The sequence below is a fragment of the Corvus kubaryi genome, unplaced genomic scaffold (genome assembly GCF_017639235.1).
Source record: "Corvus kubaryi isolate FWS band 111438036 unplaced genomic scaffold, C.kubaryi_AGA036_p1.0 68, whole genome shotgun sequence".
NCBI classification, from domain to species: Eukaryota; Metazoa; Chordata; class Aves; order Passeriformes; family Corvidae; genus Corvus; species Corvus kubaryi.
Window position 1 is genome coordinate 21,496,815 of NW_024582056.1, and position 71,755 is coordinate 21,568,569.

General features: G+C 43.8%; 2 protein-coding genes across 8 annotated transcripts in view; both read right to left on the reverse strand.

Annotated features, from left to right (window-relative positions):
• Positions 1-16,332: 16,332 nt before the first annotated feature.
• SCGN (secretagogin, EF-hand calcium binding protein) lies at positions 16,333-43,762 on the reverse strand. Its single transcript, XM_042048883.1, has 11 exons — positions 43,639-43,762; positions 42,967-43,037; positions 33,703-33,795; positions 33,046-33,135; positions 32,108-32,164; positions 31,065-31,142; positions 20,923-20,978; positions 19,412-19,457; positions 19,237-19,296; positions 18,248-18,316; positions 16,333-16,902 (listed from the first exon to the last, which is right to left on the reverse strand). Exons 1-11 carry the CDS (start codon positions 43,709-43,711, stop codon positions 16,774-16,776), a joined length of 822 nt encoding a protein of 273 aa, XP_041904817.1. The 5' UTR covers positions 43,712-43,762; the 3' UTR covers positions 16,333-16,773.
• A 9,628-nt stretch (positions 43,763-53,390) lies between these two features.
• The window catches only part of CARMIL1 (capping protein regulator and myosin 1 linker 1), a 193,529-nt gene continuing 175,164 nt past the window's right edge, over positions 53,391-71,755 (reverse strand). For 4 of the 7 annotated variants that reach the window (XM_042048958.1, XM_042048956.1, XM_042048957.1 and 1 more), the window contains 6 exons: positions 70,410-70,842; positions 64,711-64,789; positions 61,691-61,918; positions 59,033-59,167; positions 57,283-57,429; positions 53,391-54,438 (listed from right to left, as the gene is read on the reverse strand). In XM_042048958.1, coding sequence (XP_041904892.1) covers positions 54,302-54,438; positions 57,283-57,429; positions 59,033-59,167; positions 61,691-61,918; positions 64,711-64,789; positions 70,410-70,842 — 1,159 coding nt within the window. In that variant the 3' untranslated portion in view covers positions 53,391-54,301. The remainder of the gene's footprint in view (positions 54,439-57,282; positions 57,430-59,032; positions 59,168-61,690; positions 61,919-64,710; positions 64,790-70,409; positions 70,843-71,755) is intronic. The other 3 variants (XM_042048962.1, XM_042048959.1, XM_042048960.1) reach the window with 2 other exon arrangements.

Sequence of the window (71,755 nt, forward strand, 5' to 3'; positions counted from 1 at the left end):
GCAAACAGCCCGGCAAAGGCCTCACAGGCATCTGCCTCACTTGCTTCAGGGAGGTTGCTTGGCTTGCTTGGTGAGTTTTGACATGTGTATGCTGTTCTTGAAGGCTACCTGGCTGAGAGGAACCTAAATAGTACTGAATGCAAATTATCTCCTTTAAATACCATTCTTGTCATCCTTCCTTGAGAGGACTCAGAAACCTGAAGCAGCACACGAAGTCTGTGAAACTGCCCAGAATACTGAAGTTAGGAAAGCAATGCTGGCTTCGTTAGCTTTCTCTGTGGATTCATAGCTAAGCAAATAGCTTAGAACACAGCCCAGGGAATTGGTGCCCTGCCCTATTGAAGCCCATGTACTCTAGGAGTGAAGCTATGGACAAGTATGGAAACCTGTTACAGAGTCTCTTCTTATTGAGATACCAACTTTTTGCTATGAATACCACGTCTACCTCCTCATGGCTGCATGCGATTTTCCCCACGCTGTGGTCAGCCAGATGCTGACAGTACCTACCACAGTCATCATCGGGCTTCAACAAGTGTGGTAAGTCTGGTAGGAAGAGGTTAAGAGAAAAAGTCCTCCCAGCCACACAATTATTTCTGTGCACGCACAGTGCCTGGCACGGCAGTGACCCTGATCTAATTTGGGCTCCCTGTGGCAATACTTTTAAATGTCATTACTCTCAAAATAAGGATGTTGATGTTTAATGAACAAATGATCCCAGGAAAAATAGGATAGTAAATTTTATAAGGTAAGGGAAAGCTTTAAGGGAACAAGCCTGACATGAGTGTTTCTTTAGGGCAGAGGGTACTGGGACCTGCTGGGGTCCCGTGTGTCTGGTTTGTTTCTGCTCAGGCAGGTTTTAACAACTGCCCAATAAACACGCATCTCAAGAGGATTTGCCTTTTTATGATCTTCACTTGAAATGAAGGACTTAGAGGAGAAAGAGATCCTGATGCCAAAAGGAAAGGGCCACCCACTCTGCAATGGGCCATCGGTACAGTAGGCTGAGTGAGGACCACTCCAGCCTGCAAATGAGCTGCTGTCTATCCCAGTGGTGGCAGGATACATTCTTTGCTTAAAAATTTTAGTGGTGCTTTCTGTGATGAGAAAACATATCTAGACAGAAACAGATTAAAATCCTTTTCTTATGTTGCACTGTACACTGCAATGATTATATGAGGATAACTTTGAATAACTAGTCCCCTGGGACCATGATACTATGTTATCCAAATCCTGTCTTTAATCCAGCCTCCAAATGCACAGAAACAATTCCAGTCAGGCTAAACACAGTGAAAGGATGCTTTTCATCTACATGTCATCACTTAGTCTTGATATATTTTGTAGCTATTTAATGCTTTGCACACTTTCTTTCAAAATGCTGGATGTGCTTATCCCTCTCCAGGCAGCTTTCCAGCCACTCTTTCCCAAGCCTGTAGCATTGCATGGGGTTGTTGTAAGGCAAGTGCAGGACTTGTGTGTGTCTCCGTGGTGTAGACCATTTCTGCTTGGATTGTAGGTGCTTCATTCTGCTCCTCATCTTTGTCTTCCAGCTCAGGGGGCTGTGTACCCCTAGGACAACTGCTCTTACTGTTAAACACTGGGGTAAAGGAGGCATTAAGTACCTCTGGAGTTAAATCCAGTTTGTGGCCAGTCACAAGGGGTGTCCCCAAAGGCTCTGCATTAGGGCCAGTCCTTTATAATATATCTATTGATGACCTGACGAGATCAGGCACATACTCAGTCATTTTGCAGATGACACCAAGTTGGGCAGGAGTGTTGATCTGCTGGAGGGCAGGAAGGCTCAGCAGAGGGATCTGGACAGGCTGGATCAGTGGGCTGAGGCCAACTGTGTGAGGTTCAACAAGGTCAGGTGCTGGGTCCTGCCCTTGGGTCACAACAACCCCAGGCAGCCCTACAGGCTGGGGGCAGAGTGCCTGGAAAGCTGCCAGTGGAAAAGGACCTGGGGTGCTGACTGGCAGTGGCTGAACATGAGCTGGAGAGTGCCCAGGTGGCCAAGGAGGCCAATGGCATCCTGGCCTGTAGCAGGAACAGTGTGGCCAGCAGGACCAGAGGAAGGATAATCCTGCTGTACTCAGTACTGGTGAGGCCTCACCTCAAAGCCTGTGTTCTCTTTTGGGCCCCTAACAAGAAAAAGAACATTGAGGTGCTAGAGTGTGTCCAGAGAAGGGCAACAGGGCTGGTGAAGGATCTGAATCACAAGTCTTATGAGGAACAGCTGAGGGAGCTGGGGGTGTTTATCCTGGAGAAAAAGAGGCTCAGGAGCAGTACTTTTTTGCTTTCTGCAATTACCCAACGGGAGGTTGAAGCAGGTGGGGGTTGGTCTTTTTCCCCAGGTAACGAGTGCCAGGACAAGAGAAAATGCTCTCAGGTTGCACTAGGGGAGGTTTAGACTGGATATTAGGAAAAATTTCTTCACTGGAGGGATGGTCAGCCATTGGAACTGGCTGCCCAGGCAAGTGGTGGAGTCACTATCCCTGGAGGTGTTTAAAAAACATGCAGATGCGGCACTTGAGGATATGGTTTAGTGGTGGATTTGGCAGTGCTGGGTTAATGGTTGGACTCAATGATCATAAAGCTCTTTTCCAACCTAAAAGATTCTATGGCCCTATGTCATACTGTGGAATGCTGTCTCAAAAAATTTTTGCAAGGCTTTTTGCAAACTTCTCCTCTACCAGCTCACCTCTGGGAGTCATGATAACCAGCAGCTGGGGGGCACACAGTATTTGCAAATTCTTAGTACAGAATTTCCCCTGAATTATAAAGCTCAAAACATACTTTGTGATTTGGTTTTTTCTTCTGGCCACAGCCTGGCAACAGTGACCAAACAAGGCTTTAAGAACTCAGGGCAGGGATGTCTTTCCTCAGGTGTCTTTATTCAGAAGCTGGCACAACAAGGTTTTCAGGTGTAATTTAGTAGTTACTTGTTACTAATAATTACCACCTGTGCACTAATCATTATGTAGGATAACTTTAACAGCTGGTTGGTCCAAAGGTGCTGTTAATGCCAGGCACTCTGTTTACTCAGGGACTCTACCTAGCACCCCTGTGGAGCTCCCAGCCCACGTGGCTGGTGGATGCACGCTGGCTAGTCCTGCAGCTGGGGAGAAGCTATGTCAAAGCCTTCTTTCCCTGCCAACAGCAGAAATTGGCTGCTGGAGCAGGCTGGACCAGACTCAGTGGCAGCCAGCTATTCCCAGCTTTGCAGTGGCTCCACAGTTCCAAACCATCGAAATTAAATGTCAGTCTGACTGAGTTGCTTACACCAGAAATGTTAAATTACAGTGTAAAGCAAACCTCCAGAAGACTTTAATTGCTTAGAGGGTAATTTTACTGTCTCTGGCATCCCACGCATGCTTCCATCATGGTTTTCCTAATAAGACATCCCTGTTGTTTTTTGTTTGATTGAAAGCGTACATGCAACCTCCAAATAAAATAAATATGCACATGCTTGGCTACTATACAGAAATTCTGGCATTTAATCTGTGCATCTATGTTAATATATATGCTTATACATGGCCACTATGTGTAGCAATGTGTGACTGATACATGTTGCCCCCAGAAATTTGGGATTACCTGATTCTAGTTACAACTGCATTTTGGATTCCTGTCTGTGAAGCACTGTTGCACACCAAAGCCGTTACCAGCACAAATGTCCCCTTGGTGCACAGGGCTTCAAGTCAGAGGCAAGGTGCTCTCAGCCCAAACTGTACCTGCTGGAAAGTGTTCCTGAGCCAGGCAAGGCTGGCAAACCTGCAGGTTGTGGCTCTGTCCTCATACCAATGTGAGCAGAAATATTAATCTGTTTTAGTAAAACAGACTGAATAAGATAGGTAAGAAACCATGAAAAATTCTGGAGCGCATGATTTATTTTGACACCACAGTAGGAGTAAAGCACATCTGGACTTTTCCACATGTGTTCCCAGACTACTGATTAGGAGTTCATCTACAGTGATGCTTAAGGGTCTTCTGTAAAATATTTACTCGGAGTTTGATCAGTTATGAGCGACTGGAAGGTATTAACATGGCATTTGGAGCATTGAGTGAACACTCTAGCCCCAGTCAGAAAAGAGCTTAAGGCTCGTGCCACTGAGCTGTGATCTCTGGCCAACCTGATAAAAGGTTTTTAACTTGTGTTGTGCCCAAGAGTTGCTGAGCAGCCTCGGAGCTGGGGATGTAGCACTAAGGCTGCTGCTGTGCCCCATTGATTCCCCATCACCCACAACCCCTTCGAGTGCCCACGCACCTCCCTTCCCTGTCAGGCAAGTGGTGTTTGGGAGTGCTCTGGGCAAGAGCTTTGAGGGAAGCAGGATAAGCAGGTTAAAACAAAAAGCCTTGATAATCCTTCTCAAGCTCTCTATTGGTTTAACACTGGCTCCCAGTGTTCATGCAGGGTGGGACAGGAGCAATGAAAGCCTCCTGATCAAGACCCAATTCTTCTCCTGCTGTAATTACCTGAACAAATCTCCTGGCTTTCACTGCTTCTTTTTCCTTGGTTATGAATAAAACAGATCCTTGTTATGGATGCTAAGCATAACTGCCATAAACACAGTTTTGTTATCCTTCAGCATCATTCACAAATAGGAAACAAAGTGCCTATTCTTACAGGAGAGAAGCACAGAAAAATAAAGGAGGGGGATGAGAAGGGACTCTCTGTGTCCTTGGAAATTAGGCTGAGAATGGAATACAGGGATTCCCTTACTGGTGGGAGACTGGCATGTTAGACTGACATGAAGGAAGAGCCTTACTTGGCAGAGGCTGGGCCCTGTGAGATTCCAGCTTTGTGCTAATTCCGGGTCTGGCTGGGAGATGTTCAGCCAGGTGCCATGGGATGGAGGTACAAATGTCAACTGGCACTGTCGTCAAAATCATACAAGCATCACCCCTGGACAGAAACCTTCCTATGTTCCTATTAGCAAATAAGTGCATGGTGCTGGTGAAATAAAGGTTAGGACAAGCTTAAGCTGATACTTAGAAGATGTTATGGGCCATATCCTCCTTGGAAAGAGCTGCACTCTGCTTTTCTATATTCAAAGAAAAACCCAGAAAAAAAATCCTTGGAAAGTTATGGAAAGCTCTATGAGCCCTACAGGCCAGAAGTCTGAATAAAGTTAAATATACTGCATTTAAGCATAATTGCAGATCATAAAGGGATGCCTGTGCAGCCCACTGCAGATACAGCAACAAAGAGAAAATGTCCCAGAGTCTGTGCACACCAGCCTGAGTGCTGTGGGTATACGTTCTGCAGGTAGCATTTTCAGGCCATCTTCCTCCATGTTGCTCTGTGTGTTCACTTTGGCAAACCCTCTAATTTGTACATGAAATGGCCATTTCCTTGAATGCCATGAGGCAATTGAATCTAATATTCTAATTTGTAGTTTCAGATGCTTGTTTGCATCAGGAGTCATGTCTGTGGGCAAGGGGGCTCAACCATGCAAGCACAGAGCGCTGCGCATCTGGACTGTGGGATTTGAGAAGCACCAGCAAAACAACAAACCTCATGACAAGGCTTCAGAAAATAGAGTGCCTTTTAAATGGCAATATTAGTAATAGAAAAAATAAAGGGAAGGAAACAGAAGTAATTTAATTCAAGTGGATTTTCAAATATAATGTAGTTAATTTATAGTTAATATCATTTAATGTTAATTTTAATTAGCTCACATCTGTTGCAGATATCCACAGGACTGATTTAACTTGTGAACTGGGGCTGCTTTTCCTTGCAGGTGTTTACATCAATTACAAAATCCTACCACACTATGCTACACACATAGTTGCTTCCTTTGGAAAGGAGCAGGGAGAGGATGAACTATGCACAATGGTTGCAGTGCTGAATGTACAGCAAAAAAGACTTAGAGATTCTGTGCTGACAAGAGAACAGTTCTGACATAAACAAGATAGAGCCTACCCAGAGCTATAATTTGTCTTAATATTGACCCATGCAAAATTTTCTGTAGAAATGAAGATGTGAAAATACTCCTGGAAGTTCTGGCTGAAATTTAGAAGACCATTGACCACTGGTCTCTGTTCCTTCATTTCTTGTATGCTTGTGACTGTCTGAAGTCTGCTTTTCACATTGGTTTGTGGTAAGAGAATTTTAAGACTGTGAAATAATCTCCACTGGAAAATTACACTCAAAACTCAAAGAAGAACTCAAAAAAGGGAGACTAAGATGATTTTTTGAAACCAGTTTAGATTTTTCAAAGCTGATGTTCTGCATTGTGATGATTTTATATGGATGTAGTATTGCAATTTACAGGAGTGTTAGAAGAACTGAGATCTGGATGCAGTGAGTACCCTTAATACAACTCTCAAATGGAATGTGCAGCAATTTAAATTAATGAATCACTTATTTCCTGCTCTTTCAAAGAACTCCCTTTACTGCAGTAAGACTCACAGAAACACATGGACACATGCCAGCTTACGTAGTGGTGTGGCCTAAAAGTCTCTAATAGGACTGTAAAACTAAACAAGAACAAATATCTGATTCACTTGTACCAGTGATGGGCTTTGTTATCTCTGCAGCCAAGTGCTGCATTTCATATGCACTCCTATTTCAAAGCAGGGCACCTACGGCAGACTTACATGGCCCTTAGAGGGAAGGCTTTGGCATTTAAGAGATTTCCATTTCTCCCTAGACTGAAATCTATGCCTGACAGACTCATGGGCTAAATTAATTCCTTAAGCCTTTGGCCCAGTGATAAAACTTATCTGAAGCAGAAAATGGAAATGTACAGTGTGCTTTATAGAGCTGATCAAAGATCCCGCAGAAAGTGCTGAAGCAATCAGAAATGAACGATCTGCTCCCATGGATAGGAAAAGTGGATGTTTTAATTGCATCAGTTATTCACCACCAATTATTTGTGAGAAGTCTTTTATGTCTGGGTGGTTGGGGAGCCTATCTATGTGTGTTAAAATCAGCTGAGTTTCCTATTATTTTTCTGTGAGCATCAAGTTAGCTGTGCTGATGGTTCAAATCAGAGATGGAAGAGCCTGCCAAAGTTTGGAGGTGGCAGCTACTGTGTGTCTCCTTCCCTACTGAAACTCCAAAGAAATTACCAGTGTGCTAGAACACTGATCCTTACTGAGGTGGTCTTTAAAAAAAGGAAAAACAGACAATCTCCTGAAGGAGACAATGTGCAGACATGTACTGTATTTTAACATACTAACACATTACTATGCAGCAGAAGATAACACACACAAGCAATTTCTTTTTTTTATTCTTCCACTAAGGTAAGAAACATCTTTGTCACTGACTAATGCATCAGCCTTTTCACATCCATTTCTACCCCTACATGATGTGGTTTTGGGGACCTGTGCTTTTGTTAAACCGTTCATTGCTGCTGAAGAAAAGCAGCGCCCGCCAAGTTAACAGGAAGGGAGCTCATCTCTCCTCAGTGCTTCTCCACCCTGTGGGGATCCCTGTGTAGTTCCTATGCTGCTGCATGGCTTTAAATTGCTCAGGAGGGGAGCTCATAGTCCAGGTTATTGCATTTGTGGCGCCCCTTAAAGACGTGAGGCTGAATTTCTTCTTAGTTAACATTAATGGGCTTGCATGTGTTGACATGAGGACAAGGTTTGACCTGGGAAACATCCAAGTAGCTGCCTGAAAGGGTGAATGTTGGTTGATCAATCAGCCAGCTCAATGGCACCGTTGGCCATCAAGCCAACCTGAGATACTTATGTGACATCTGGGAAAAGCCCCTGCTTGGTGGCTGCTGTCACTGGCAGGGACCGTCTGCACCATTTCATGTGGAGCTGATTCCTAACAGCACATCCTACCTTGTGAAACAGCCTGGACAGACCCGGTATCTCCAGAAAAACCAATACATCCTTTTCCCAAGCTGTTTCCTGAAATAACCTGTATTTCCTGCAATGCTGCTCTCAGCCTGCTGTGGCTGGCATGAAGAGCTGTTATCACAGTAACCCAGGTCTGAACCCCAAATCCCCCCAAGACACAGTTGCCACGCAGTGATTTAAGACTCCTTAAGCAGAGCAGGAAGAGATCAGAAAAACAAGGAAAGCCTATTTGCAAAGCTCAAGAAAGACATTGTGTAGCTGGGGCAGGAAAAGCAACAGCTGTGCAGCATCCGGAGGCACTGCCAGGCACAGGCACAGGACAAGTAAAGCGATAAAAAGTTCCAAGAGCAGAGGAGCTCTGAACCTCTGCAAAGGCTTTAAGGCTTGTCAGCCCTGCTAGTTCCCCTGACCAAGGGATGCCCTTCCAACACAGTGGGATGATCCAGGGAGGGAGGCTATATATAACAGCTCTGCCTCAGTGCTGCCTATTGTCACTAAAACTTCACCACAAAGTTATGAGACTTTGTCTCAGTTTCTGCTTCCTTCCCAAATTTATCACTTTGGGAGAATTACTGATACTGTCCTGTGCCAAAGTGATACATGTTCCTGTGTGTTTGCTATGGCATTAGAACTGAATTGTAACAATATTTTTTTATTATTAAAAGCTAGTTGGATTTGATGATCTGAAAGGTCTTTTCCAACCTAAATTATTCTATGATGAAATGGCAAAAATTGGCATCAACAAATACATTTGTTGTGAATGTATTTTTTGCTGCTTTTTTAATGGAAAAAAATGAATTGCAGGGAAAAGCTTGAAGTTCAAGAAAGGATAAATATCATCCTACTGATGTGAGTTGTCCCTTTCCTTTGAAAGATTTTGGTGCTGGGCCATCAGTTGTGTAGTTCTGGTGCTCCTCTGTAAGGTACTGGATGTAAGGAAGTGTACTAGGGAAAAGCTGTGTGACAGATGCCAGAGACTTTTGGCTCCTCAGCTACCTGCTCCACAGCATCTTTCCAGGCAGCCCTTGGGGACTCTGTACCTTGGGATGAGGCATTTTGCATCTTCCTTTCCAAACTCCCTCCAGCTGAGAGGCAATGCCTTCCCCACTCTTGGGGCATTTTCCCTGGATTGCTTTGAAATGCCAGAGGTACATGGAATTTCCTCAGCTTGTGTGCTGCAGCTCCTCACACATAGCTTTTGGGGGTCTCATGTGGCCAGGAGCAGCCTCAGCAATGTGGTTCCCTGTGGCTGAGCCCAAGCAATGTCCACTCCTGCTTCCAAATGCCCAGCAGGATCAGGAGGACTCTTAAAAACTAGAAATGTGGCCAACAATATATATATTTAAGGTTGCAAAAGAGGACACTCCCAGCACCAGCAACCTCAAAGGCAGTGGAAAGAAGTTGAGGGGAAAGTCTCAGGTATCTGTCAGGACTGTGCTTGATGCCATCCCTCATGCCCTTCTCTGTGTGGACTGAAAAGCCGTACAGCTCCCTGCTTCATTGAGCTCAAGCTCTGACAGGAGCCTGGTGAGATTTTAACTAACAACCCAGCAGCTCCAAGACATCTCCTCAGTACAGGGGAAGAGCTGCAGTTCTTGACAGAGGTGACTAAAGGTGTGAATTTAGGGACAGGATGAATGTTTGATGACAGCACGGCATATCCCTCTGCCTTAAACTGGCATACTCTCACCTTTCTTTCCTTCTTTCCACCTACCTGACTGGATTTCCCTGTCTCCCAGAGCAGTGAATCAAGGAAGAGCAAAGCTTGTGGATGTGACAGCCAAGGTGATTCAGAAACAGAGGACAGGATAGAAAGAGTCCCACAGGTTCCTTTAAAAAGGAAAAGCAAGGCAAAGGTGCAGGGGCGTAATAAGAGAAGGAAAAACTAGACATTTTACAGTTTTAAAGCCAGCTGCTTGATCTGGTGTGGCCTGATTCATAAGCACTGAACGCCAAGTGTTGGCAGTAGCACTTCTGGATTCCATCAGCCAAAGAGTAGAAATGATGGCCAGAGCAAACATATGCTAAATTTCATAGTCATCAAGTCAGAAGGCAGAACATGCATGAAAATTTATTGGAACCTAAAAATAACACCTACAACTTTTAGCATCAGGCAATTTCAAGTTCTTTAAAACACATCTTTCTGAATGTTGTTAATGCTAAGCCCATAGAATCTTCCATTGTTTAGATGTGAAAAGAAATCCTTACTGAAAAGACAGAGCTGTATTAGACAGAGATGGTTAAAGAAATTCTAGAATGAGTCTTGTCATCTTGTTATTGTATCAATCATTTAAGGTCTTTGTAATATGCCACCCATATTAGCATTTTATGCCTTATGATAAAGTATAGATAGGAAGTATCTCTTGATTTGTTTAGAACCTCCTGCACAGCCTAAACTCAAGCAGATCACTTTCAGCTTAGTGACCCAGACTCACGTCCATGCTCCTGTGCACATTAACTCATCAGGAAGGTGGAAACAGTTGCCTTTGATGATCTCATTAATTAGGTCTTAGGCAAAAAAATCGAGTTGCTGTGGCACCTTGGCAAGCACCACATATCAGCTGAGCCATCTGCGTGTATTCTCTCTGTTTGCAGGAAGAACTGAAAGAAGAATGGGTTGGCCTGAATTTCATGTGCATTCGTGGGTTTCCCAATGATCTGCTTAGCATGTCTGAAAAGGCACTGCTCTTGCCCTAATCTGCAGCAACTGGCTGCCCTTGCTCTGTCTCTCAGCTGAATCAGGGCTCATCTGAAAACCAGAGATTCTACGTTCTCTGGGCTCTGCCACCCAGTTGCCACCTGGGTCCTCATCTAAAAACATAATTTGTCCAGGCATGTATTCGACCCTGGCACAGTAAACCCCGGCAGTCTCCTGGCTCCTAGGTTTTATATGCAGGAGAAATTAACCCCTTTCCTAAGTATTAACAGTAACAAATAAAAACTATTTGGTCACACCATCAGAGTTAAGAGCCATATTAGCCAAAGTGACAGATGATAGCAATCTATTCAAACAGCCGCCTAAACAAGACTGCTGAGTGCATCTTTATCCTCCTCTCTATGAGGCATTGGGAGTGACATTTTACACGAGACTTGGCAGGGAATCAAAAGCTGAGAGCATGTTCTCCGTAGCTCTACCAGCTGCTAGAAGCCCCTTGACACTCTGTAACAGCCCTTTATTTGTGTAAAGCAGACAACAGCCTCCCTCAGAGCAAGAGGTATTTCACTGTGGTGTCAACCTGAGCAAGCCTTCGTGCTGCCACTTCGTAGCACTGACACCATTTAATTTAGAAACCTTCAGCTTTAAAAGCTTTAGAGTACGTCTGGAAACGGAGCCACAGCCGTTTCTCCTGCTGTCCTGAGCTGGTCTTGTTCCGTCAGAGCCAAGGGGGCTCTGCAGGCTGGCAGCAGCTGGGGGAAGAGGACTCAGCCTTCTGTCATTAAAGCCCATCTCCCACCTCACAGAGAAATGCAGGAAGGGTGACTTCTTCACACCACATCAGCAGTGACCCTTTTCTCTCTCTTTGCATTCTAGTGTTGATTACAAAACAGAAGCATGGAAGAGTTGGAGCAAACATTACTGTGCAGGGATGCAGGCCGCAGCTGGATTGAAAATAAATTTAGGTCTTAAATTCCCTGTATTTCCTTTGGAGATCCTTCCCTGGGTTTTGAATCCAGGGTCTGATGCAGACAGACCTCAAAGGGATGACCAGGCTCACAGTAAAGTGCAACCTATGCAGTCCCTCACACTGCATGTGGGCACTGGGACCTTCAGCTCTCCTTTAATGGGAACATGATGGCTATTATTGTGAATATATCCCTTGAAAGTACACTTCCAAACCAAAATTGCTCCTTTTAAATACCCGGTTTATTATGTGCTCTCATCATCCACAACAGAAATCTTGCCCTGGTAAGGTTGAAATAATTTCAGATTCACAGCCATGATGCTGGGGAGAGCAGCGACCCCAAACCAGGTCTCTCTGAGCCTGGAGCAGACACCCATTCTCCAGCCATGTTGCCTAATAATATTATCTCTCATGGGCTGTGGTGCCTCCCTAAAATCCACTCAAATTAATTTTTCCCTGAAAGAGCTCATCTAAAGAGATGCCAGATGATGTCAGAGATGCAGCCTGAACATTTGTCCACACTGCGTGTGCCATTGGGCCAAACATTTCTTCTGGGCAGAGACATCCCCTCAGGTTCTGCTGTCATCTATGCAAGGTGTCCAGCATACCTACAGGGTGGTTTTCTATGGACTAGAGCAACTTTGAAGGAACAAAGTGCCTGAAGCTGGTGTAAAGGCTAAGCATATGGGAGGCAGCAAGCAGGATGCTTTACCATGGAACAAGTTTGTGAAAATCAGTGATTTCCAGCTAAGCAAGAGAGGGTGGGGAAATGGTTTTAACTCTGGGACCCAGCTGGAGCTCCATGTAGATGTCTACTGGCATTAGACAAATGGTTTCCTTATTTTCTCTCATAGTGGTCATAACTGCATTCTTTACTCCCCCTTTTCCCATGTGAAAATGTTACTTAAAATGAGACTCAGTTCTCCATGGAAATACTGAAAATACAGGTGCCAGAAAATGAGAGCTTTTCATTAGCAGTCAGTGTAGCCTTCATACAAAAATGGCTTTCATAGTTACTTTACCTCATGTAATTACACAGCAAAGCCCTGTTTAACATCTCACTACATAATGGAAACTTTCTATTTCAAATCAGATTAATAGAAAGAGTTACCCAGACATTTCAAGAGATAATAGCTGTAATTAAGGTGTTTCTAGTGATGGGTTCCTATTATAAAATGGCAGAAGAGTCTCTGATAGTCTTGTTGGCTGCATTAATCACAATTGTTTTCATTAATATTGACACTATTCTCTCACCAGACAAACAGAAAACGAGATTAATCAAAATACTGTGCTGGTTTCCTGTGCTCTGAACTCCTCTTTTGGACAAAGCAACATTGTGAGAACAAAGAGAAATAAATATTTTTTTGAAAATCTGAAAATAAAGCACTGATGAAATTTAAATGCTACAATTCCTAAAGATCTCATTTGTTTCCAGTTTGTGTGTCAGTGATGTGAGATTGCTTGAGTGTGTTCAGACTGGGGAATGAGGTGAGCATGTATATGTGGGTTCATTATCTTGGGGAAAAAATTTCACAGACCAAGGCACAACTGGCACGTGAGCAATTTGGGGTTGTGAGGCTGACTCAGGAAAATGGGGGCCCCCAGGGGCAGGTCCCAATGATGATGGCTTGGGACAAGCAAAGGGTGTGTTGAGTTTCAAAATGGTGGAAGAGAAGATACCTTCATTTCCAGTAGAACCAATGAAGTTAAACAATGGATGAATTTGAGTTTAAAAGCCCTATAAATGTTAATTTTACAAGGGTATCAGATCTGCACAGTCAACTGAAGCTGTCAGAGTCAGCTTCTCCTGAACGAAGGTGTCCTGGCAAGTCATCCAGATAAAAACTATGTCAAGTACCAAAAATGAGAAGGGCCAAGATGAGCAGAGAGCATGACAGGCGTGCAGGGCATGATACAACTCACAGTGAAAAGGGAAGCAAAGGAACATCTTTGCTCTGAGGAAATTCACACATTGATTTCCAAATCCAGCAGTTTGCCAGTTAAACAAGCACAGGAAGAAAACTGACCATAAAAAGGCACATTTGGGAGCACCATGCAACTGTGCCTGTGGTTGCTAAATGTGCTTTGGAAATACACCTATGAAATACGATGAGTCAGTTAAAAGTTTATTCCAGAGGATTTGCATACTATGAAGAAACAGAAAACTGTGAATCCCTTAACCCCAGTTTTCTAAAGAAAAACATGAAAATACCAAGGGAAAACTATCTTTGCAAACATTTTTATTCACTTTCTGCTTTCAAATACTAGTTTTCAAATACCAAGGTGCAGCCTCATAAAAAGTAATAGCCACAGAAATTGTTGCTGTTTTCATGTATCTGATGCAAAACAAGTAGTTTTGTGTAACACTTCAAATGTGAATTACTATCTTGTGTTTTGCACATAAGAGCACATAGAAGTACCCTTCAAATTTGCAAAATGGAAAACAGCTATACTTTATCAGATGCGTTGCCCAGCTTTGTATGTACAGGAACCTACAAGGTTGAAATTACTATAGCCTGAGACTGAAGGATCTTGTAGATGATTTATTATTGAAGTGAAAGTAACAATTAAAAAAAAAAAACCAAAGAAAGCTCTACAAGGAACAGATCTTCTCTGCAAGAAGTCTCAAAATGCATTTCCTGCCTTAATGTTGACTTTCAGAGGCTACAAGTTTATACAACCATGTCTCACTAGTAATTGCCTTGCTGACCTTTGTCATGTGGGCTCAAATCCCATCGCACCTGACATTTTGTTTTGCTTAGAAGGGATCTGCAGCTCACTGAGGCTGCAGTCCCACTGGGACATGGCTCTCCCTTACAGTCCTTGCAAACAAGACAGCACATATGTCTGTTTTCTTGCTCTCTGGTTTCTGGCCACACAATAAAAAAAACACAAACCATCATGGGAATGGAAAACTAAACTAACTAAAAAAAATCATAAAACCTCACTCTCTGAGTTCTATATACAACCTTTTAATCCATGACTCCAAATTAATTCTTGTTAATGTTTTGTAAAATGCTCTTTTAAACTCATTTACTGGAGGCTATGCACTCACTTATTAAAAGCTAGTAAAACTAGTTGTGTGAAGCCTCTGGCAAAATCAGTATTAAAAAAAAAAAATGCCAGACTTGAACAAAAGAAGCAAAATACATTGTGACACTGACATCTCAAATTCATTACTACTCAGTGTCTGTTGAATAAAAAACTATTGGCTATAGAGGATGTGAAAAGCGTAGGGTTTCAATAAAGAGGAGGTGGTGTATAATTCTTGAAATGAGAGCTGTGGTTGTATGAAGTCTTTAAAATCAGTTTTCTCTTTAGGTTAAGAGTTGCTGTATTTTTGGTAAGGCAGGACAGGATATGCTTGAATTTATACTTTAATAAATAAGAAGGAGTTCTACTGATATGAGTAGGATTAAACAGAGGGGAAACACAAAATAGACCTGCCATTACTGAGAAATACAAATAGCAAAAAGATCCTACATCTGTATGTGGAAATACATCAAATGGGATGGTACAGGAGTAGCTCCCATGTGCAAAAGAATAAAAAATGTAGTTTAAGAAAATAATAATAACAATTAGAATGATATAAAGACTGAAGGAAGAGAGAGAAACAGAAGAATATACTTAAAGGCGTAATTCTTTATGCTGATCAGTCACATCCTGCATCCTATTTGAGGTGCAATAAAACAATAGCTGTTGTTGTATCCTGCTAAATTTGTTACAAGTTGTTCAAAGATGATGATAAAGCATGTCTGATAAACAACAGTGTGTGGGATTTCTTTGCTCGTGGTCCTGCACCCCCAACTCTTTCCTTAGAGGAGCTCAAGCATCCATGAGTAAAACTGCATCCCTGCTGGCTTGAGGAGCTGCTGCTAAGGTCTGATTCCTTGTTTATGGTTTTTCTGAACCATTGTAAAGCTCTGCTATTGTGGTTGTGATTTGTGTTGTTCCCAGAGTGATAAAAAGCAGTTTCAGAGTTTAAAGCCCTAGCTCCGTGCTGGGGTTAAACAAGCACTTAGCACTTGTTTGGTCTGTGAGATTATCATCAATGAAAACAGAAAATGAGCATAAGTTGAGTATGTTCTTAAGAGCTTTATGTAATCTGTATTTACATCTCTATTCATGTTGACTGAAGGCAATTTCTGATTATTTTTTATAAAACTGAGTATAATGGGAGTGTTTCATTGTGCTGCCTGGTGCAGAAAATATAACCAGAAAGACTCTAGTAGTGTCAAGTGTGGATCTGTCATATGTAGGAGATAAAAACTGTGAAATATGAGGATTTTTTGCCAACAACCCTTCCTCCACAATTTTCTCTTAGGAAATGAAAAAGGAATTATATGGGCATGATAGTGTAGGCATGACACTTTCTGAATTTTCAGTCAAAGCCTTTGGAATAGGGAAATATGTGGCACAAATGATGCTGTTGCCATTGGGCTCTGGGATTACACTCATGGCCCAGCAGTGATAGGAAGCTTTAAGTTCAATGAGGGTTACAAGAATCTACCAGCTCTAACAGATTTTAAAACATCCCAAGCATTTGTATGAGCTTAGCTCTCATCAGGTTTCTGTCCTTCCAGTTTTCCAGTTTATTGAAACCTTGTGGGTTATTTCAGTTTGGGTCAGAAGAGAAGTGTCCTCCAGAAGTAATGTTACTCTGTGCCTTCATCCTGCAGGTGACATGTGTGAGGGTGACACACAAATCACACATGGTGTGTGTGGCTTCCCCATGGGAAGGATCTACCATGTTTCATTGCAGATTTAAACCCTACAACTGATAGGCATCACAAAACCTCTTGCCATTTGATGCATCTTACATAAAAGGCTACTATGTACAGTCTGCCAGTCTGTGGCAGATGGCTTTCTGTACATAACACATAAACTTTGATGTCACTGAATTTCTGTAATTGCCATTTTATTTCTGCACAAATACACTGTCATCCATCCAATATTTTAAATGCACAAAGCACAACGTTCACCAAAGTAATGACTTCACACATATAAAGTGACCATCAGAAATACCTAGTAGCTGCACTCTGAGAGCACTGAGGGGATGTTTTGGAGGGCATGAGGGCAGAAGAACAGCAACCTCTTTTCTGAGGTTGCTGTTCTGCTGGTGGGTGGAGATGTTGCTAAGGGGACAAACAAGTGGCAGCAGCAAATGAACACCTCAGAGGAGTTGGTGGAGCGAGGATGCCCCCGTGCAAATCCCGCTCTCCAGCCTGGCAGCACGGTGCCTCAGCTCCCCACCGCTCCTACAGCAGCACAGACACACTTCTACGAGGAGCAGCAGGCAAATCCTTCAAGGGAAACACAACCACAAGCATTTTCCCAGCTATGGGTTAATTTTCAGTCCGAGACACAAAGCTAGTTCGGATTTCTGAATTTTCCCATCCTTGTTCACATCGCAGTGGTTGAGCAGGATCTGGCGGAACTTGTCCAGGTCCACCCCGCTAATGCTGGGCTGCATGCAAAGAGAAAAACAGTGCTGAGAGAGAAAATTGTTCTGGATTTCCCTAGCTTGTAAAGAAGCCCACCCTGCAGCAACTGGGAAATCCACCCAAGGAAGAGTGACCAAAAGGCTCCACATCAGCTCATATGTGGCGGGGAAGCAAACAAAAGATGGGGAATGGGTGCTCTGCAAAAGCAGAAGGGGCATGGCACTGTGAGTTGACTGTATAGAAATGCACCCTGACTTTTGTGCTCAGTCAAGACCATCAGTATCCGATCCATATAAAAGAAAACTTCAGAAAGTTGTGCAATGCAGATCCCTACTCTACCAGACCTGTGCCTTCACCTGGTTTCGTCTCTCAAATCTGCTGTGCAAGGACTAATGTGACATTTCTGTCAGCATACTCCTATTTTACAGACCGGTCAGCAATGTAAAAATACCTTCTGTGGATCAAGTTCATGTTGAAGACACATTTTACAAGCTACACAGTCTCTGTATGCTCCTAACACTGTACCGCCTGCTCTGCTTCCCACATTCTCAGGAGGGGATCAAATTCACATGCACAGCTTGTGGTGTCCAAGGGCAATGCTGATGAAGGCCCTTAGGCAAAGAACAACCTTCCCTCCTTTACACAGCACAAATCCAGCCTCCTGCCTGTCCCCACACCCTTCCCTGCACACTACATGGCCAGAACACCCACATGCAGCCATCGGCACACAGCTGCCACTCTCTGCTCATTCCTGAATGGATGTGGCAGCACAGATATCCCTGTGCCAGATCACGTTGTGTGGAAATGCAGCAGCTCAGGCTCAGAGGAAGCAAAGAACAGATTCTGTTTTGGTCAAAAGCTCTGTCTTGGACTTCATCTGGAAACTCAAGATAATCCAATGAAGACAGACACTTCTCTCCATCAGAAGCTGAAGCAACACACCAGGTACAGTATTCTCAATTAGAGATACACCTCAAGTATTATTTTCAAGTGTAGGCCTGAGTACTAACGAACCATGAGGTCATTCTGGTGAGAACCACACCCACAGGGAAAAGACAAGAAAGAAATTGTGATGACTCATCCATGACAACACAGTTTGTCATGCTGTAACATCTGCCTAATTCAAAGTACAAACTAGAATGGACCTTTTAAAAATAGAGGGAAGCTGTATGAATTTGTGAGGCAGAATTTCTGTGATATGGTGAAATGCTTTGCAGTATATATACTGAGGTGGTGACATTCCCTTCTGCTAAAGATCAAACTGAAATCTGACACTATGTTCTTACTAATCTCTCTGTGTATGTAGCATTCCAAAAGCACTGACCTTTAAGAAATACAGAATATTAACAATCAGAGCCATGAAGATACCTTGACCAGTTCCATCATGTCTTTGACAAACCCATCCACTTCTGGGCCTTCAAGTGCTCCTGTTTTACTCTGAAAGAAGGAATAAACATCAAAACTCCACAGTGAGTCAAAAACACTACAATGTTTATTTACTGGTCAGTACCACCACCTGCTCACCAAGCTTTATAGGATAAAGTTCACAGTATCATAAAATGGTTTGAATGGGAAGGGACATTAAAAATCATCCAGTTCCAACCATTCCACCATGGCCAGGAACACCTTCCACTAGTCCAGATTGCTCAAAGCCCCATCCAACCTGGCATTGAATACTTCTGGGGCTGGAAAATCCACAGTTTCTCTGGGCAAACCTGTTCCAGTGCTTCACTACCCTCACAGATGCAGGTCCTGAACTGCTAGAGACTGTGAGCACTAATGCCACCACCTCACAGTAAAGAATTTCTTCCTAATATCTAAGATCCCTTTGTTTTTCCCAAACCATCTCTTCCCACCAAATGGGAGCAATGTCTCCCACCACCATGAGGGAGTTGTGTGACTGTCAGAAGTGGCACTGAATTGTTGATGTTAAACAGCTATGTCTGTCCTGGGACAGACTCCCTAAATAACCATGGGTTCCGTATTGGAAGCGGGTTTATTTTTCAGCTTGGTGGTGATGCAGGTCCTGAACTGCTAGAGACTGTGAGCACTAATGCCACCACCTCCTCTGCCTCCCTTGCATCTCCGGTAGGAAAACTGCTAATGCAGCAGCACTGGCCAGGGCGATGCAGAAAGCCAAAATGGGTCCTTGACACAAGACCTCTGAGCATTGCTCCCCTCTGTCCCTACTTCACCCCTCCCAGTCTGGCATCTGGGCTCATGGGCCATGGGCTTGGGAAGAGCTGCCACTCCTGAGTGACTCCAACAGCACCCAGCAGGAGGAAGAAGCCTCAGCCGCACATGCTAAATCTGTCATTTACAAACCACGAGGGAATGAACAGGCTCACGGGACTCACAACGTCATAGTGTGCAAAGATCTTCTCAAAATCTCTCCTCCTTTCTTCTGTGCTGCAAGCCTGCATACAGAGAGGACAAACAAATGAAAATTTAATGCAAAAATTTCAAGTTTGGGCCCAGGCCATCTTAGCTGAGAGAGACAGGCTCAATGTATCAATAATTAGTGTTACTTACATCCATTTTAAATTGTAGAAGGAAATTTTCCTGGAGCGCCAGAATCCTGAATGGAGAGATTTAAATTATGATCTTTTCACTTTATCACCTGCACACAAACTATTCTGAGCTCTCCTTGTTTGTAAAGCAAAGGGATGTTAGATTAAAGGCCTATAAAGGAGAAAATTGCCTGTGGGGTTATTTACAGAGAGCTGTTGTGGGAACACACTCCTTCCTCCCCTTCTGAAGGGGCACAGAGGGTGCCCTTTGGATCACCACCGACATGCCTGTTAGCACCAGTGCTTCTCCTGGAGCATTTCTGGTGGTCCTGCACAACAAAGGGTGTCAGCTTCCAAAGCAAGAGCTACCAGACAATCATCCCTCGTGACTGGATTGCTGTGCGGCATTAAAGAAAGAGTGATTTATGGCTTTCTCTTGGAGGGAGACTTGGTGGTTGTAAAACTAAAGGACAAAGTAATACTGGCCTGTGCACCAAGACTGGCAGAATTCCTCTCTTTTCATCTCCTAAAGCCTACCAAGCACTGATAAACCCTTTTCTCTCTCCAACTGCTTTGCTAACGCTGAGGTTTTTAGAGCCCATGACACAGAGCATGCTGAGTTGTGTCTGCACATGGAGGGATTTGGAGAGTGAGAAATGTGCTCAGATTGGAGGAGAGCCTCAGATGGCCTGGCTCCTAATAGGGAACTGTATTTAAGAGAAAATTCTAACAGCACCCCCCTTTAGATATTCTCCATTCTGCCTCTGATTCCTGCCATATATTTTATGGTCAAAGGGAACTGCTGTATGTGCTGCAGTTATTTGTGCTGGCATTTGTCGTGATACCAAGCAGAAACTAACAGTGGCAAACCAGCACCTCTCTCCCCTCATCCTTGAAACTGGTGTTTTAAGACTGTAGCTGCATATTTAAAGTCCTCTCCAATCAATGCACATAGTTTTACAGAGACAGGCATACACTCTATCAGTAGGCAATGAAAATCCTCTAAAAGCCTCTGAGGTATCAAGGACAGAAAAAAAACAGAGGCCCATGACTGAGTCCCCAGCTTCATTCAGAATCATCTCACCTTGGCTCTCTAAATTCTTTCTTACTGCCACTGCCAAGCTCTTTTGTGGTGGTACTTTTATTAATCAAAATGCAGTAAAAATTCTTTGCAGCCCCTGCTGCACATACTGATGTAAAATAAATGCAAGTCTGTGACTCTGTTGAAAGGATTTTCAGCCTTCTTTTGGAGAAACAGAGCCACTGGTTGCTCATACCTCCTGGGAAGTGTCTCAGAAGTAGCACTGATCATGCACATTGGTGTTGTACAGACAGATCCTGGCATTGGTCCTATCACTGGCTCTAGGTTCTCAGATTATTGCAATGGGGACCATGGGCTGGAGAGGTGGGATCAGAGCAGACTTAATTTGATAGGAGGTAGAATTCAACTGCATGTCCCTAGAGGGAGAACATCACCTTGCCTGGATCTACCACTGTGAGCTGAAACATCCCACCAACATTATTAAATCCTACCTTGCCAGGTCATTCAGGTCCAGCTGTCCATCTTTGTTTTTGTCAAAGATTTTCATCTATAAATCAAGAAGACAGAGATAAAACAGATGGGCCAGGAGGAGAACACACATGCAAAAAAAGCCAATATACATTTTGGTCTGCCCCGTGCGCTCCCCTCTGCTGGCTCAGGGTGCTTGCCCACACCCTGGGCACCGTGGCATCCTGTGCTAGCACCAAGTGCAAGGGTGGCACAAGGGAACAGCAAAACCCACCAGCTTTTTGGCAGCAACAACCCAAAGCAATCAAATACCAGCACTGCTCCCTTCCACCCTTACATGGGGATAAAGCAGGTCTGCAGCAAGCATCTTCAGAAACTAAATACTGACATTGCTTTGGCCCTTGAAAAAAAATGCCAAAAAAGGGGGAAACTTCCAAACACTTCCAGCTGGACTCCATCCTTACCTTTGACTCTTGCTGTGGCTACTGAGCAGCTGAGGTTAAAATGTCACCTTCTAATCAGCACTCAGGATTTTACACCAATAAAGCTGTGGGGCTTGCTTGGCTCAAGGCCTGCTGTTAGAACACACTAAGTCTAGGAAGAAGGTTCAGGCTGCCAACATCAAGAGGTTAATCTGTGTGAATTCAAAACTTACCATTTTCTTTTCCTGAATAGCATCATTTTAATGAACCATCATCAAAAAATATTAATTTATTTGTTGTATTTGGTTCCATATTTCTCTTCAAGGCACAAAAAAGGGTCTGTTACAAGGAAAGGGGTGGGGGGGATGTTTAATGAGTTGCAAACCTGAATAACTCATGGCTCAAAGTTCTAGAAAGTAGTGCTTATGCAGAGTAATCGGTTCACTACGGATCTTTTGTGTATTGCACAGCCGCTGGAGAAGGCCTGGACCAGTCCCTGTCTGACAAAGCTCAGAGGGACAGGAGTATACCCTATGACATAGCCTGAAGGTGTGGGAGCCAGCAGCACGTCCTGAGCACTTCCCAGCAGTGGAGCCAGGGCAGAGCCTAACACTTGTGTGAGAAAAGGCACCATCTGGAGAGCTGCCATTTCTCAGGGAGACTTCGCCTGTTTTGTCGGTGCTGCCTCTTCCCTGCCCCTTGCTCAAGGGCAGCAAGCCCTTTATTGTACTACGTTTAGCTTGAGATTCTGCAACAGACTGTATACCATTAATTATTCTGAGTATTTTACACTACTGAGGTTTGGGTGGATTTTTTGAAGAGGCATTTGGTATGGGCTCACTTTTCCTCCCACTGAAAGACAGTATAAAAATCCTATGAATGATTGAAGGCCCATATTGAGATATTTGGAAAAATGACATCATGAGAGCTATGTGGGTGTTCAGTGGCACAAGGAAAGATATTTTCTCATTTAATTGGCCTCTGCCAAACATGTGCTCTGTGCAGAGCCACTAAATGACAGAGGAAAGACTTCTGAACTTTGCTTTGCCCCAGAGCTGGAGAAATGAATAAAGCTGCCAAGCCATCCTGAGGATTTCCCTCTGGTTGCATCAGTCCAAGTTGTCCCTTTCCAGCTGATCTAACTTCTTGCATGCTGCTTCCTGCCCTATTAGCTCTTCAAAAGCAATATGGCACTTTCCTCTGGTCTCTGCTGGAGCAGCAATGGGACAAGGCTGGAGGAAGGGATGGGAGCAAAAGTTGCCTTTGCTGGTGCCACCGAGGGGAGAAATGTCTTTGCAGTGACAGCCTCCCACTGCCATCAGAGAGATAAACCTGAGCCTTCAGTTCTTGGCTGATAAATGAGTTATTCTGCAGGTCATAGAAAATGATTAATATTCTTTCTAGAAGTAAATAATCCCAGATAAGATTTCAAAAACCTCTCTACAAATAAAACATGAATACCTAACCTGGTTTTGTCTGTTGCTTGAGGAGAGAGAGAAGTATCCCTATTACTTCACTCTTGCACACTCTCCATCACAGGTGACTTTGCAACATGCAGCTTACATCGCTGCTCTAAAATATGCTGCCCAAAGGAAGCTTATGGAGACAACCCCTATTTAGATGGCTAGAGAAAGTACCAGCATGTGGGTGGTGGGAATACCAGAGTACTTGGGCTCTACTATAACTTCAGTCCTTTTGAAAATATCACTCCAAATCCCTTGGTTTCGGCCACCAAGGAGTGTTAGTTACCCACATGGTCTGTAGGAACTCACCACAAAGCAGTGCAGCTGCCATGGTGAGAGAGGACAGCATTTGCTGGGAAAGGACAGCTTTTAGGAGGTAACACAGGGCCCAGCTCTCAGGAACTCTGCTGCTAGGTCAGGGCAGCTCTGACTGAAGGTAGCGGCCTTTCCTCCATACAAAGATACAGTGTCCTTACCAAAACACACTAAAACTTACTGCCTTTAGCAGCCTTTGTACTTCACTTGGATTCTCCTACATGTTTCTGAGCTCCTGAAAGTGTATTTTATTTTCTCCCATTTCTGGTGCATCTCAGAATTACTCTTTTGAGACTAAAATTTGGTGCTTCAGCCTAGACTTCAAATTCAGATGTGTTTCCCTCTGTGATGCCTCAGAAAGGCAAACACAGAGCTTTTGGGAGAAGTTCAACTCCGTGATCACCATGCCCTGATCTCTATACAAGCACACTGATAAACACCATGGTGGCAGCTAATGGGACCAAGACAGACTGATGGTTTCTTGTCCAAGAGCCAGACTTGGGGCACAATTTTCATTTCACATAGGCTTGTCTGAGAAAAGTCTCAAGTTTCTTTTCCAGTGAAACATCTCCAGCTTCATGCCCTTTTCCAGGGAATAAATACATAAGCATCCCAGCACGGCTGTCCTTGCCTTGGGACTGCACGTGTCCCGCCTGCCCTGCGTCTGCTCTACTTTGTAGGTGCAGCATATTTTTTCATGGTTTCAGAAGTTGCAAATAGCCAGAAGGCTGAAGGGTTCTGTGCATCCTTAATGAAACAGACTAGATTAGAGATGGTGGTTCAGATGTGAAAGGCTTTCTGCTTCATTATCAATTTTGTGAGTATATGGTTTTCAACCCTACCCATTTCTGAATCCTTTACAATATTCCTGCAGCAGTGCAGACCCCATTAAAACACATTTAATAGAGAGATAATAAACTTCTTAGTGGATTGCTTAGTGAAAGGAAACATCCTTCTCTTGCACCCTGTCTTTGAGCTTGATATTCAATTTTCAGCATTTCTACTTACAGCTAACCAACTCCCTTCCCTGACCTCCTTCACTCAGCTCTGCAAGAGATAACCTTTGTGCTTTCTATTTGTTTGATCTTTTTCTGCCACAGCTACCCTGAATACAATTTTCAAACATATGCAATATTTTGGTTGTCCATACCAGTCAACAGAAGGAAAATAAAAGTCTGGCTGGAAGAGCTAGGCCAAGCTAATTCTTGCCAATGACTAACACATGAAAGATGGAAAACACATAGGGAAGAAGGGCTAGTGTTCACTGAATTAGTTCAGGTACCACAGCTAATAAGATAGACCTAATCCTGTTATCTGGACAAGTGGAGTGCATGCATACCCACTACATGGCTGCATTACTCGGGGAACAGCCTGGGGAAATGTTTTTTAATTAAACTTTCAAGTTTCAAGCATGTGAGTGTTTGATCTGATCTGCTAATTGTGCGCATGAGTACACAAAGAATGACAGAGGGTACCAACGCCATGTGACAAAGCACACATCATGGGAGAAGGAGATAATTGAAATGGTTATGAGATTGTTTCTAATTTAAACTTTTGCCTTCACACACCATCTTGATATGTTATATTTGATGGATTTTCAGTTTACACTCTCGAAAGGTATATTTACGCTGCCAGGCTGATATGAAACATCTCAATGCGGTTAAGGACAAGGTCTGGCATGTTTAAATAGCACTCAGTTTTAAAAAAGCTTTGTTTCATCTAGCAGTATGCTTTATAAAATGACGCATTTCCTTTACTGTCAAGCTACCCCATATTTTAAAGTGTTTGCACAAATTAATTCACTGACATTTTAATGGTAGTGCACGAAGGCCACACCCTCTGTTTGTTTGAATGTACTCTGAGGCACTCTGAGGCAGACAGAGAATATGTAACAGCTTGGTTTGCAAATGAAAGTTGTTACCTCTCTGTTTTTTTAAAGTACAAAATCAAAACTGCCATCGGCTTTTAATTCAGTAAAGGAAATATCTCTGCTTTCCCAGTCCGGTGTTATAAAGGCCCCTGAAACACAATATGACAAACACACATTCATTGAAGAGCAATATAAGACTATAAATCTGAATTATTTTCCATGACAGAGATAAGGAAAGAAGTAAACAACCAAAATAAATAGATCTGTGATAAACAGATTCACTAAAACCTGCTTTTACATCTCTGGTTCTCTTTCTTCGTGTGTAACAAAGTGGGACACTGAGAGAATCAGTTTTACTTGACCTCCTACTCTCACAAATGTATTTTAATATATATATTGTGGGCACATATGCCCAACAGCTGAAACAAAAGTTGGCCAGGGAGTACAGAGGTTACTGAGACTGTATAAAGACAGGCATCAGCCCAAGTTGCAGGATTGCCTGTGTCCTCTTTCTTTAGGGAAGGACAGGGTCACAAAAGCATTTGCAGAGTGGCTGGAGGGCCCTGTGACCAGCAAGTTATCCTCAGGACAAAAGCTCAGTGCCCTGCTGTCCCAGGTTACAGTGTAAGATGTAACCCAAAGTATGTATTCTATTATCATCTTCACAAGCTGTTAGAGCAGGTGGGGCAGGGCTCGTTATCTCCTACTATGACTCATCCCTGATAATTCCCTCCATGGAGCTATCTCTGTTTAATGGGCCATCAAGAACCCACTGTGTGACTCATAAAATTACATCAACCCATTGTGAGATGCTCTGCCCAGGGGGAGGAACCAAGCATTCCCAACTGGATATAATCCGGTGTTTGGAACAGCACAAGCAGCCCTTACCTGCTGGATTCTTAGAGGACAAGAGCTGCCACTGGACCCTCAGGTGAAGACCAGAACCTTCTACAGGATCACCGCTTCAACAGAACCACTTCATCTGGTCTGCTACCACCACCCTGACTAACAGGGTGTCAGGTTGTATCCTGACTCTGTCAGTGCTCTTGTACTATTGCATTTATTTTAATTTTCCTATTAAATTATAATTCTGTCTTGCGAACTCCCACTGGCTTGTTTTCAAACTAGCACACCTGCCCAGCCAGATTGCCTGTGTCACATAGGCAAGTCCTTTAGCACAGGATTTCTAAGAGTGTTTTGATTCCCAAGAGACCTATGCATTATCTATTGGGGTTTTACAAATCCTGCAGGCTCCTGAGTTCTGTTGGTTTTGATCTTCAGAAATGAAGTTTGAGTTTAAATGGGATTTTCTGCTTCCCTTGGCTTATGCCACAGCAAGTGTGGTGCAAAACTGGAGGTGACAGCACCACTGACATTAAATTGAGAAGGGACAGAGGAGGCAGATTTGTGTTCATCAGCTGTGTGGGTCCTCTCAGCATCCTTAGAGAGTTGCTGGGGAGGGAGGCCAGCATGGACCACTACCAGGAGGAGAAAGGATGAGCAAAAACTGCTCTTTAGGAACCAGTCTTGTAGGTCACACTCCACTCTACTGTATTTCTAGAGCTTTGGGAAGTTTGCTCAGTGTGTTCACAAACATAACAAACTCAGTTTAGGCCTTTTTTCAATACAGTAAATGTGTCTATTATTACACCATTTCTTTGGTGGTCATAAGAGACTTTGTTAACAAAGATATGCTAGCTTGACTAGTAAGGTTAAGGGTCTAAATCACCTGAATTTTCTGTGCTCTGACTTTTATTTACCTGCATAAGTACATTAGCATTAGCACTGAGCACAAATAGACTTTCACAGCCATGGAACTGACCACACTGAGACTCTGGCATCATCCTTGCAAAGGATCCCCTCAATGTGCAATAAAAGTAGTCCTCAATGCATACTTGTGGACATAGACCATTCTCAGGGAGAAGCCAACCTCTTTCCCTTTGCTTTGAAAAGGTGAGCAGCCCTCAGCTGCAGGCTTGTGTGCTCAGGACACATAGCTCAGTGCCCAGGAGAATCTCTGCAAGTAAGCCCAGCAAAAACCTGGTGTCATTACAGCTGGGGAAAACACCTATTCTGACTTCTCTGGGGATCATCCTCAGTCATCACCATCTACAAGCTTTCAAATGGTGTAGTTCATGACCAAGACTTGTTGAGTGATTAGTCACTGCACTTACATTATTGCCTCTCTAAAATATTAACCCATTGTGGGCAAAGATGGCATGCTGGCTGAGCAAGAACTATCCTTTACATTTTACTGAAATACAATAATGCAATAATACAATGATGATCAAAGGAGTTTTTTTATGCTCCATCTGACATTATCAACAGAAGGCAATGCAAAAAGTGAATGTCAGTGTTGCATGTGTGACTGTTTCAGCAGAATATGTAACTTAAATTGCTGAAGTTTGACTCAGAAATGAGCTTGCCCTGCATGGTGCTTGCAGACATTGGGATTACAAACTAGAAGTAATATGCTGCTATCTGGGAAGCTGTGGATTATCAGAAACCATATCTTAAATCTAGTTCATATCCTGGCATTTACAATATTCTATTTAAGTACACAGCTGTGTGCATGCACAGGTAGGGAATCTGTCACTCATAAAAAAATGCTGTCAAATGCATATGTGAGATGGGTATTTCTGAGCTGAAATTTCACCAGGACCCAGAAACCTACTAAAAGCTTGACTTGAGGGGCTGAGGGGAGGTGGGGAGGGATTGGAAAAAGTTGTTCTACTGTCATCATCCACAGTGTTCTCATCATGAAGCATCAAGGGGGCCGGTCTTAATTTCTCCAACTTGTGTTAATTCAGGAAGGCAAAAAATTCTCACCATGCTATTTAAACCCTCCATCTATTTTCAGCTATGATCACTCTGTCTCCCAAAGCACACACTGCAGGCCCCCTGGGGCCTCTTCTCAGGAGGCTCAGAGCAATACCAGGCTTCACTTCAACCTCCAAGAGCTTGCTCCTTGCCAACAGCTCTTGATCGGGAACAGCTCTTCCCATGGGAAGGCAACAAACCTACAAGTTGTTTTCAAAGACTCAGAAGTGAAAGTGGGAGCATGTAAATAATTATTAATACACACTTAATGACTATTAATGTATTAATGACAAATATGTACCTATGTACTATGTAGGCATGGAGAAAAAACCAAAAACAGTGCCTACAAAGGGGCTTCCTCAGCACAGCATTGTCACTTCAATTCCCCCATGAAGAGCCTTGAGAACTCAAATGTTCTTTTGTGATTTTCCCCAGTGGCTTTAGTGCTTTTTAAGATTTGATTTAGCAGACTCACAGAGCTTGTGCAATGCCAATGTGTTCACTACCTGTTTTCTTTACAGGAGTTCGTCACTTGTTCATCAAATCCCTGATCTCTATCAGTGTTCTCTGACGAAAGGATGTCAAGGTCACAAGGAAACAGAATAGTCTCTTAAGAAGCGGCTGCTAAGCAACCTGATAAAGTGATGTTCCTTTCCAGAGCTGACCAGTCTCTTCCAAAATAAATACTTTCTCCTTCTTCTGAACCTTTTTTTTCTTTTTTTTTTTAATGCAGTATAAGATCATTCATAGCAGCACAAGGGGCAAGAATTTAGCATGCCCTTATTGGTTGATATGATATCTGCTCACACTGCTCACAAACTGCAAATACCCAGCACAAAACCATAAAATGCTGCCTTTTATTTTTTTTCCTCAAGCCTGGGCTAGCTTCTTTAAAATGATAGTTTCTGCCTTTTCCCCTTTATCTCCAGAAGGCCCTAGGGTCCACTCAGGGTATCAGTAGCTGCTTAAGATGTGTGCAGCCAGCTGTGTATGTACAGAAAAAATGGCAGAGATCTGTATATTCCTGTGGAGACAGATGGGTTTACAGCTCCTTGGGACACAGCTTATTTCAACTGAATAATAATCATATTGGCCCTTGAAAGCCCTGAGCTGGATGGATGGGCCACCCTGAGAGACCCTGTAGCTCTGTGCAGCAGAAACAGGTCCCGGTCCCAAGGACTTTGTGCTCTAAAAAGATAAAAGGGTGGGAGCAAAGCAATAGGGGAGAGAAATATAAGTATGTCCAACCTGCAGTAAAGGAATTGCTGCTGGTGGTTGCTAAAGATAAAACAGAAAGTCTGTTGTCAGGAAAAAAATGGATGGACCACTGACGCCTTTATTCTAAACAGTGGTGATGGTGGCAGAGTCCAGTGGCAGTGGGACTCTGCACTCCAGCAGCTCCTCACTCCGTGTGGGAAGGAGAGAGAGAAAGCATAGGGCTGCCATTGCCCTGGGCCTTGACATCAAACCTGTGCTCCTTGAGTGACTTCTTCCTCTTCAATCCAGCCCTGCAAATGCGAGGCTGAATCTTTCTTCCCTCCTTGGAATTTTGCCTTCTTACTTCAGATAAGTTCATATGCAATCATTTGTGCAGTGTATCTGATGCTATAGGATACTGCCCATGTGGATAATTTGCTGTTACATACAGAATTCATATCCTCTATTTTATTCCAGGATATCACAGGATAAGATTATGCCTGTGGCAATTTCACACCCTGTCTTAGAGCTTTTGGGATCAGGTGTGTTTATAAACATCCTTGATCTTCAGCTTAGAGAAAAGAATTGCAAGGAAAAAATAATCATCTGCCATATCCTCATTTTCTAATAACCATTAACATCCCTGATTCTTTTGGCATTGCAGCTTGGCAAACCTTTGTCCTCAGGAGCCAGATTTGCATTTCAGATCATAGATTTCCCTAGATATACAAAGCATCCCTTTTCCCAGATCAAATCTTATCTTCTAACATAGAGATTAAACTGCCTCTCTGGAGATACAAAGCCATTCTACAAGAAATCATGGGAATAGAAACCAGACCTCCTGGCTCTCAGCCCTGGGCTGCATTGATACCTAGCTGCATTGGGGTAGTGGAATCACAGATCTTTCTTGGGAAATTAAGGGGAAAGGAAAGGAGTTGGAGGAAATGAACCACCCACTGTCTACAAGCTTCAGATCACCTATTCCCCAGCACCTGATCAGAGATTAAGCACCAGGGATGGAAACCTTAACAGAGAAGAATGAAAGGTATTTGCTACCAGCAAATGCTACCAAAAAGATTTTTGTCCTAGCCATAACTTCTGGGCTTTTATTGTTTTCAAGCTCTACCAGTTGGAAAATAATTTCTGCAGCTGGCATTCGTCTCTCTTCACCGTCTTATAAATATGAAAAACAAAATATACACTCTTCTGAAACAGTACAGTTTCTCGCATTGCTCTAAAGGGTCACATTTCTAGGCACAGACACATCATGTATCCATAACATGGTATTGCAAAATATGTGGGCAGCTCCTTGCTTGCTTGCACACCAAGCTAGTTTTTAGGTACAAACACAGATTTTGTGCCAAGAAACAAGGCACTCCCATCTGAAAACCATTTAGAAAATTGCGGTGGTAGATGTGTGCTAGTGGAATCCAAATTATACCCTTGAGAATGACATCAGAAATGAGATTTTTTTTTTCCTTCTTTTCTTGTTTTTAGATGTTTAGATAGAATAAGTTGCTCTGAAATCCAGGTGACTGATGCTAAACCCACACCAAATATTATGTTGTTGATTGCAGTATAAAAGCTATATTGTCATAAGCCAGGCAGAGAACTGAAACTTCAACCTCCCAGTCTTTCAGGGAAGCAGCAGGGAGTCAGTAAGGCTTTCTGGGCTTTGCCGAGCAGAAAAGCCAGATACCTGCATGTCTTGGGAGCAAAAGGATTTGCTAGGAGGGAGAGATGGAGGAAGGAAGTGAATGAGCTGGAGATCTGGCTGAGGCTGAGCATATCCTGAAGAAGGATGCACCTCACCTGCATTTAAAGAGGTTTAGAGCTCAGCTTGCTTTGGTGTAAAGTTGAGCTTCTTTCTTATAGGAAATAGTTCAACTCTAAGCAAAAATATGCCTTCACAGCTGATGTCCAGTGCAAAGAACTGCTAGCAGCAGTGTGTGCTAAATCCCCCAAGGGATCTCTGACATACCTTTTGAGAGGCCTCTTATGGCCCTACAGACATTGACCCTAAAGGAGATTTTAGGCTGTACTCTGATCTATGCAACATTAATTCTATCTTTTCTTACCATAGTATCAGTATATTCTTCCAGCTTTACTTCAGCAACGATCTTGTTATGCTGCAAAAAGAGATCTCGCAGGAAATCCTGTAGCAAGAAAAGAGAGAAATTTTACTCTCTAGAGTAAATTCAAGAAATAACAGCAGGAAATTCAATTCGAATTCAGCAGGGTTACACAAATCTAGATTCACATTCCTGGTTAGTACTAGTGTCTTCAGTTTGACCAAGTTAAATTTTTTTAATCTGAAACATGTTTTTTCCATGGACTGCTTCCCCCTGCCTTGTCCCATGGCCCCAATTGTCTTGGTGGCACTCAGTGAGACCCACAAGCACTGCCTCACCTTGGGTTTGCACGTGTGCCTCTCCTAGCTAAACAGAGCCAAACCCATTGTGTTTTATTAATGGGATTTCTTCACAAACTCCAGTGAGTCCTAATAAACTCATTTAATAAGCAAAAGATAACATAAGTCCTGCAATACTTGCTAGTTGATCTTAAATCAAAATATTTGCCATTCAGCAAAACCCTTAACCATCCTCTTACATTTTTGCTGGGACACAGGGATGGACTTTCTGTGCTTGCTGGCTCAAAGTATTTGAGTTATGGTTTCTGAACAGGCTCTTGCCTCAATAGCCTGAGCTTTAATGAGAAATCAGTGTTCAGAAAATCTGCAGGTTCAGGAAGAGTTTCTGAAGAAATCCCATTAATAAAACACAATGGGTTTGGCTCTGTTTAGCTAGGAGAGGCACACGTGCAAACCCAAGGTGAGGCAGTGCTTGTGGGTCTCACTGAGTGCCACCAAGACAATTGGGGCCATGGGACAAGGCAGGGGGAAGCAGTCCATGGAGGGCAACAGCAAACCATCCTCCCTCCTGCAGGGCCCCTGAGACCATGCCAGAAGGCATGAGTCCTTAAACTCACTATGAGCAACCCAGAAATGCTGTTTGTCAACCACACAAAAAGGCAGCAAATTGGTAAAGGAAGGATGGAAGGGCTCCCATTGACATCAGTGAGCTGTAGGTCAAGCCCAGAGAGATTTGTTAGAATAACTTACTTTGAGTTCACCAGCTGAAATAAATCCACTGCTGTCAGCATCGTAACTGCGCCAGATCTGAACGGGGACAGATTGATGTGAGCACATAAATATTGCAGTTACTCATCTGCTCAGTGATAGATGGTAAAGATTCAAAGCAGAACTTCCATAATGAGCAAGTTGTTGCATTATCCAACATTTAATTAATTGTAGATGAAATAAAATAAACTTTTCACACAATAGCTCTTACTCACACTTGGATGCTGTACATGCTACATGCTGCTATCACATGTTTAATGCAGACACACTGTCTATAAAAGGAAGACAATACTAAGAAACTGCTTTGCATTTCTTACCTAATTTGTACATGCAGCTTCTTTTACTCCCCTGAGTCAAGGCCATACACAACTGGCCATTGATCTGCAGAAGCCCCCAGCTTGTATGTGAAATAAAAGTAACTGCATGCGGTCTTGGAAAAATTGAAATTCCATGTTGGGACACTTAGGGGCAGAGATCAGAGGAAGACTGGGCAAAGTTATATGGTCTTGTTGACCCAACTTATGGAGGTTTCCTCTCCATGCCCTGACAGTCTAATGTTTCAGGATAAAATGGTACTTAAAACGTGCCTGGTCTGCCCTCTTGGTTTATGCTGTAATGCAGCTGAGGAGCTGCAGGGGTGAATTGATGAGTGGGGAGGTTTTGTCTGTGGTGGCGTGACTGATAGGTGGCTGAGAGCGTTTATGAAATGTAATGAGCTCTCTGGGTACCCTTGGTCCAGCCCTAGGTACCACACCTCTGTGTAAATAATGTAAAACCTTCTCTACTTGAACAGGTCGGAATGTGTTTTGCTTTCACAATACCCATCTATTTCCCAAGCTATGTTCTCCAGAGGGCAGAGGGATTGGTGTTGAAGAAGCTGGTGGGGTGCAAGGGGGAGGAGGCAATGTGCAGATACAGACCCGCATGAATTCCACGCTGTTGTCCAAGGGAGTTTCCCGTCGGAAAAGCAGTAGGAAGTTCTCGTCATCCGGCAAGATCATATTTGCAAGCTGGATAAAAAACATTTTAAAAAACCCCCACAACAAAAACCAGACACACACCATGAAAGTAAAGAACAGAAAAAACTTGGGTGGCTACTGACCCAGTATGTGAAATGTAAGTTGGCTTGTCTCTCCCTTGGAAATAAATTCCGGACCAAAGGATCTGGCTAATGTAATACTCCATGAGTCACCTCCTCCACACCCAGGCTCTATCTTCCAGATCTCCCACGTCTGCTACAGGTCTTAATCATAGAATGGTTTGGGTTGGAAAGGACCTTTAAAAGTCATCCAGTCCAACCCCCTGCAATGGGCAGGCACACCTTCAACTAGATCAGGTTATTCAGAGCCCTGCCCAACCTGATCTTTGATGTTTCTAGGGATGAGGCATCAACCCCTCTGGGCAACCCCTTCCAGTCCTTCACCACCCTCATTAAAAAAAAGTCTTCCCTAACCTACTCTTAATCTACCCTCTTTCAGATTACCCCTTTTCCTATTCCTACAGACCCTATAAAAAGTCTGTTCTAGTTTTCCATCCTTCTATAAAAGAAATCCTGGGCTGAGGTTGGGCAGAGATACCTCCTGGATTTGCAAGCGTCCATCTGTGGTGACATCGTAGACAGACATGAATTGCTCCTTCATCCTCTGAACTTCTTCTTCTGTGATGGTGCTCTACCATGGGGAAAACAACAAGTGCACGAAAATTGCTGAGGGCATGAGAAGACTCTCCTGGAGGAAATCTCTCCTCATGCACAGATAATCACCAGGATCATTACCCCCCCTTACAGTTGGGGGTAATGCCCATAGACACACTGTTGTGGATGAATTTTTGGAAATAAGTCCTATGCATGTCTTTGTAGCTACTAAGCTTTCAGTTGGAAGATCAGTGTTTGGAAACCCCAAAATATTTCAGTGACACCTGCTTCTTTAGCCAACTGTTCCCATTATATCACCGGGGTTTGGTTTTGCTCAAGTGTGTGTTACAGCAGTTTCCATCCTGCTTGTTTTCAGCTTGTGCTTTTCAGGAAGATATCCTTATCCTTGAATGACATCTCTGCAGTTCATTAGATCAGCCTTGAAAGGTGTCAGTGGAGCTAGATTGTTGCTTACTATTGCCTGTCAGCTGATTTAAGACCTGGCACCAAGCCCTGTCAGTGTTCCTGGGTTAATAGCATAGAATTTCAAGCAATTGACATTCCCTTTGTATGTGCTCAACCCCGTAATCGATTTATACATAGTGTGGAGTTCTCTGGACTTGTCACGTTACGTGTTTTGACAGTATTTCACTGTGACAGGTGAAATACAATGCTTAGGTTCATCAGGCATGGTTTCTTTAGCAGCGGCCATGAGGGTACCCACTCTGACTGGACCACACAAAATACGATTTCCTTACCCTGTGAAAAGGCCTCTGGTCATATGAGCTTTGTAGCTGGGCTGGGAAGCTCACCTAGTTAATCTTTCCCAAGCAATTAAGTCCTACGTTACCCTCAGCACCCACACTGAGCAGGTCCTGGCTTCTTTCCCAATCGTGTGGGAGGGGGCCCTCTCTGGGAGGGGAAGGAAGGAAGGAAGGGAGAAGGATAACCCACACTGGCTTGTGGCATACCTTTGTAGAAATTTTTACAAGACAATAAATTAACTTCTTCCCAACCCCTGAATAAAAGTCCTTCAAAGTTTTTGTCTTCTCTACAACCACATGGATTTAGGACTACAGCTATTCCTTCCTGAGTCTTCTAACACAGCTTCTCATTTCCAGCTGCTGTTGAAGCTCCATTAGGTTGTACACTCCCTTCTTTATTACTATGACACAAGACCATGAGTGACTTTCCCAAATTTACTCAGTGCACTGCTCCACGCAGTGCAGCCCTTGGAGTGCATCCTTGCTGTGTAACACCAAGGGCTGGCAGCTCCTAGTTTGGGGATGAAACACCCAGCGGTGATCCCACAGGGATGCACCCAAGATGGCCAGCCCCAGGAGGAGGGGCTGAGCAGATCCCAGGGCATGGCTGCAGGATCTTGCTTTCCCATGGTGGCATCCAGAAAGTCCTGTGGGCTCGGGTGTTGAGGGCACAGCACATCACTGACCACAGGCCTTGGTTTTCTTTCCCCTTGGCATTATAACTCACCCTCATGCTGTTTAAATTGCCTTCTGGCAGCACCTTGACTCTTTGAGACACCTCCCGGGATTTAGGCAAGCCTATCAGTTGCCAACTTCAATAGGCTTGCAAAGTACTCTGAAATGATCCTCCTCTGTGCCCAGTAGGATGAGTTATTTCCAAAATGATAATCACAGCTGATATTTGAAAAGTGTGCTGTGCATTTCAAACTAGTCACTTGCTAAAACGCTTACTGCTCAACTTGGTGTCAGCTATCAGCTACCACTTCATTGAGCTCTCTGCGGCAGGGACACTGTTATCTGCATAAAAATGGGACACCCTCCTTCTTTTTATAAACTGATTTAAACTATGGGATACGTCAAGTAAATGCCTGGAATACTTACAATATTTACACAGCTCCAAAATCTTTTAGTCCAAGGGATTTTTCAATTTGGACAATCTTTCTCTCTTCATAAATATTCTACTTATGAAACAAAACTGGTAATAGCTCCACCAAAAGCGAGCCTTTACTCACAAAGAAGAAAAGATACTGCACAAAACTGGCTTTCCGAAGATGCATGTTCAAGACAAAATTATTTGTATATTACAATTTTTTACACTAAAAATTATACACCTTGTGTATAATAACCACTAGGTTTCAAAGGGGGCTTTGAAAAAAAACCATAGACCATCCCAGAACACTGAAAAAATAAATAGATCCAATAAGACATATTCCAAGCAGAAACTAAAGTTGGGAGACCTGGTTTTCAAGACTGACCTACTGGTGGTGCAAACAAATAGCTTGCTCTAATTGCCCTTCTATTCCACAGACATTTAAAAGGCTGGAAAAACCCCATAATCTATATGATCTGTTCCCCTTATCCAAGCAAGAACATGATCTGAAGACTTGCTTCACCCCACCAGCAAGGATGCTGGTGCACAAAAAGTTGGGAGGGGACACAGCCAGGACGGCTGACCCCAACTGGCCCAAAAGATACGCCACACCATGTAGAATGGTGCTCAGCATACAGAGCTGGGGAAGAAGGAGGAAAGGAAGATATTTGGAGTGTGGTGTTTGTCCTCCCAAGTCAGCATGATGGAGCCCTGCTTTCCTGGAGATGGCTGAACACGTGCCTGCCCATGGGAAGTGGTGTATGAATTCTTTGTTTTGCCTTTGCTTGTGCCTGTGGGTTTTGGTTTACCTATTAAAATGTCTTTATCTCAACCCATGAGTTTTCTCACTTTACTCTTCTGATTCCCTCTCCCATTTCACTGGGGAGTGAGTGAGTGAGTGAGTGGCTGTGGGGGGTTGAGCTGTCTCTTGGGTTAAACCTGATGTAACAAATAGCAGCATACAAAAATGTGCCTCTTGACTCATAAGATGGGACAGGGGGAAACGGCTTTGCAGCAAGTAAATGTCTGCAGCTGAGCACATCATTCTTTATCAGAGAATGCTGTCTTGATTGTGTTGCCTGTCTCAAGAAACAGATCTTTAACCAAAGGTTTGCAATGCTTTCCCTTTTGTGAGGGTTTAAGTGAGTGCTGTTGCATCCTTTCCAGTCACTGTCTGCACAGAGAAGCCTTTCTCATAATTCCTTGCTTTCCCTGGTGCATGCACCTCCCTGAGTTTGTGGATGCTGTGTGGTTTCCAAGGGCTGCTGCAGGTTCTCACTGTACAGCCAGAAAAGAAATCTTTACTACTTACCATGAGGAGAAGGCCATGTCATTTTTATTCTCATAAAAGCACACAGTTTAAAATAACGCCATGACTTTGTTCACGTATTTTTCAGGGCTAACAAGTAAATTTCTTAGTGTGAATGTTCTTCCACAGAGTTTTACAGAGAAAAGCTTCTGTGCTTCAAGCTGCCATAACAAATTAATTTTCTGCTTTCTCCTTTCCATGTCCAGTCTCCATCTTCCCTTTTGTGAAAACCCTTTAGAAGTATTTAGCATCACAAAGGTAATCTGTTTTTTAATAGGGTTTGTAATCACAGAAAGGGCACGATCACATATTTTAAAAATTTCTACAGCATTTAATTTTCTTGTCATGGCTGGTTATGATTGTTTGGAAACCTGGATGTAATCTGTTTTCTTTGTTAATCCATTCCTTTCTTATTGTTGCACTCTTTGCCTCATGCTGACTAATTAAGCATTTGCTCCTTAAGGGATTCATGTGCTTGGCAGAAGTTTGCCTTGATGAAAACAAACGATGAGTCACTTGGTTTGGGGGGCAAAAAGTGAATCTATGGAGCACTGCGGAGCCTTTCCTACTTAATGAAATTGGATCTCTCATTTAATTCCTGCTGGTCAAGACAATTCTGTAATAAATTGATTTATTTTTCCTTCTTGACATGATTTTAGAAGCAAGCCACTATATTGATGAGGGTATAAAAAAAGGTGAAACTACATTTAAGTGACTATTATACACTGTTTCTTGAAAAAAACTCAGAGAATTTTCTGAAAATGCTGGCTCGAGTACATATGTCTTCTAGTGTTTCAGCCACATATGATAGAAAGGCCAAGGGTCCCACAGATATCGAGTTCCTACAAGATCTATGAAAATAAATTGTGTCTGCCAAGAAGAACAGTTGGAAAACAAAATCAACAACAATTATCATGTCAAAAGCCACACAGTACAGATATGAGGCCAGCAAGGACCACATGAGAGACATCAGTAATGTACATTTTGACTTTAGAACAAGAACCTTTCATTCTTGGGCCAAACATTTCTTCATTGTAAAAACTAATCTCATTAATGACTCTGTTACCCCCATGCAGTTGTAGTTTGGATTGCCTGCATAATTGTGGGACATCACCCTACAGCTCCAGGGCCAATTTCTCCTTCAGGCCAATCTTGCTCACTTCAGTGCTATCACTCGAGAATTCAGCCCTGTACTTTGGTTAGGATTTACTAACCAAACTCAGCACTCCTGCATGCTACAATAGATGAGCACTTATCCTGTCATCCCACATTGCGTTTTTTGTTCCTTTTTTAACCCTCATCAGCACAAACGTGGGCAAGCTTTTCTCACATAGTAGACACCAGCATCCAACAAAGGCTACTGCAGCCTTCCTTGTGCCATCGTGGTTTTGTGGTTAGGCATTGGACAGGTTCTTTGTTCTGTCCTTTCTGCTAGGCTGAAAGTTGTTCGATGTGCATTTGGGAGATGAAAACACATAGTGTATTTTTTACCATGGGCATGTTTAGTTTCCATTAAGAAATACCTCGAGGCACTTCCATGCCTTAATGTGGAGGAACAGGGATAGGAACTGGCCAGGCTAATCAAGGCGGATGAAAGCCACACCTAAAGACATAACTCTATTTGGCAATAATCAGAATGAGAGAATGGTTTGGGTAGAAAGGAACCTTACAGATCATTCAGTTCCAACACCTTCCCCTACACCAGGTTGCTCAAATCCCCATCAAACATGGCTTTGAACACTTCCAGGGAAGGGGCACCCACAGCTTCTTTGGGCACCCTGTTCCAGGGTCCCTCTCCACCCTGACAATAAAGAATACCTTCCTAATATTTAAATAGCCAGGATTTCCTGGGAGTTAGAATTCTGAAATATGCTAGATGTGGATAAAGTTGATTGCTTTCTTCTAGGGCTCTTCGTGCTGTTGACCTGCTGGTCACCAGTGACTTTACATCTCTTGGGGTGGTAAAGCACACGGGAAGTCTGCTTTGGATGGTTTTGAGGCTGGCTGATGTTTTGACCATTAAACTTTGTTTGACTAGCTGTTGCATTCCTGACTGTGCTAAATTATGCCCATTATTTAGATAGACAATACAGTGTATAAGGCAAGGAGGAAGTGCCAGAGTAACTGGAGGGTGCCTCTGTTCTTTGGAAGTAAAAACAAGGACAAATCCTTAATAGTTGCTCAGAGTGAGCTCCAGAGGATTAACTTCAGTCCCTTCCAGTCATAGCTATCCATGTGGTTTTCAGGCAGGAGGGATTATAACAATGCTAATACCGGTCTTGTCTGATCAAATTTATACTTCAACAATTTTTGTGGTCTCCTACACACTTACAGTTAGATGAAGGCAACCATGCTTTATCTGAAAGTTTTCTATCTAATTTGAGTATAATTTAAGCAGAGTGAAATACCTTCCTGAGAAAGCCGAATGGCAATGTGCATTTCTTTCTATATCTGCCCAGACATCATTGGTTTTATGGAAACTTTCAGTAATCCAACCCCAAAATTTATAGCCATTCATCTATAAAAATCTTATCTAGTCCTTATGAGAATATACATAGAGCTTCCTTAAAATCACAGAAAAGAGAAAGCAAGGAAGATCCTTAATGATCTTGATGCAGAAAGAAAGATGTACAGGAATATAAGAGAGAAATGCAGGAGCTGCAGTTCCTGTTCTAATAAAATTCTTTGATGCTGAAAGAAACTGTCCTTTCCACTGAGATTTCACCTCAATATAATAAACTTTTAGAAAATGCAAGGAAAGAGGTGCCATAATGTAGAAGAAAGATGTTTATGAAAGAGCAGAAGAGAGCCCAGGCAGCTCATGGCAGCCATGCAGTAGCAGCCAGGAAGCTGGAGGCTCAAATGGTTAGAGAGAAGTCATAGGAGTGATAACAGAAGCAGGTGGATAATGCCAGCACCTTGCAATCATAATGCTGGTGTGAGGATGAATTACACACACCTGGAAACTGAAGGCATTTTCAATGGAATGGAATGGAATATTCCAGTTGGAAGGCACCTACAACAACCATCTAGTCCAACAGCTTTGGGGCTGGACAAAAGTTAAAGTGTGTTGTTAAGTTCATTGTCCAAATGCCTCCAGCAATCACCCATTGGAGGAGAAGGGACAGAAAGCAGCATCTGGGATTTAGTTGGTTTACTACAGGTCTACCTTTGTTGCAAAGTCTTCCCCCCACACTTGTTGATGGTTCAATAAAAGACAATGAATTGGCCTCCATCAGTGGATGCTATTTCAAGTTTCTTTCCTCAGAGTTGTCAGGAAGAGCTGTGTCTCTCAGCTTCCTGACAGGCTCGTTTTTGCATTCCTTTCCCAGCTGCTCCCATCCCCTGGCATTTAGTCTCAGCTGGGGATGTTGCAGTGTAGCTGGGAGGAAAAACAGAGCTGAAGGACCACAGTGGTCATTAAGAAAAATAACAGCTTAGGGAATGCAGGCTGAAAAAATATAATTATGAAGCCATTCTCTATTCAAGCAGAGACAACTTCCAGTGCTGATAACATTATTTATCGCTTGTGTAGCACTTCAGACACAGTCACTAATTAATCCTTGTGACACATCTGTAAGTTATGTCAGTGTATTGCTGTCTCCCCCTTCTACTGTGCAAGGAAACAGAGACATTAAGAACCCAAAGGAGTAAAGGTCAGGATGAGTGGTACAGCAGAGAGATGCTCAGTCCCAGCTCATTGCTTCTATCACAGAGGACACTTTCCTTCTGGAGGATGGTAAAATCAATGCAGAGGGGACCCTTTACTCCTCCTGCTATAATCACAAGCCTGTACAATATAAATCATGTGAAAAAGATAAAAACAGCTCAGGATTGTTAGACAAACTCATTGTACAAAGGTAGTAGAGACCTTTGTTTAATCTGGTGCTACAAGTGATCCCCATACCCAGAGGAGTTGGCAGAGGACTGCTCTCAGCCTCCCAGGACAAAGCTCCCCTTGGGTTTCTGCCACAAAGACAGACTGCTCTGCCTGCAGCCTGACATGTTATTATCCCTAATACTACCAGAGTGGAAATACTGCCAAAAATAGGCAAGAAGACTAGAAGGAAAAAACCAAAAGCACTTGACAGTCAGTCTGAGTACCCTGAAAGTTAGTGAGCACTGTCTTCCAGAATTAGCCTATTTCTTCTATTTAATAGGAGGAGAGAGAGTTGCTTCTTTCTCCATTCAATCTGTGTTAAGCTATTTCTTTTAATGGCAAAACTTAGATAGCAGAAGCAAAGGAGATGCAAATTGGATCGGGGTGCTGAATTAAGCTGGAGTCATCCAAGCAGGGACTTCTAACAAGCAATAAAACTATTACTGATTTCTTAAAGCAGTAAGTTCATTACTAAAACACCCTCATTTTGTAAGTTCTGTGTCCTGGTAACTAAAACAGTGTAATGGAGTTCACACTGGTATCAGCAAGACCACAAAAACTGCTGTAACACACCGGGTTTGCAATCCACGTGGTGTGATGCTGTCCCAGAGCATCATGTGAGGGGTACATAAGGGCAGCTATGGGCTAGAGCGGGGCTTGGAGTTTCTCCTGACTCACATGCTTAGGAAGCTGCCTGCAGCATGAGCTCCCTGGTGAAGCCTCGGTTTTATCACCATCAGCTCACTCCAGAGAGCCCCACTTGGAGGTCCCTTGCTTCAGCTACCCGCTGCAGCATTGACCTCTGCAGCCTGATTTTAAGTGTCTCCTTCAACATCTCATGTTTGCTGCCACTGAGTTTGTTTGAGCATGCTTTGTGTAGCTATTTCAATACCCCAAGACTAGCAGCTCCCAATTTCATCTTTTGTTCCTCGGTAAATAATCATAAGCTTTCTGATTTCTCTTTAAATCAGCTTTTCTGTGTCCTTAAAGATTCCTATAGCTGAATCTTTTTTGATTTGTTTGAAGTCTTTCTACGTGCCTATCTGTTCATCTAACCATCCATGCTCTGAAAGACATTTCTGCAGAAACTGCCAATATTTCAATCCAAATTTACTTGCAAATTAAATAAAAATATGCTTGAAAAAATTACTCGTGTCTTCTATTTTTTTATTGTAGCCCTAAAGATCCAAGAATAGTAATTGGCTTGTAAGTACAGTTCTGATTTTACACTTGATACTCATGAATTTATGCCTTTTATCAGCAACCTTTTCTCTCCTTGTTAATTACTTTTTGCTTAAAGGAATTGCTTAATCTCTGATTTTTGGCACATCCTCTCCTTCCATTTGGAAGATGTTTCCTTCTTTTCCTATCTGGGCACACGCTGTGTAGAGAAAATATTAATATATTCTTTGTATATTATATTCTTTAAGTGCTGGCCTGAGGATTTCTCCTTCACTGATGGTGACATCATAAGCACTGTATGACTTGGAGCCAAGGAAACCAGCCACTGTAAATTGTCATGCAACTTCTGGTTGTACTGAGACGCAGAGAGTGAGAGAGGGGAAGTGCTGCCAAAACCAGGAAAGGAAACCAGAGGAGAAACCCAGAAATGCTGAGAGCCAGGTCTGGATCTTAGAAGCAACAGAATTGACTCTTGTTTGGCTTTTAGCCATTTGTGGCAACATAGACATAAGCCTTCTTCCTAAGCACCATTTAAAATTAATGACAGCATATTTGTTAAAAATTGACCTGGGAAACAAATCTATCATATTAACAAAACTAATGAGCACAGGCTTGGATAAATAAACCATGAACATTGCCCTCCTGCTCAGTCAGCCAGGCTGTGTGCCGGTGCTTTTTCACTTGTTTCTACTCAACAACAGTAAATGACTTTCTCTCCACGCTGCCAACCAGCCCCTTCAGCTGGTGCCAACTTCAATCTCACCCCGACAGCAGTTGTTGTGTTGGAAACAACTGATCAAACTGCTCAGGTGACAGCATTTGTTGTTGTACTTGCTTAAATGCCACCCTGTTGCCAAAAGAAAAGCTCTTTACCTCAGGATTGCTAAGAAAGTCAGCAATCAGGGAACAACAAACACAAATCGTCTTTCAGCATAACTTTTTTGCCTGGACCTGATGCACAACTAACACAGCACAGTACTTACTTCTGGTCCCAGTTTCTCCAGGAGATGATGAAAAAAATCGTCAAGTTCCTTCCCTTCTATGTAACCATTGTCTAAATAAAAAGTAAATGTATTAATGATCAGGGGTAGTGCCCAAGTTCCAGGAACCATGTCATGGGCTGCATGCAGGTAGCCCAAGGCTTCACAGTCAGGATCTCAGCTGGGGCCCTGCCTGCCCACTCAGGGGAGCCCCATGTCCTACTCAATTTCATCTGTTCACTTCTCCGTGAGGGCTGGGCGCAGCTTCGGAGTTTTCCTTGCAGAAAACTTTTCAGAAACAAAAATAAATCCACAAACTGGGACCAAAAGAGAGAACAGCAGATGAAACAGGGAAGTGATGGAAAGGCAAAACTTTTGGGTGAAAAGGAGAATTTACAGCTGTGATATTCATAGTAAGGAGGAAGAGGGGGGCTCGAAAACACCTGCAGGACTTTGTGGGGGTGAAGCTTGGACATGTCGGCAAACACCCGGCAGCATCCCAGGCACCCATAGCGCACCCACCCGCAGCCAGTCCCGGACGGGCATCCAGCCCGGCAGACCCGCCTCCCCACTGCAAGGGCAGACCCCTGGCACGGCACCCACCGGGACCGGCACCCACCGGGACCGGCACCCACGCACCCCTCAGCCGGCTCCCCCCATGCCGTCCCCACTTGCCGTCGGCGTCGAAGCGCTGCCAGGCACCGAGGAAGGCGGCGGCGTCCAGGCGCCCCTCGGCGCCGCTCTCCATGGTGCTGCGGGCAGCCTCGCCCTCCCCCGGCGGCGCAGCCTCTGCCCGGCCCCGCTGCCGGCCCCGGCTTTCTGGGCGCCGGCCCCGCCCCGGGGCGGCCCCGCGGGGGTCGCGGGGGGAAGTCTCCCCCTTCCCGGGGCTCGTCCCACCGGCCTCCTGCCCGCCCGGAGCCCGCTCGGGCGTGCTTGGAGCGCGGTTGTGGCAGGACGGAGCTCAGCCGTCGAGGTGGGCTGGAGCAGCCGGACCCCGCAGCCCTTCCCGCTTCGGAAGAGCCGTGCGTCCCTTGCAGACGACTTTTAAAGTTTCAAACGTCCCCGACGAAGGCAAAAGTGCTGGAGGGAAACGTGAGGCTTCAGAGAAGTGGTGGAGTTTAAGGGGGGGGGGGGGGTGGAAGGAATTTTCTAAATCTTGTGACTCTCCTCCTCAGTTTATGGAGGCAGAGCAGCAGCAGGCAGAGTTCTCTCACCTTCTCATTCCTCACAGCCCTCGGGAGGGCTTCCCTCACCAGAATGAAGAGCCGCAGGATGAAGATGGACAGAAACCTGCATCGTCTTCCTCCTGTAATATTAATCAGAGAAACCGTAGAGTTCAAGGTCTCCGTGCTGATAGAACATCATATTCACGGGAGCACTGCTTGGGATTAGATTTGATTTGAACGTCACCTGTGTATTCACCTGCAGTGATTTTGGGCACCTGGGGCTGGGCTGTGTGTCTCCATGTGTGCTCCCAGAATCATTATTGTCTCCTTTGAGACCCCCTACAGACAGTTTTTTCCAGGTTGCATTTGATTCAATATGTACATATTTCAATTTTATTCACTTACTATTTGCTTTAGAGAGGCTCTCAGAAGCATCTAAAAAGGCTTAAAAAAATTATTTATTGTTTGCCCTGAGCAGGTTCCTATTTGATCTGAGGGGGAAAATACCCTGAAGAACTGAGTTGTGTTTTACTCAGGAATTCTTTCAGGGAGATCACACAGCACTGTCCAGCTTTTCCAGTGTGCAAAGAAAAAGGAGATGCTGTAAAGCTGATGTGTTTAAACAGCAGCATGGGAGCACCTCAGTTCAGGGATTCCCTGGATAGAGCCTGGGATCATATTTGGACCTCAGAAAAATTATTGTCAAGATCTTAATGCAACAGCAAGGCCAAAAGTACCCCCTGACATTGCTCAGGTGTGGAACCTCAGCATGGGAGAGGAACTCACTAGGTAATGACATGGAAAAGTCTAGATTTTTATAGGACACCTGCCCAAGTCCCTTGCAGGCAAGACCAGAGTCACTCCACAGATTTCTCTATCATCTGTCCTTTCCTCACCACCAAAAGTAATGCCTTGCCTTGGGGTGAGGGCTCCCCCATGGAACTCCTCCTGCACTCTCTTCTTCCCAGCATTTCCCACCATGGCTCCTTGGCAGTGGTGGCCTCCTGTGCCCCATGGGAGCTGCCTGACCTTCTGTGTGGGATGAGGTCATCTGGCGCTGCTCCATGATATGAAGATCACTTTTTGGCCCCGTCTGTCTTCCCAGGACCCAGAACCCATCTGTCCCAGATCAGCAGCATCCTGATCCAGGTTTTTAGAAAAGAGATGTTCATCAGTTTCTATCATGGTTTGTAACCCAGCTCTGGAAACCACCACCATGGCTGATAACCAACAAGATCCCTTGGTAGTATGATCATGACACCTGATTTCTTACTAAGAAACATTTTTAACAAAACTAACTTAAGAGGAAACACTATCCATGTTTTGCAATATTTTGCAACAGGAAGCACCCGGCCATTTCGCAGCGATGGAGACAGTGAGATTTTATGGGATTGGATGCAAAGCTCAGGGCACTGAGAAGAGCTTCTCATGGCTGGTTCTCCCCATGCCCTCTCAGGAGAAAGAGCAGGCGAGAAGTGACACCTTATTTAAACTACCAGTATTTATTCAGCATCTCACACAACGCCAGTGAAACCAGGTGCCCAGGTTGGAGAGAAAAAAGGAGCTTAAAGGGCTCTCACAAGAGCTCATTGTTACCTGTGCATGAGGACGTGGATGATATGTGTCCATCCTTGTCATCCCATGTGGTTTCAGTGCTGGCAGAGAGAGGTTTTGATTTCACACAGCAGCAGAACATAGCTGCACAGGGGGGAAAAAGGAGCAGAGACAATAGATTCCTGTTTGCACCAGCTATGCCTTTGCTCCCCCCACAAAACCCTCTACTGAAATACCCTATGGATACAGAGGCCACCTCATCAATGCACAGCTTAGCTGGTCTGCCCTGCCTCAAGTATTGCACAAAATGGGTTTACGGTTCTTAGGGGTGGAATTGCAAAATTTAGCTCAAAGTGACTGGAACCAGGTAAATCCCAGCCTGCAGTGAGGATGTGGCCATCCTCACTGCTGTGTGCCTAAAATGTGTTCAGCTTCTCCAATTGCTTTAGGTGACTCAGTAAAGCCTGAGTGAGAAAAAAACCAAACTAAACAAAAACCAGCTCAGAACAATTTTTATTCATCCAGTTGGACTTTCTGTGGAACACTGTAAATTTGAGGAGCATATTGAACTGTGGATCTGTTGGCATCAGTATTAAAACAACACACTGAAGATAGCTGCTGTGTGTGCAGCTCATGTACCAAACTCAGCAACCACTCTGCCTTGGCTTATTTCCTTAGAGGAATAAATAAGAATTAAAGGTAGGCAGTATTTTAAAAAAGTAATAGACACTTTTGATTGAGGACTTTGGCTTCAGCTTTGCACTGTGCAGTAACACTCAAGGTCAAAGAGCTCAAATCTGCGTTTTGAAAAGCTTAAAAAGAAAAGCAAGTGTGTTCACCCTGACCACAGATGCACTTGGCTCTTAAATGAATGTGCTTCAGTAAGTGCCTTGAGGCTGGAAGCATTTGCACTACCATTGCCTGGCCCTGCTGTGGGTCAAGGAAGCTGAGGACACCAGCAATGCTGTTTTATTTAACTGATATTGATAATCAATTAATAAATGGCAATTTTTGCCAAGTAAAGAGCAAAATAAGGAGCATGTGGCCAAACCCCAGGCTGGGCTAGCTTTGTAGAAAGGCTTAATCAGGCAATTGTACATGGGAAAGCATGGATAAAAGTGCAGATTGCTGATCTGGAAATGGAAATAAGGGGCAGCTGACAAATGCCTCATTCTTTGGGCCAGAGTCAAAATACTGATGTGAAATGAAACATTTGGGTTTCCATGGACAGACTAGAGAACAAAAAAACCAAACCCAACATTTGAATTTGTGGTATGACTTTGCTCCTCCCCTTTACAGAAGAAAATTACAAATACATGAAGACACAGATAAATGGAAATAATTTTCCTCATCAAATGGCTTCAGCTTCCCTCAGCTTTGCACTGACTGGAGACACTGAGGAAGACAACACTGGCACCATCAGCACTTCATCCAGGTGTTTCACAGGTGGTTTGGGTCCTGCATGGGTCCTGCAGAGAGCCCCAGCCTGGATCCTCATGTGCCCCATTTTCCCCAGACCCTGATGCACACCAGGGTGGTGGGAGGCGGCTGTGCTGGCCGTGCTGCTGTGCACAGCTGGGGCTGCCGAGGGTGCAGATGATGCTCTTCTGCCCGGCACGAGGTCTGAGCGTCCCAGCAAAGGAAAACGATGCAGAAGCAGTGAAAGGTAAACTGAAAGGAAATCAAAGTGGAAATAATACAGCCAGTGAAGCCCCCTACCATTCCTACCATTTCTTGGAAATCAAGTCAGAGATGAAGCTGTCTGCTGCAGAAAAGAAACAGACTCTTCTTTCCAACCCGCCCTCAGATAGGTACAAGCTGCTTATTAGCAGCAGACCCCCACTTTCCAAAAAGGATGCCCTTCTCTTGCCCCTCCTTCCATCTCGCTCCCTCCCTCTGCCTGACAAATCCCACATTCCTGTTCTGGGCTAGATTCTGGATCCGTCTTTCTGGCTTGGGTGGTGCAGAGTGTGTGGGTTCAGGGTGCAAAGAGGTGCAATGACAGTTCAGGTTGGGTACTGATGGATGTGGTGTGACACAAAGACTACCATCCCACAGACATTTCCATCCATAGATTCCCACCAAGGCCAAGTTTTTCCAGCCTTCCCAGCCAGCCCTCCAAGCTGTGAGGCTTCAGTCCTCTGTCATCTTCTTCATTTTGGACCAGCAATGGGATCCCTTGAGTGTTATAAGGAAGTAGCCAACCCCCTCCCACAAGGATTCCACTGAAATGAGGGATCAGGACTCAGGCCATCAGAAGGGATCTGAGATTTCCCAAAGGAAAGGCTGATATTTCCCCCAGCTGCATGCTGCTCAATGCTACCCAGAGACTGCAGTCTCAGTTACAGTTCATGACTTCCATTATTTCAGTCTTTGGCTAGAATTTAATGTTGTCCAAATAAAGCTTGGGCTGTGCAGCCTCCACAGCACTCTCCTCTACCCTCTGCTGGGTCTTACCCACCTAAGCAAATAGGAAGGGAAGGAGGCATTCCAGGAATGATGCTAAACAGAGATTACAGTGTTAACTCGACTCCTCCATTCAGTGAAACCAAATTGGATTTGCCAAGCTGGCAGCCCCTCTCCTGCCTTCCCTGCTGGTACCAATCTAATTAAATACTCTTTCTCCCACACAGTTTTTTTCTCCTCAGTTTAACTTACTGGAAAAGCAGAAAAAAACAGGCTCTGAAGGATTGGGTTTGGGGTCAGCTGGCAGAACTCATCACAAACTGCCAAAGCAGCATCAGCACAGAGGCATCAGAGCAAAGACCTCAACACATGGCTGGGAGGGACCATGGCACTATATCTGCTTTTCCATGCAGGCTTCCTGAACATGGGCACTTGGAATCTGCATCTAATAAAACCCTAGGAGAGCTGATGTAGAGTGGCTTTCTAACTGGGAAGAGACTCTATCTGCAGGAGCCTCTTCACTTTGCTGTGGGATACAGCATAAGAAATTAGGTCCTGTAATAACAGATCCCTCGTAATGGCACCTTCATCTTCTGTGCAGAGACTCACAGATTGTTTTCTCTCTGCTCAAAAACAGAGGGTCTCACTGTTCAGCTTCTTGATGAGCATCGTTGCTCTCACAGCGATTTCTCTTTGATACTTGGCATGAAGGGAATTTGCACTCCCAGGACAGTTGCAGTCCCTGCCCCTGCAGGATCTCCCTGATGCAGCAGGAGCAACCATGGGTGAGAGGGTTCAGGGAGGGGGAGAGCTGGCATCCTGGTCTAGGTTCCTGCCCAAGCAAGTGCCTCATCCCAAGGACCACCTTGACCCTGGCTGCGTACTGATGGAGAACTGACAGCTCTGTCCCAGATTCAGAGGAAAAAAACATTTTATCAGGAGCTCAGCCATTGCCCTGCCTCAGTCTTTCTCTACCAGCTGGGATTTCTCCTCTCCTCATCACATGGGACCCTGGAACCTCCAGGGCACTTCACAATCCCAAGGGGCACTTGGATGCAACCCCCCCACCCGGCTGCTTTCTATGGACTTGCCATCAGCTTTCACACTATTTGATTTGTTTCCCTGTTCTGCAGATCACCCTGAGGCCTCACTTCTGCATTTCTTCACCCATTCAGATGCCTGTTCCCAGGTCTCTGAACACATGAATTCTGTGCAGCTCTGGAAAACTGCCCTCCAGAGCTGGAGAAATCTCAATTTCAGGATGGGAAAAGAAGACTTCCACGGGCAATGATCAGAGGAACATTTTAAGCTGTCAGTCACTGGCAGTGCCTGCTGAAACAAGGTGCCATCACGGCCTGAGGAGCAGGGAGCACTGTCTGTTTGGTGAAGCTGCTTGCATTCAACTAAAAATTAATGCACCCCTCTCTGCCCTCAAGGGAAGACACCCCAGCTGCTGTGGGGCCCTGCCCTGCCTGTGGTCAGGAGGCTTTGGAAATGTTGGACACTAGTGGAGGATGGCTCAGGTGGCTCTAGAGGCACTTGCTATGGTGCTGGTGGGATGCTCCTGTTGAGAGGAGGCATGAGGAACTGCAGGAGGACAGGCACAGAGATGGATAGGAAAGCTGTGAAGGTGCCTGGCAGATCTTCCTATGATCCCTTCTTTCCAGGATGGAGAGCTCCTACATCACAAGGAAAGAGAAGATTGGCACCATGTGTTTATGTTGTGATTTTCATCCTCTCAGTTTTCTTAGGATGGGAAAAGACCACTCTGCTTTCCAGGCCTGATCAGTAGGAGTAGGGCATTAAATGATAGTGTGTTACTTACTTTCACTGTTTGTTACAAGATCCTCTGGCTCCTGGCTCCCAGAGAAGCAAAGGACAGTGTTTGTACCTGAAACCTTCCCTAAGCTTCAGCACAAGCAGAGAATAATCTCCAGAGGTGGGATTCAGGCACAGCCCACCCAGTATTAGCATCCCTGGCCGTGGGGAAAGCATCACACCTCTCATGCCTTTCAAACAGGAGCAGAGCCTTCTGGTATTTTCCCAAAAATTATTCTCAGTACCTTTTTTTGTTTGCAATTGGAGAGAGAAATCATCTCCACATTAATCAATTAATAAGCAGTGGTGGTGAGAGCTCGTGCTGGTGGCAGCTCTCAGCTAAGTGTGTTGGGTTGTGCAGATTTGTGACTAATGGGCCACATTAATTACCAAATTGTTTCAGCCCGGATGGTTGGCTCTGGCAGAGAGGGAAGATTTAGGATGATTGCAGTTCCCATCTTAGGAAGCAGCTATTTACTGTTGTTACTGCACATCAGGGAATACTTTAAAAAGCTCAAAATCTATCATTCAGATTTTAACCTCCTTTAGCAGGGAGTGGAAAGTAGGTCCTGCAGCTGTGGTACAGAGCTGAGCTCACACTGGAGCCTGGCAGGCAGCCACAGCCCTTCTTCAGCACCTCTCAGAGGGGGAGGTGCTCCCATTGTGTATATCATGGGTGAAATTCCTTAATGGCAAAACCTGAAAACCAGATTTAAGAGCAGAAAAGAGCAGAGCAGCTCCCTCCAGGAGAGCTTTTTTGCCCCCTTTTCCTAAAGGTGGATCAGTTAGATGCAGCTCTGAACTGAGATGCTCATGGTCAGACCCCTCCTGTAGAGGGATTCCTTGTGGAATATAGGATACCCCAGGAGGGCTTGGGCATCCCAGGGCTGTTGCAGAAGTACCCCTGACGGGGCCCCAGGCTGAAGATAGGCTTGCAAGGCACCTGCTAGCCAGCAGCCTTGAACAGCCTTGGGAAAAGGTATACACTGGTCAGCTCCCCTGCTGCTTAGAGGCTTTCTCATGGGAAAGGGGCGTGAACTTTGGAAAAGGTATAACTTGGAGTAACTGAATAATAAAACTGGAGCATGATGCTCAAATCGTATCGGTGTTCGTATCATGACTCTGGCTGGATTCCCCTGCTCCCGGCACCCCCCCCTGCTACACCCTCCCAGGGCAGCATTTCTACCTGGGTGACCAGCGCTGCTGGTCCTTCCCTCTTGTTTGCTCATACAGTATGTACGTGTGCTTATGTGCATGGGGGGAAGCAGAGGGCCTTGCTGTCACCTCAGGTGCTGCCACCCCTTCGCTGTCACCCCTAAATACGGTGAAGGCAACATGCAGCTGCTGTCTTGTCTGACACCAGTCATGGTCCAGGGACCAAAAGCCATAGTGTCAGGCATAATCCCAGCTGGAGCCTCTGAGCCCTTTCTGTGTGATCAGACGGCACAGCACAGCACTGTGGAGATGCCCTCAGCTGCAAGGGGAATGCCAGCAGCATGGCTGGGAGGCAGGCCACCTCTTCTCCCATGCCAAACTCTGCCAGCACAGCTGGAGGTGCTCAGGCAGCACCAGGGTGTGACAGGAAGGAACACAGGGTGTTGGTGGTACTCAAAGACACTGGATGCCCTGGGAGAACAAGTAGCAGCCCTTTCCTTCAGCAGTACCTCTACTGGGTCTCTGTTCAGTCTCCCAGGAACTCCAGGGATCCTTGCCACTGGCAGCCCACCAAAGCAGCTGAACACGGCTTCTGGGCTCTGTCCCTCACCCTCCCAGAGAAGCACATGGGCCAGGATAGGCAGGGATCACAGGAGGCCAACCACAGAGCAGCTCAGGCAGCAGGGGGAAACAAGAGAAATGAGGGTCCTGCCAGCTGCACACCTGCTTGGACGGCCTGCAGCTCATGGAAAAGCAGCGCCCTTCCTGCTCTGCAAGGATCCCCCCAACCGCCCAACTTGGCTTGGCACCATGGCACAGCGGCTGTTCCCTTCCTGAAACACACTGGCACCTACCCATGGCCTCTACGGGCCCAAGATACTGAAAATAAAAGTCATTATTCCTTAAATGCAGAAGACGTACAAGAAGGGTGCTCTGGATGCAACATGAATTCTTTGCATTCGGGCTGATAGGGCTGGGTGTGCCAGGCAGAAAGAGAGTAAAGAAATGAAAACCATCACTCCTCCCCACACCCAAAGCCACGCACACACAAAGCCAAACCCCAGATCTTCAAGAGCTCTCACTAGCACTCCCTTAAAGTTGTTTCTCCACCACTCAGCCTGCCCACAACACACTGATGGCTGGAATAAAGACTGGAATGGCTTTCTGTAACTAATACGGAAAAACACTGATGTGCAATGAAATCCTTATACTCAGCAAACAAATGTTACAGCACTAAAGCTTTTCTTCTTCTTAACAGCACAAACACATGCTTTGTCTACAGCTTTTGAGACATCCCTGTCTTTGGTTTTCCGATAGCAGGGTGATGGGCACACACTGCTGCCGTGGTTCCTCACAGCAGGACCAGAACAGTACCTCAGATGACTGATGAGGAGGACATCAAGCACAGGTAAAATTCTCAGCAACTAACTGCTCTGGAAGGTAGAGATTATATAAAATTTTTGTCTTAATTAATACCACAACCCTTGCTGTTAATTTTCTTAAATTCACAAAACCAATAATTAGAGCAACCCTTCTTGCATACTTACACTTCTCAGACAGTTGCCTTTTCTAGGTCCTAGAGGAATAAAAATTGCAGTTTATTTATGAATAAATTAACTTTCATTTCTAATACAGGTATTTCAAGTTTTCCTTTGCAATTTGTCTTTTGTTCTTACTGATGCCAAATAAATCCAGAGTATCTATGTGAATATGAAGACGCTGTCTCAATGATTTTAGATAAATGCATTATTTCAAGTCAGGGTAAACCCCAAGAAGAAACCCCCAGCCTTCAGGACCTCTTTCCCACCACCTTGTAGCTGACTTTTGAGATGTAAACCTCTACCAAGTGCTTCTAAGATGTTTTGTTTCGACTTAGCAGCCCTTTATAGTGCAACAGGAGAAGTGGATACAGCAGGCATGTGCACAGGGATCAGACAGAACGTTATCAGACGGGCATGTATCTGAGCACTTCTGTCCAGTCAAGAAGCCACAAAAGGGCCAGAAAAATTGCTCTTGGGAGAGAGTTATCAACCAATTTTAATCTGTCCTACTGGACCAAAACTGAGAATTTAGATAGCAGGTGTTTCTGGCTCACATGAAGGCTACTTTGGTGAAGATTCCAAGGGAGGAGAATAGTAAAGAGATCTTCCTTCAGCAGTTTTATGATGTGTATGTGTCCCGTTCAGCTGGAACAGGCACTTTACTAGAAGCAGAAAAATTATGCAGGTTTTGTCTTAACTGCACACTTTGCCTACCTGACCCAATGTCAGCATTCAAACAGCAGAGACCATCAGACCACAAACAGGGCTGTAAAAACAAAGACTAGTATTTCAGTTGTAAAATCATTTTTTTATTGTTACAAATATACATATGAATAAAATCCCTTCAACCTGTAATGTGAGTAGCTGCGAAATTTGCATCCCCTCCCTCAAAGCTGAAATATTTTTACAGATGTCGAACTATGTTTCTCATAGAATTACACATTGAAAGGAAGCTAATATGCAGACAGAACCGAGGAAGGCCTCCAGAAAACACCAATATTAATAAAATTTCAATTGCCCTCATTCCAATCAACTATATACATTAATATACGAATGTGGAAGCATACCATGGTTATACATAATCCAAATCCTTCTCTGTTGTGCTTTCTGACAGTACACAAATGTAAGCATTGGAGCTTTATGTACAGTGGGAGAACAGGAAGAAAGAAGCTCCCTATGGGAGAATGTAAAAACCATACCCAAGCATTTGATATATATAATCTATACAAATTATTTTATTAGTGTGCTCTTTTAATATAATTACAATGTGCAATTGCATACCGCAAGAATATATTTATATGTAAGTCACGTGCAGATCTGACACATTTACATTCAGCAGTACAACACATTACCTGCTGTACAGTGTATTAGTGTAAGACAGTGTCCAGTTAATTTGCTTTGCTTTCTAAATGCCCTAATGCAGGGCACTCTTTGTAGCTGCTTCAGAGAAGTTCAAGTAGAATACACGAAAGAATGGCTGGCTTTAGCCAAAGGCATGGAAAGGAATGTCTGCACTGTACAGACCAGAAATTAGGGACCGAATCAATGCCAGGTGTACTGTAAATCATGATTGGAAGATCAGGTTTTCTGCATGGAAATGTACCTGTGGTGAAAGAGCAGCTGACTAAAAGGGCTGTTGATTGCTGAAACCCGATTGTTATAAAAAGCTCTTGCGCTACAAAGCACTTGTACTGATTGCTAAACAAAAATAAAATCTTTATCTGCTTCTTCGCCAGAGTCACTGGACTTGCTTCCCTGATGGCCGTCTTTACTTAAGGACCTCTGCTTCAGTTCCTGGAACTCATGAGACTGCTGCCCAGGGCTTCTTTTTGCAGCTGCATAAAACAGAAATAGGTCTTACTAATGACTGCAGAAGAGAGAGGAAGAAGACAAAAAAATAACAATAAAAAAGTCATTATGCGCATGGGACCTACTCCTGACCTCACTGAATTAATTTGCACTAGTAGGAGTAGCATAGGTCCATTAATTCTTCAAGCCAGAAAAAGGTGAGAAGAGAGAGTGAGCAAGCTTTATTCCACTGTTGGTTGGCAAGCAGGCAAACTTGAAACATGACACTTAGTACTTCATTGTGGCATGGATAAACATCACGGTTAGAAATGGCCTGGAGATTTTCTTCTCATCACACCACTTCCAAACCAAAACAGCATGCTTTTTTCCAGCTGGGATGGATCTCAGGCAGTGCACTCCTGGCTGCTCAGGTGGATGTGCCTGCTGGGCACCCCTCAGACCAGTGATGCACATCTCAGGCAGGCCTCCCCTAGCAGGACACATCTATGTTCTCCCTTTTGACTCAGCAGCTTTGATCACAACAGACACTCACCTCAGCATCCAAGTTACACAAACTGCTTCTCCCTGACCCTACACTGCCAGGTCCCAATGTCCTCTCTATCCCCTAACAGGAGGGACACCCATGGCTCTGAGCTCAACCATCTTTTCTTCCAGATGAGACCACAGGCTCTGCACCTTGCTATGGTCAGGAATGGGGAAAGCAGGAGGGCATACCCACTTCCCACAATCTAAATGCAAACATTTTGTTCACCCAGCACTCAGACACCTCCATAAAGCCAGGCCTTTCTCCAAACCTATAAGTGTCAAAATAAATTGGAAAAGAAGGTTGTAAACCTTGTTGAGATTCCTGATCTAATCAGTGGCCTACAACTGCTATGGTAACAAGATGGTTATACACATCAACCAGGGTGACCTTACCCAAGGACTGACAGCACTAGAAATCTCATACTTGCACTTAAAATGAAACTTTAAACACAGTGGCCCTTAAATGTGACCTTGTTGCAAGTCAACCTCATTCCACCCCCACAAAATTAAATGTTGCCATTACAAGACCTTTGCTCCACCATTTTAGGTAAGGATGGTCGGCTTTGGTTCACACTGATCTTTGTGCCTGACCACTTCTGTGAATCCCTCTCTAGACAAGACGCCAGGAGGTGCTGTGGCCATGCAGCACCACCTCTCCTTCCCCATGTACCACTCACCTGTAGCCTCACCACTGCAAGGGACAGCCTGCCCTGTCACCAGCACGCAGCTCCAGCCAAGCAGCAGCCTGCCACTGACCATCTCTGTGGCCACTCCTAATTGTGGCAGGCTGTGTTAGAGACTGCCAGGAATGTGGGAAGTGCAGAGAGGGATCCCAAGGCAGCCAAATAGTTCTCCTGAGTCCAAAATACCTGTTTTCTCATTTGTGCTAGCCAAAATATATGAGGAAATGAGAGCCAGCAGCTACACACTCACTGCATTCTTATCCTGGCTTTGCAAGCTGGGAAACAGGAAGGAATTTTGAGAAAGGTTTTTAAAGCCATTTCATAGAATTGGAGAGGATGATGATGCTGAAATGCTGTAAAAAATATTCAGGCATTTCCACCTTCCAAAACACCACTGCTTTTCAAAGAAATAGGTGCCTGGAAATTTTTTGAGTCATCCTTGACACCAGTACCTGGTCTTTGTCTGGCCTTCATTGACTCTTCAAACAAAACCCAAAACACATCCTGCAGCAGCCATTTTAGTTTATGGCCTGATAAATATAGGCAAGTAGTTTGCCCCATAAATGACTGAAAGATGTATCAGGCATTTAAGTCCACATAGTGCAAGCAGGCTTCTGCCAGAAGAGCTTACCCTTGCCTCAATGAAACCGTACACAGGTGACCTGCAGGATCCTGTCTATGGCAGGATCCCACCTTTCAAAACATACTTTATCAGAGAGGTATCTCAGAATGAACTAAAATATAATAATTTCATTATGATAGGGAGGGGAGATTCCCAGTTTGGATGGACTAAGTTTGATTCTACAATACGAAAAGGAAATCAGTTTATAAATTTTGGGCTGAGGAAGGGTTATGTGATGTCTTATAAATAGAAAAACTGTGGGTAAATGGAGTTGCATAAGATGTTCAAACATACAATTAAAATACTTTAGAAAAAAGTAATTTTGAACAACTATTTAAACCAACCAGTTAAGAGGTAAAGAGAAACATGTAAACATATACCATTTGAGAACAGGAGATTTATATTTTAAAAGCACATAAAGGAACCAAACATTTTTACAGCCTACTGAATGAGCTCACTGTAAGTCAAAGCTGCTCCTCAATGCAGCACCATGCTGGGCTTGGGTTCTTTAGGTGGTGATTTTGTTTGCTTTTGCAACTGAAAAGCAAAGTAACAATACATAATCCAATTTACCCAGTTCTCAAATGGTTTTGTGAGTGATGCACTGAAACTGGCACTAACAATATTCAAGCTGAAATGTATTTTGAAACACTGAAGTGCATGATCTTAGAAAGGATAGGTGTGCAAGCACAGCAAGCAGCAGCCAGACTACCTGCAGCGTGCCAGTGTTGCTGCACTGAGCAGTCACAGGTTGTAGTGAGTGCTCCTCTGCAGAGGGGCTGCTTGTGCTAGATGGGACTGGTCACTGGAGTTGCCACAAAGGAAAAATGCACACACATGTCTTATCTGGAAATTTTTTCATGCCATGTAAATCCCATGGGGACAGAAAGATGATTAGAACCCCATGAGATTTTTACCTTTCTCATAATAACAAATGACAAACTCACACTCTTCTGTGGCTTCTTTGCTATTACCATTTATTAACAATTGTTGGTGCCAGTTATCAAGTACCATCTTGATGAAAAATGAAAACTTCTAACCAGAAGTTGGCTGTGCCATCCTCTGCCCAAGCACATTAGCTTCCTCTTCTGCACTGGTAGAATACTGCCCCGGAGTGGTTTTCACGCTGCCAGATGGTTTGGCACAGTCAAGTGCTGCCTCTCTTTTTTGACCATCTCCTGTTTGCTCTAGCAAGGAAAAGGATTCATTTATACTCCTAAGCTGTTCTGCAGGCCCATGTACATAAGGTAGTTTGAAAAGTTTCACTTATCCAACCCATTTAATCAATTATTCAGAGGGCAGTAATCAGTATGCCAGTTGCTTGCTTAAATGTAGCACAGATATCTTGGGGTGTTGGTAACTGCAGCCTGATCTCACAGCTGCACAGTGCAAAGAGGTGTATTTGCAGATTGTCCCATGAAGTACAGTTAAAGTCATCAACATAAAGCAACTTTATAATCAAATATCATCTAACATGTAGCTTTATTTCACAGGAGATATGATTTTTTTGCTAACTCAGACAGATTTGCAGTGATTTACCAGTTGCAGAAATGAATTGAACATGCTAGCCTGAAGTGAGGTAGAAAGCAAGGACAGAGGAATGGCTGAGTGAGGAAGTAGGACAGTAATGAATAAAAAAGAAAACATGAAAAGGAAAAAAAATAAAATGAACAGAATTTACTCTTTCCCAAATAATTTTATGCAAAGCACAGCAGCCCATTAAGAACCTGGCAAGTTAAACTATTGTCAATAAAATATGTAGAGTGCCATGTAGAACCAAACAGAAAATCCTGTGTTTGGCTAATTTGACTGGAGGTTTAAAGGGAGCAAGGAGTAAGAAAGCACAGTGCCTGACTCCTGTTGCTTTTGGCAACATGGATCATTCTGAATGATGGCAGTGGGCTTTGTAGGCAGCACAACTTCTCAGTCTTCACAACCCAGCCTTACATAGCTGCCTCGACTCGTTTGTCCCCCATTCTACTCTGTGAAAATCTGCTGTCAGAATGTGAAAGACACCGCTTTGTTTCACAGTTTAAGTGATGGGAACCACCTCCTTACATGTCTTTCTTGAGGAGAGACCTCAAGGAAGGAAGACATCACCCCCAGACTTCAAACATCATCACTTGTGCCAGTTAACACCATGCTGAGCAACATTTCTGTAACTACTTCTCCACATATCCTGTGCTATCAGAGGATGCTTTAGCTCTTCTAAGAGCCAACTCAGGGCATGAAAATGCATCAGCAAAGGTAGAAATACAGTGCACACATGAAAATCAACAAAGAGAAGAGAGCAGCCTACTGTTGTGCATAAAAGATAAAAGGCACCAAGCCTTGCCCTGGCACACAGAGACTTATTGCCTGAGGAGGGGGAGGTGAACTCAGCCACATGCAGAGACCCCACAGAAAGGAAAACAGAGCAGTGGGCTGGCTGCAAGGAACCAAGTCATGGCTGCTTGCCTGAAAATGTGCTGAAACCACAGAGCTGCATTTCACATTATTGTGTGACCAGTATCAACCAGCATCTTAGTTCAGACCAAATGAACCATAAATATATACCTTAATTGTCCCTTAATTGTTCAGTTACAGTACTAATACCCAGGGATTAATTGTTCACTTGGTTTGGTCAAAGGAAGATGGAGGGAGGAGATGCTGAATAGGTGACCAGATACATTTTCCTCGTGCTTTTCACCTTTAAATGGCTAACGCTCTTCCCTTCCAAGTGAAAACAAATCAGGGGACAATGATGCATAAAATTTCACTAGAAGACACCAGTTATACAAACACTCCTACCTTCTTGAGAAAATGATCTGACTGAGGGGCTGCTCTGACCATCCTTTTCTTTATCAGAAGGAACTTTCTTCAGCACTGGAGGAAGCAGGGCAACTTTTGGGGAACTGGGGCCGGAGGGAGACTCTGGAGCATCCTCTGTGGAGTACCACAAACAAAAGGGTGAGAAGGAGAAATTGTATCTGCACTGAAGCTCACAGAAACAGTGCTGTTTATGATGGGCCAAACCTCAACACAATACACAAACAAGAAATAGCCAGAACCTGAGTCAGAAAAAGAAGGATTCAGGAATTTACATTATGACAAGAGAACAAGTTATATGGACCTCAGTCCAGGGGAAAGACTTTTAGCAGTCAAAGAGAATATCTCAATTGCAGCATTTTTCATGTGTGCTGTTATTGTAGTGCAAATAGAAAGCTGATGGGACCAAGGGATTTACCTGCAAGACATAGGTATGCAATTCGTAAAGAACAGCTGAAAAAAATTTGGATTTTTTTGGGAAATATTTGTTCTAGTTATATTTTTATTGTCCTGAAACATAATGAACTGATCAATTTAGATGTCCTGTTTCACAATTATAAGGCCTAAGAGTGAACCAGGGAAACAAATTACATAAGCCTTACAGAACTCTGTACTTCCACAAATGACTTCCCAGAGCAAAACACAAGGGCATCCATAAAGACTTGCTAAAAAGAAAAAAATACTTCTCTCTTCTGTATTGTAAGGAAATCTGGAACTGAAATTCAAATCCATAGTTTAAAACCATCTTGTTATCTTGATATCTTGTTTCTCTAAAAGGCTGGATATGGAAAATGTAAGGCAAGTTGACTATTATCTTTACAGTCCTTACAGGAAGACCTTTTCAGTCTTACACTAGACAGCCCTCATTTGGATAGTAGGGAAGTAGGTTACTTAAACTGCTGCTAAGTTTGCTTCTCAAGGAGTTAACAGTGGCATATGTACACAACAGAGGAACTAGGAAGATACATTAAGCATTGACAGAAGAAAAAATGGAGCTCAGAGTATCACCTGTATTGCACAAAGAGTTAATTCAGTTGCATACTAGAAATTAATATAAATTTATCTCTGCTGAGGAGCCACCATGAAGAATCAATCATTTCACTTTCAGCACAGGAAAGCAATGACCTTCCCAAATGCAATTTGGTACGAACAGATACAACAATTCTTCGACCTTCTCCATGCATTTGATACGCCTGTGAGGCCACTTGCTTGGGGAAGCTCAATATCAACACAAGGAGGAGTACAGTGACCAGCAAACACAGCTAGATATAGACTTTCAGTCTCTAACAATTTGGGGACATCTGAGCTGTGTTCCTTTGCACCCAGATTACTTAGCAAAAATTTGCTACCATTTGTGTGGCCATACTGTTGGAAACAACAGCAATGGCAAGAGCACAGAAAGGATGACTGCTTGGCTTTTTCATCACGTTGCCTGGACATCCTTAGGCAGTGGGTTACTACAAGTACTAGGACAGAAGTTAGACTGCAACAGAGCTGTGTTGCTTTTATTATTGGCCACAAAACTGGCTTATTATGGGTAAGTATTAATTACTCCCTTGTGTTAAACCCACAGTATGCTCTCTGGGCAGGAAATAGGAGCTGGCAGAAACAGACGGCTCAGGTCCTTCTGATACCTCAGACTTTGACATAACACTGCCTGTTTTACAGATTAAGCACCACTAAATAACCCATGCTTTCCTGTTGCATTTATCTTCATGAGCACCTTACCCGACATCTCTCACTTTGATGACCATTTCTAAAATGGTCAACAAAATAAATGTAAATCCACCTAAAAACTTAAGGTGATTTTGTATGTGAACAACATTCTGCCCACGGGAGTGCAGAGACTAAGTAAGCTCAGGTTTCACATCAAGGGCAGGCAGAAGGCTGTAACATCCCTTTGACTCCTCATCCTTACCAGAAATTCCATCATTCTAAGGTCAACGGTGATTATGGGAAAGTCAAGAGGGCTGCAAGCTGTACTTTGGGAAGAGGGGGGTTGTGACACTGGCCTATTAAACAGCAGAAAGACAAATGCATGGGAGAGCTGCTGAAGCATTTCCCACTACTAGAAGCTTTAAGATGATATCTGGGTAGGAGGCAGTCCCGCAGGATTATAAAAGCACAGTTACAGTTCTTTTCAGTCAAAAGCAATAAGGAAAGAAACGAAGGCTAAACAAGGAAAAAGTAAGAGACAGTTGGTTTGTCCAAGTTATTAAGAATAACAGCACTCGCTTGAGGGGCTAAGAGCAGCCTGCCACAAAACACCAAGGACTTAAGAGCCAGGTGTTTGGAGAAAATACATTCATTTTTGTCAGTGCTACTAAAACTGAGCTTTGATGCTGAAGTGCTCACCTCTTCTGTGAAAGCAGGCTAACTTAAAACAGCTCTGCCACTGCCACTACTGCTTCTCACACTTTACTATTGAGGATCACAGATTAAACCATTCTATATTCAAATTAGGGCAAAAAGGGGTGGAAAAGAAAGATGTAAGTCAAGAGCAAGGCACTGAAGAACCTGTCCCTCTCCATTGAACTTCTGCTCCAGATGTGGCCGTGGGAGTCTCCTCCATAGCCCACACAAACAGCACCCAGAAGCACCCAGAGGTGGGGGTAAGAACTGCCCAGAAGAGCTTCTCACCAGTACGAGAAGCAGAGCGTGGTTTCTGTGGCACTGTGGGTCGTCCTGCCAGGCTGGGCTTTGCTGACTGCAGCGGGGGTTTTGGACTAGTCGGTGTATTGGAAGAACTTCTTGCCTTTGCACCAGCTTCTGCCTTTGGTTCAGCTTTTGAGTTTTTTTCTGATGATGCTGAGTCACCTTTATTCGATGAAAACCGACTCTCTGGAAGGGTCTGCTGTTGTTTAGGCACTGAAATAAAAAGACACATAAAATAAAGTCCGCTGCAACACAGAAGGCTCCATGCACAGGTATACTGGTGTGGAAAATACCACCACAAGCTAACACATGCACTGCTATGTGATGGTGTAAAAAGATCCCTAATGTCTTATTCAAAATCACTGCAAGCAAAGCATCTAAACCTGCTAATTTTGACACATGCTAAGCTTTGTGATTCAATTACTCAAGAGAGCAATTGCATGTCCGCCTTTTTAATGTATTTGGGATGATGGCTAGCTGGACCTTATTCCTTCATCATATTTCTAAGAGCAGATGGCACAGCCTACCTGCTGAGAAAACAGTGATGGTTCAGTGGAAAAGGCAGCTCTTGACTGTTTTGTGTCCCTACAGACAAAAGGTTGGGTTTCCAAGATCAACAGAGAAATCCTGGCCCAGAAAATAAATCCCAAGTGTGTGACCAGCAGGCTAGATCTTTTTATTTGTTGCTTTTAGCAAGCTCTAGAAGAGATTTTGAAACTTAGCCCAGATCAAAGTATTCATTATATAGTATTTTGATTTATCGAATAACACTGTATATGGATTACAGTTTCCACACATTAGTAATTTTACCAATGTGTTTTTTATCCCAAACAAAGACCAAGGTATTTAGAGATAAATTTACAGTGACTTCCAAGCAGTAAGTCTAGCTGTGCAAGCTGGTAGAAAGCCTGCTGGACTCCAGGTTGCTAACAAGCAAAAAGCCTGCCCTACTTTCCTACTCTGCAGCTTTCAGGAGGTTGAAGGCTTATATCTGGCAGTGTCAATGACAATCTTGGAACTTGTAAGTTAGCCTGGGACTTTCAGCAGTTAATCATCTTTAATCTCAGAACAGAATTTCAGACTAATTGAAATGCAGACTGGTAGCCCTGGTACTTGGCAAAACCGAGTGTGTGCTCACAGATGCTGACTTGACCTACCTACCTGCTATTCCCATTCAGAAATCCGACTGAACACGGAAGTGCTGAGCACAGATATTCTAAAGGCAGTGGGAGGGAGGGGAGTGTTTATATAGCTTGTTGCAAGCCAATCTCCAGTATGTTTTTCCAGCCTATGTAGGTGTTTTCCAGCCCAGCTGGAGTTAAACTCTGGCAAACCAGACAGCTGTGTGGCACACAGAGATGAGTGTGAGTGCGTGACACGGAGAGTTTGTGTCTGCGTGCACAAAATACTTTCTTGCTGCAAGTGAAACAGCAGGACACCACCGCCTGCACCTGTGCGTGTGTGCACACAAAAAAAGCAGGCAACATCCACACACAAAGCAAGGAATAAAACCCCCAAAACTTATTCTCCTTCTGCACCACTATCTGTAGTTCTCCTGTAACAATATTCAGCAATTTTCCATTAACTTTCTTTCTTGTCTTCCTAACCTCAGGCTTTCTAACATTATTAGAACACAGTAATTTAAAATAAATTAGCCCCAGCCAAAGACAAACTGTAGTTGCAACAATGAAAAGGAGCCTTGGGGAGCTCTCGAGCAAGAGTGGTAAAGAAACAATGCACAGCTGGAGGCCAAAAGGAAGGGGCAAGCACGGTGCAGTGAGGTGGGGGTGAAATGTGTCATATACAGAGACAGAGACCGGAGAAAAGTTGAGGTCAGACACCCCCAGCTACTCCAATGCCCAAAGTGCAGACTATCCTTGCTCCTCAGACTTTAGTATGCTGTCTTCAGGGGACACATACAGTCCATAAGGTCCTCCTCAAAAGACGAGCAGGCTTTAAAAGCACTGATTTATAGATTATGGCATGCTTTGAATATGCTTTTTAAAAAAGCTTTAGAAAGACATAAAACTTCAAAACTGATATTTGAAGTGCTCAGTCAAGATGGCCACATTTGGATTTTGATTTCAGCCTGTTTTTCTAGCCTTGCTTCTGTATGTTTTAGAAATCCTGTGTGCCAGGCTTGCAGGATACCACCACTGCTGAGAAATCAGACCTGGATTTCCTAGCTCAGACCACTCCTTTCATGTAGTAAACACAAACCACCAGAGCTGAATCTCTTCTGAAGCCATCACTGGCCAGTCCCAAAAGTATACAGGGAAACCAGTCTGTCAGCTTGTACTCAGGTGGCTGCAGTGTGGCACTGCCATGTCAGGGCCCAGGACTGCGGCTTGACAAGGACACGGAAAGACGAGGTGCAGAGGGAATTGGTGCTGTAAGGACTACAAGGCTGAACACCACTTTGTATACAATGGAGAGTTGCTTTGTGCACATGAGCAGTGTCCAGGGGCCTCCACAGCTTTGCAGACAGCCCTGGCTTCAATCAAACTGGGCAAATCCTGGGAAGAGCCAGCTGCCATTGACTGTGAGTCAGGACTGCTGACAGACTGACAGCACTACAGTCAGCTGAAAGTCAGGACTACTCAAGTTAGTGTGAGCAGACTTAAACCTTGAAAACTGGTCATATTTCCATCCTCAGATATATTGAGCACTTAGTCTTTTTTGTGCACAGACACTTCTGCTGGCTTTGCTGATCCCATTAAAAGCCAGCCTCCTTTCAAAGGCACCCCAGGCACCTGCACCAAGTACTTTCTCTTCTGTGCAACAAGAGTAAAAAGTGAGCCATAAACTCGGCCCTAGAGCTGACTTCATGAACAATGCCATCCATAGCACAAAAACTGAACTTGTTTCTAGTGCTTTTCACATAGTGTAAGCTCCTATTTTGCTTAATCAATTGTAGACATTCAATCTGAAGAGGGAAGTGAGATTTTAGACATCAGGCATTTTGCATTTTCCAGAAAGTTTATACCAGGAAACTTATACTGTACCTGTACCACTTCCATCCAGTCGTTCTGAGCTCACTGTTGTGTCAAAAGACTCTCTGGGAATTGTGTCATTCCCAAGTTTCTGGAAGAGTAAGAAAAGTTCTCATATTAGTAATATGTCTGCAATGAATACAACTCAGGGGTTCTGTAAAGAAAAACCCCCTAATTTGGAAGCCATGAGGCAGAGAAATCAGTGATAGCAAGAAATGGAGCATTCTCTCTCTTTGTTTCAGATCTTGGAGAGTTAAGTGGGAAGAAAACTACCCTGATTTGTAACTACCACTGCCACATGCCTATTAGAGCTGCAATGACACACTGCCTCCTATGTGATGGGTCTCCTAATGTACAGGAGTTGAAACTGTAGGTGCTAGCTGGAAGCAGCCTTTTCTCCAAAGATAGCTCTGCATCTAAAAACTTCTTGTTTGAAATAAAAACCTTTTTCTGAAGATCCAGATTTTGAGTATGACTGCTGAAGGGATCTTATGCTCTTCTACACAGAACAACAACTTCTTATTTTAGATAAAACTGCAACTACAGAAGTAGGAGTGCTCACATACTTACAGGATTCCTCTAGAAACCAACAGACCTTACTTACTGAAAAGTATTCAAAGCTACTCATCACAAGCACCGCTGGGTGTTCAGCACCTCAAAAGAAAGGGGACTTCTGGTTTATATGCTGATATTTTGCTTAAGTCTTCTATTGTCAAAAACAGGTTTCCTAACATCTTGGCCTCAAAAAAAAAAAAAACCAACAGCAGAGACTTTTGTCATGTCATCGATAAGTGAGCTTGAAACCTGTGTATTCACCAGGAGAAGCTTAGATATGCAGCACTTGTAAAAAAAACAGCCTCCTTTTACTGCCTTACCTGCTAGCAAAGCTTAGGCAGAAGGACAAATGAGAGGATTCAAAAAAAGCACATAGAAGTAGGTGCAGGATATACTAAGAGATAAAGCCTTATAAAGATAAGACTAGGGATAGAAGTGAGATTTTTTTGAAACTAAGAAAGTAGGGATAGACTTCTGCAGGCAAGCAGCTGCAACCTTGATCTTCATTTGCTATTTCAAGGCAGTTAGTATGGCAGATGACTTAAAACAAATGATTTATTCTGATGACCACTGCAATTGGTTATATACCCACATGAAAGTCATGTTGACATGTTCAGGTCACTGTTGCTACTGCTGCAACACCAACTCTGACTGTCCCATAGCATTCAGGAATCTCCACCACGTGCCACACAGTGTACAAACATGATCACTGCCCTTTGGGGGTTATGATCTGAAAGACTGCTAAGTATAGCATGTAGTTAAAAATGGGACAACAGGAAACATAGGAAGGGAGAAAATGGTTACAAGTAGCAGGAGTACATATCTATTACAGAAAAACTGATGCATTTAGAGTGAAAATAGTATTTCAAATACAAGCATAAAGAAATGATCTCTAAACACCCATGCTGGCCATGTGCCTTTCGCTGTGGTGGTAATACGATACAGGCATTTCAAGACAAGACGATTTTAGGGAGTGATGCAGAAGACGTTGTTAGCCTTACAGATTTCCTGATACCTCCACTTTGCTCATGTAATTTCTCAGCTCCTAAAACAAAGCCTCTCTTCAATATAACAAAGAGAATAGAGATGCTGAGTGTTTGCTATTCCTGTGTAAGACCTGGCAGGGTGTCTTGGGGTGACTTTATGATGTGTATCCCATATCACTGCCCTATGCCCAGAAATTAATTCTTGTGCCTTTCTATGCCTTTAAACTGAGCCTGAGAGGGGGAAGGAAAAACTAGCAAAACTTTTTCAAAGCAGTTTGCAGCTTGTTCAAGGTCACATAGAGATAGTGACTTTTTTTTTTTTTCCCCAGTCAGCTTTTGGCCAGTTTTTCAGCTTCTTTTCTCTGGAGAGAGACTGAGAGTTGAACCTTTTTTTCTTTCCCTGGACTTTTGGATTTTCTCCCTTTTCTGCTGGACTGCTTCAATATCAGAGCACATCAGGAGGACTTTCCACCGGGCACAGAAGGCCTGGCCTTGGGCCAAGCTCCAGCTCTGAGGAGACCAAAGGGAGGACTCTAACACTTTCCCAGGTTTTTCCTCTACAGTGAAAGATTTTATTATTCAGCATTATTTTTCTTTTCCCATGTGTTTGTTAAATAAATAGTTCTTATCTCTTTCACTTTCTTTCGAGGAAAATTTATTTTTCCCGAACCTGGTGGGGGAGGGGTGGTTGTGCCTTCTCTCAGAGGATATATTTCTAAATTTGACCAAACCAGAGCACAGGGTGATGCGGTCTCCCAGTCTCTCCTCTAAGAACAGGTGAACACCTGAAATGGCACACTGCATTAAGGAGGGTGCTATTAGAATAATCATTAAACTTCCTGTACCGTAAAACTATCCTGATACAATGAAGTGCTCTGGACAGATGCTCTCTAGAAATGCTGTGACTTGTAGGGCCAGAATATTTAGCTATGGTGTCCATATGGACAAAACAAAGTCACCTTCAAAGATAGCAGAAACCATTGGGCAGAAACTCAGTTTTTATTCCCATTTCTTGACTGCCACTGATATTTTGGCTAAATTCTCACCTTTTCACCTCCTAAAGTTACATGTTTCTGTATATGACTGTCTTGGCTATATATATTTTAAAGGGAATACCACTCTCCTTTTACTGGACTTTTCTTCTGTACCTCGGAAAAAAACGCCTTTTTGGCAACAATCTTTTCATGGAATGTAAATTCTCATGAACTTTCACTGAGAAACTAATTTTCTCATGTAAATACTGAAGATAGATGCATAACACTTAGCTACAGTAAATTACTTAGGAGAGCTGTACGACGGTACAAAACTAATTTCACTGTAATTCCCTCCTCCCTCTGTAGTTATGGGACTACTGGGGAAATGTGACCATGTACCGAGACATGTACAAAAGCCAGTGCTGGCACCTATTAGTGCAGTAATTAAAAATGCAATTAGGATGTGTGCATGTTTGGCTACCTACTGTACACATATTACAAACAGCTTATGGCCCCCAGACGACACTAAACAATGGCTGCAAAAATTTACCCTGAAAAGTCGGATCAATGCAGGTAAATTCATCATGTAGATAAATAACACCCGGGCTGTATTTTTACTAGGAATTCATGCAAGGTTGGGAAACACTGCAGGGTTGGGTGTCATTGAGAAGGAATGAACAGGTTATGGATGACTGTTCCCTCATAGGCCTTGCTCCAGGTATTTAAGAATCCAGTGTGTAACACTAGATGGAGCTAAAAGATCGTTTTATGTGCGCCCTGAGGCAACACTGATCTGCAAGTACTTGACTCTACTGTAAGTGCCAATTCCCACGTTGTATTCTAAGTAAAAGAAAACAAAAGCGCATTTACCATCTTTCCATCTACTCTGCACCTGCTCGTGACTTCTATCTGCAACATGACTGTGGTAGGGTATGAATGAAACAGTAAATTCCTTCTGGCTTTGTTTTCATGTAAAATAGCTCAGAATATAAGCAGCCATCTGTACCTTAAAGGAAAATAAAATCTTCTATCATACTGAAATTCTGATAAATTTGAAGATGTTACAGAACTTGGTATCATAACGATCCTAAACAATGTAGCAGTGGGATGCTGTCTTCTGCAGCTCAAGTGTCAGGATCCTGTATGATTTCCACACTCATGAGTATCATGAAAAAACCTAAATTATTTCATATTATGATGGATGATGCATGTGAAAAATGCTTTTGAAGAGCAGTTCAATTTTGTGTCCACTGAGCAACATTAAGAATAGACAACTCAGTACTCTGCTGTGTAGGGATTCCTATTTCAGTTCAGTTTTCTTGTCACTCTTTAATATATAAAGACATAGTTTTGCATTCCACAAATATAAATTTATACTAAAAATAAGATCAATAATATTATTTTCTAGTAATTTAAACCTGAAATAAGAGGACTCACCTTTCCAGCCAGTAAATAAGCTAAGTGTGATAAAAACCCCCTAAAACCTGGCAATAGGCAACAACTTTTCCTTTTGCTGAATGAAATTAAAGTTTTCAATTACTGTGATGAAAGCCCACCAGTTGAAGAGGACTTTTACTCTCCCCACTCGAAAAAAAATTACACATGCTAATAGTCTACCTTAGTCATGTTGTTCCAGATTTGACTCACTGTAGGTAACAAGTGTTAAGAACCCAAAGAGCACGAAGCATACACAATCATGCACTTGTAAAAATTCACATAATCTGGAATAGCTTGGTATTTTATAATTACAGGCAGGGCGTAATACTCTTATTTAAAATCATATGGCATTTTATTTGAAAACTTGCTGCTTTAAAGGTCAATGAGACTATTCATGGGCATTATCTAATACCAATGAGAAAGGTGGGAATTGGTCATTTCTTTAGAAAAATCGTTTTTGCACTGAGGATCCCTTTAATGATCCACAGACGGCTGCATTCATTTGAATCTGCTTATGAGAAGAGTCTGGTGTCTGCAGGAATGGCTTACACATCATGGCAAGCACTGTAAGACTCTGAAGAAAGGGAAAAATGGACTTAGGCTGCCTTGCTTGGTCACAGCAAGACAACTCTGTACATGTTAAAGGAAGGAAAACAAAACAAAGTTTCATTGTAAGGTAACACCTTTTAAATTACAGGGGACAGTGGTGGGGAATGGAGAACCTCAGAGTGCCCTGCACATGGAAGAGGAAGAGAGCAGTGAAAAAAGGCTGATTCTTTGGTAGTTGTGAAATATGCCAATTGCAGCTGGCAGGAAACAGAGGATAATAAAGGGGAAGACCGATGGCAAATGGGCATCAGGCAAAATAGGCCGGCACAGAATGCTTTGGAGGAACACAAGGATATTCCACTCCGTACATTTGCAGAGTGAAGCAGAGCTCCTGCCCAGGATCAGCACTTCACAGAAGACAAAAAGGGAACCTGGACAGACAATTGGAAATAAATTTTTTTTAACAGGTTATTTTCTTTCATTGTTAGTATTTGGAATATATAAATCAAAGGCATAAAAATAATTAGGTGTGGTACAAAAGGACAAAAAAATCAAAAATTGCAACAAGAAAAGTATATGCCAAATATCGTAAACAGTGAATGGTAGCCAGATTTGCTTCTCTGTATGGAATATATAATTTAATATACAGTAGACCTCTCCATCTGTCTACATCACTTTCTGAAAGAAAAGGGTACTGACAGCTACCACTGTAGTTAACCTTGCCACATACCTGAGGTACTGGTGTGCAAGGGGGCACACAGTGAGAAGCCTGTCCTAGTTTTACCTTTTCTGGAGCAATTCCAGCATGCACCGTGAACGAACCACATGCATCATATAGAGTGGAGATACTGGGCCGGGCTTATAAGTCAGCCCCAAATTATTCTGTGATAAGTGCAAATAATTAGATGGTCTCTTCTGTGTTTGTGATGGTCTGACACCAAGTGCAAGGGCAGGCATCATCCCCTCCCCAAGGCTTAAGGGTGCAACTCCTGCTCCACATGTGCAGCCTGTGCCTTGGTCAGGCCGTTTGTGTTCAACCACCACAGCACAGAGCAATCCTGTCACAGGAACACCACGATCCCTGTTGGAAAGCAGGACTGATGTGTCAAGCCCCAGCCACCAATCCTTGCAGTCCCAACCCACCTCTCCTGAACACACATAGTTTTGCTCATTTTTTTTAACAACTCAAAAGAAATCACATTGCCTTCACCTTCTGAGCAGAGGCTGCTCTCTTCTCCTGCTTGGCTTTCATTTCTGCGAGAAGTCCACTGCCCATCACTTGCACACCATACCTCCGGCCTCCCTGGGGGCTGCCCTTGCTGTCACCCCTCTCAGCTTTTGCCACATCATCTGTCTGCACCTCTTCCAGTGAGTCTGGCGTCTTTAATTCCTCGGACCGCTCCGCACCACCGTTCTGCTCTGCAGACTTTGCCTCCTTCTTGCTTGCGTCTAAAGCTGGACTTTTTGCAGCAACCTTGGGCGAGGAGGGCTCCTCTGCCACCGACACAGTCTGGGGACGTTCTGATTTGGAGCCTCTCGATTTGATTAAGTTAAGGAAGCCACTCTTCCTCGAGTCCCTTTTCTTCTTCTCATCACCTGCTTCACTGGGCTCACCGCTGTCTGAACTTTTAGTTGATGGTCTCCTAAAAAAGACACCAACATTTCAAACTTTTCTCCACTCCCCTCCTCCCTTTTTAAAATAGTACCAAACGACTTCTTGCAGACAAAGCCAGTCTTTTATATGACCCCTATGTTGACCTAGGCCCAATCATTACCTGGTGTCTCTATATTAAAAACTGGACAATTAGCATTGGTCATACCATCTTGAGGACTTCTGTGCTGCTTTGTGCAGTTGTTTATTTTGCACTGGGCATCCACCTGTTTCTAACACCAGACAGCTCTAACCAAGCTGACTATGCACATATACATTGGGTTTGCATGGCCAGGTTGTGGTAGCAGGGGGTCAACAGGAGTGGCTTCTGTGTGAGGAATCCTCCCGCTGAGCAGGAAGGAGCAGCAGAGAATGTGTGATGAACTGATCACAGCCACCATTCCCTGTCCCTCTGTGCCACTGGGGAGGAGAAGGTAGAGAAAATTGGGGGTGAAGTTGAGCCCTGAAAAGAGGGAGTGGTGGGCAGAAGTATTTTTAAGATTTGGTTTATTTCTCATTATCATACTCTGATTTGATCTGTAATATATTAAATTTTCTTTTCCCCAAGTTGAGTTTTGCCCATGACAGTAACTGGAAGACATCTCTCCCTGCCCTTATCTCAACTCACAAGCCTTTCATTATATTTTCTCTCCTCTGTCCAGCAGGAGGGGAGTGATAGAGCAGCTATGGTGGGCACAGGGTCAACGCACCACAACATACAATTTCACTCTGCTCCATTTCCAGAGTGCATTACCTGTGGTTTATACCTGCCCATTAGTAAAAGGAGAAGAACTGATCTAGACACATGTTTAACACAGCTTTTGGGAGATCTTGTTCCTTAAGGGCCTTGCTTGAAATAGGAACTAGCTGGCACAGCCACTTTCTCTCAGTAAGGAATACAGAGG

Excerpts from the sequence above, each read along its gene's own strand:
- SCGN (XM_042048883.1), bottom strand. The coding sequence starts at position 43,711 with ATGGAGAGCGGCGCCGAGGGGCGCCTGGACGCCGCCGCCTTCCTCGGT. Across the intron at positions 33,796-42,966 it reads TGGAGAAACTGGGACCAGAA|AGCACCATCACAGAAGAAGA; the intron begins GTAAGTACTGTG and ends TCCCCATGGTAG. Across the intron at positions 31,143-32,107 it reads TTTCAGCTGGTGAACTCAAA|GATTTCCTGCGAGATCTCTT; the intron begins GTAAGTTATTCT and ends TTCTTGCTACAG.